General features: G+C 41.0%; 4 protein-coding genes across 5 annotated transcripts in view; 3 read left to right on the plus strand and 1 right to left on the minus strand.

Moving 5' to 3' along the window:
- Nucleotides 1–237, plus strand: part of LOC309592268 (alcohol dehydrogenase 1) — a gene marked incomplete at its 5' end in the record, with an annotated part of 4946 nt that extends 4709 nt beyond the window's left edge. Inside the window, one exon of the mRNA XM_082315480.1 lies at nucleotides 108–237. Within this exon, the coding sequence (XP_082171606.1) occupies nucleotides 108–132 (25 nt within the window). The 3' untranslated portion in view covers nucleotides 133–237. The remainder of the gene's footprint in view (nucleotides 1–107) is intronic.
- A 9270-nt stretch (nucleotides 238–9507) lies between these two features.
- On the plus strand, nucleotides 9508–19663 carry LOC309592267 (alcohol dehydrogenase class-3). The gene is made up of 9 exons (XM_082315479.1): nucleotides 9508–9537; nucleotides 12178–12279; nucleotides 13234–13375; nucleotides 13987–14074; nucleotides 14883–15102; nucleotides 15686–15946; nucleotides 16780–16915; nucleotides 17377–17515; nucleotides 19388–19663. The coding sequence occupies exons 1-9, from the start codon at nucleotides 9526–9528 to the stop codon at nucleotides 19410–19412; spliced, it is 1125 nt and encodes a 374-aa protein (XP_082171605.1). The 5' UTR covers nucleotides 9508–9525; the 3' UTR covers nucleotides 19413–19663.
- Nucleotides 19664–22462: 2799 nt separating this feature from the next.
- Nucleotides 22463–51257, minus strand: METAP1 (methionyl aminopeptidase 1). Of its 2 annotated transcripts, XM_082314962.1 has the most exons (11): nucleotides 51106–51257; nucleotides 40715–40766; nucleotides 38246–38358; nucleotides 36849–36909; nucleotides 35902–35993; nucleotides 35124–35207; nucleotides 33449–33587; nucleotides 29895–30026; nucleotides 27198–27341; nucleotides 24750–24815; nucleotides 22464–24580 (listed from the first exon to the last, which is right to left on the minus strand). In XM_082314962.1, exons 1-11 carry the CDS (start codon nucleotides 51217–51219, stop codon nucleotides 24420–24422), a joined length of 1158 nt encoding a protein of 385 aa, XP_082171088.1. In that variant the 5' UTR covers nucleotides 51220–51257; the 3' UTR covers nucleotides 22464–24419. The 2 variants fall into 2 exon arrangements, with proteins under 2 accessions (XP_082171089.1, XP_082171088.1); XM_082314963.1 differs by lacking the exon at nucleotides 24750–24815 and having other exon boundaries at nucleotides 22463–24580.
- Nucleotides 51258–61768: 10511 nt separating this feature from the next.
- EIF4E (eukaryotic translation initiation factor 4E) overlaps nucleotides 61769–71665 on the plus strand; it is a 26058-nt gene continuing 16161 nt past the window's right edge. Inside the window, exons 1-2 of the mRNA XM_082316017.1 lie at nucleotides 61769–61841; nucleotides 71438–71544. Of these exons, the coding sequence (XP_082172143.1) occupies nucleotides 61824–61841; nucleotides 71438–71544 (125 nt within the window). The 5' untranslated portion in view covers nucleotides 61769–61823. The remainder of the gene's footprint in view (nucleotides 61842–71437; nucleotides 71545–71665) is intronic.

Genomic DNA, 71665 nt, shown 5'->3' on the forward strand with positions numbered 1-71665 from the left:
AGAAGGAAGGCGGCCGGTCCTCAGGGACACCTGCCTGCCCCGCTGCCTGCTCCTGAACACCCACAGCCACAGCACCTGTAACTCCTCCCTTCCTTTCCACTTTTCAGTATTCGCAGTGTCCTGGTCTTTTGAAGGACACAGCCACGGCAGGCCAAGCGGAGGGACCAGCGCAGCACACCAAGACCACCTCCCTTCTCGCCCAGCACCTCACGGTGTGGGGCCCAAGGAGACGAGAACGAGGAACTCACCGGTGCCGCTGCCAGCGCTCCCATGCCTGGCCAAGACCCGCAAGGACGCCTCTCCCGAGAAAACACCTTTACCAGTAAAGAGTTTCGGTCAAACCCGTCCCGTGCAGTGCAGTGCACTCAATCAGCAGAGGTCCCATGGGGCAGGAGCAGCTCTTCCTGGGCTGCTCCACCACACTCCTTGTCCCACCAGCAAACAACTGCCTTTGCCCCCTCCACTGCTCCTGCTTCCCACCTTCAGCGTCCTTACACAGTTATGCCCATGCGTCTCTGCCCCCATCTCAGCTGGGTGAATGCTGCATCCTCAGCTAAAGTACGGCAGGGAAACGACAGCCGCTGCTGCTGCTCCGGTCTCACTTGCAGGATCAAAATGTGTTTTGCTACATGAGGTTATCCTCTGGTAAACCTGTCACTCCAGCCCCTTCCATTTTAACATGCAGTTTTCTTGTCACGTTACTTTGTCCTATTCTCTCCTAATTTTCCCTTCTTCATATTTGCCCTCTTTACATCCTCTGGCCTCCTGAGCTCAGTCTGGTGGCTTTTCTCCTGATCGAGTTTTGTTCTTGGTAACAACCTCAGAGAAATTTACAGATTGGAACCAGGAAGAGAAATTACAAGTGCATTTATGTCCTGCGATACGTAAATGTGAGTGCCAGAGGAACTGTACCTAGACTTTCAGAAAGTAAAAGCAAAATTCTTCCTTACATTGCAGGAATGCAATTCTATAGGAGCTACCAGGATCACAACCAGCCTGGCAACGAAATTTGTTCTGTGCACAAAAGGAAATGCAAGGATATGATCCTTACGGGTCCCTTCCAACTTGAGATATTCTAGGATTCTATGATAGCATGGAACTCAAAATTAGCAATTGCTGTAAGATTCCTGTTCTCGATTTTAACATGTTTCCTCTCAGCCGTTCTCCTTCACTAGTGTGAATAGCAGCAATTGTACATGTTTAATAGACATTGATCAATATTTTTCTTCTATCTATCTCTTCAATGTATAATATGTCAGGGTGGATCTAACTCTCACATTCCTTACCTCATTTGCCTCCTCCTCCTGTATGAGGTATACAATACTTTTGTCCTAATGGAAATTAAAGCAACAGGGCACCTTAAAGAATAGTGAATCATCAATCTTGCTAACAAATGCAAAGCCATACCTGCTACGATATGATCTACTTTGTTTTTCATAGTAGAAATTCAAAGATTGTCTTGGAAACTGGTGCCCAGTTAGATGCAAGACAAAAATTTAACGCTGAGACATTAATAAAGGCATTAATATCTGCCTTTGTCTTTTAATTAAAAATTATCGAAGGGTTTGAACTACTGCAGGCAGGGGAAAAGATAAGATTTGCACTTAGCCCTCATAGGTGCATTTCAGAGTCCGTTCCACAAAGTGATTTCTGTCAAATATTCTTCCATTTTTCCACATCTTTGATACAGACAGGAAACAAACATAATACTCAAAGGGGGCCAGAACACTGACTACCACGATGAAGACAAAGACCTTGGGGCCTGTGCCTATCTGTACAAACATCTGACCTAACGGATCACTTATTAAAACTTGCCTGATATGGGAACACATGTAGCAAGTCAGGATATGAAATATTGTTGAACGCACATACACAGTATTTGTCATTAAAAAGTTAATCATTAAATCCATGCCTACTGACATACAAGTTTGATTTTATTTTCCCTCTATTAATTGGATAAGAATAAAACCATCCTCCTTTCTTAAGGTACACACAAAGCTGCACAGTAACAGGATCTCAGCATCAACTCCCCCCCACATTCACATACGTTTCAAATGTTTTGCAGAGATGCCTGCTACCCATGGCACTTCACAACTGCAAGCAGGACAGTCAGCAATTCTGAAATCTATGTTGTCTTCATATCGATGCTGGGTTTGCAAGTTCGATGGAGGAGAGCATCACCGAGATGTTTTAAGGAAAAATAATATTATGCATTTGAAAGACCTTTTTACAACCATTTTGTAGGCTATAAGCTCAACAGCAGAGACTGGACACGTCCTAAAAGCCATGAAATACCAGTACATGTAGCGCTGTTCACATTTATGTCCTTACGTGCGAGATGAAAACTTAAGCCACATGTATGCAATGTTATCTAGGAAGCAGTTGAATGATTTCATTATCTGTCATAGTATTTGTAAACAACCACGTGCATTCAGTATTTTAATGTGTGGCATTTCTTTCCAGAGTAGCAATGAGAAGGACACATTGCTCTTTGGAGTGGTTTCCATTATTTAGTTTATCTGTTTCAGCTACAATTCTATTTTAATCAATTCTACTGCTCAGTTACTTTGAAATAACAAAAAGGTCATCTCTTCTAGAATATAAACGCAGGCTCAGCAGTCTAAAACTACCATCAATAAAACGCCAGTAGGTTTACGCAAGATATATTTTAACCCAGAAAAATATTTACTACTCTGTCCTAGCAAACAGTTTATATGGGCAATGAGCTGATATATGAGATTGCAAAAATCAAAAGGAAACAAATGGGTTTGCTGCATAACATATACATGAAGCATCGGAGTATCAAACATAGTTCTCCACTGATGCTTACATACTGTTAGAGGTGAACGTAGAGAGCAGCCAGCTCCCAACAGACCATCACTTAAAATATTTTTGTTTTCTGTTTGACTATTTGTGACTCTGTAGTGTCATCTTATACTTGAGAGATGACAATCACACACCATTTCTCATCAAATGTCCCCTTTCCAGGTATTTCATATTGTAAAAGTAACACAAGCACAAACGTCAATCAATCTTTGCTTCTAGAACCATGTAAACTAGCACTATGTAAATGTAGTATATTATCTGAATAATCCTTTGGCATTTATTTTAAGTCGAACACTCTGAGCTCTGACAGAGCTCATAACATACATACAAATGTTATGATAGCCACACCAAATACTCCAGCAGGGGATATCAGTATTTTAAATGCAACCTAGTTCCCATAAAAATCCAATACATCATAAGATTGCTGTCATTTACACCACCACTTTAGAGAAACTGATGGTGATGTGCACTTCTAGCAATATCATTCACATCAACAAAATGGTAAGCAAATACATCTCTTACGACGCTGATCAAATGTGTGTTTTTATAACATCCTACAAGATTTTTAAAAAACACAATCCACTGTGCATAAAACAACAAAACAAGACTATTAAAGTAATGAACTCATCTGAAAACAGAGCTCAGATGGTTCTTGAGAGACCACGTAGATTAGCTTTTTTCCCAGTGCAGGATCAACTCTCTGTATCACTCCTAAGAGATAACTTCAACTTAACTTAAAGGCCTCCAATGATGATCTATTCCATTACCATTTCAAACTGTATCATACTGTCAAAGTTAATCTCCTCAGAGAGACTAAATCTCCTGCTCAACCTTATAGCTACTTCTTATGTTCCTGAAGTCTGTTACCATGTCCCGCCTCACCCTTCCCACCGGGAAGCATTACTTCTCCTCGTGTCAACTGTATTCCTGTTTCCACAGCCACTATGATGGTTCCCTTTCCTCTACCCGCAAATAGCAGGGTACTGCTAACTCACGTTCACTTTGTCATCCACTATTCTTTGCAGACTTTTTTTTTCTGCAGAACTGCTTTTGACTTGTCACTTGCCATCCTATGCTGATCACTACACCCAATTGCATCCCAGTTCTTCAAAAGAATTCCCCAAAAGTGTCAGGATCATTTTCTAATCCTCTCATTCAGTGTGCTTGTAACCCTCCTGCTATCTGCACATTTAATTAGTACCCTACTCCACCATGAAAATCACATAGTAGAGCTGACTCTACTATGGATTGCACCCAACAGCTTTAGGGAGAGGAAAACATGAAATACATTTCATAGTAGGATGTTGATCTATTTTTTTTGTTTTAGCCAACTGTGGGCTGAATTTCTCAAATTTGCCTAGTAAAATACAAAAGGAGAAATACTTTTTCCACTATTCTATTTACACCCTAAACTGAAAGATTGTTCCATGTTATGTCCCCTTGTGGAATATACTTGATTTTTTTTTTTTTAATAGTTCCACTAAAACACTGTCTGGAAATACAAGATCAATGACATTTTCTAGCATATACTTATACTTTGCTGCAATCCCAAAGTCTCTCAGCAAAAAACCCAGATGTCGCTGAAGCAGCATCAGCTTCAGCAGCCGGAGAAAACTTGGCCATTGTATCTCACTCAGTACTTTTTTAATCCAGTGAGCCTCTCTCCAATGTTTAATTTCCAGTTCACTGGATTAGTGACAAATGGCAAAAGATTCAATATAGATTGGACAGTGGAGCAGTCAAACCGTATTTCTCCAGAAAGATTTCTGTCATGGGTCCCATGGGGACTGTCTGGAGCCTGCAGTTACAGGTTAGACTGGGGGAAAAAAAAAAACAACTCATTGCAGACAACACCCATCACATTGGGTGCCTGTTCTATAGCAACACTGCAAATTGTCAAATCTCTCCTCAGGGCATCTGTTGTGCAGCCACAACTTAATGACTGGAGTACTGCAGATTGTTCAACAATATTTTGGTGTTCTGGAGATTATCTAGCAATCTTGTTACTGAATTTCCAATCCCTTTAGCACAGTCAAGGATTTTAAAACTATTGCTCCCTATGCATAACATTCTTCTTGAAAATGAAGAGTGATATGAGGGAGCAAAAGTAATACCTCTGCCCACTGAAAAAGGAAACAGATTCCTTCCATGAAACAAGTCAGGGCATCTGAATTTCTCTGTGCGCATGTAGAGGTGAAATGATGATTTCCTCCTAGAAGCTTGGGAATCTTAGATCAAATAATCAACTTGCTGATTCTTGTCATGCTTTATAAACCAATAGCCTATTAAAGAAAAGAAAAAAAAAGAAAGCCTTTTTGGACTGGCAATTATTTACTGTAACTACGTTGACTCTGTGCAGCCAGTAGGGACTTTGGTGAAGTTGCAGCATGGATATATTTTTAGACATATACCTGTATAGTACATATATATTGTGTATATCTATATGTAAGTTTGTGGAAAGCATGTCTTGATTTTGCACCATCATACATTGTGATGGAAACATTGGCTGGAACAGTTCAGTTACTTCATTGTCAGATGTGGAAACATGCCTGGCTATGAGAGTACTGTGCATGGAGCCAGAACGCAAGATGTTTATACCCACATGCATGTGTAGAAAACACCCTTCCACAGTAAAATCACATGTCAGAAGCAGTATCTGGTTGAGAAAACTTAATGGAGTTTATCCTCCAGCCCTTTTGGTGTTGACACCCCTCCCATGCCTCACAGTTAGCACCGCTGCCTGACCCTGTCTTTTCTTTCTTAATACAAACTCCTAGCACCTCTAACCCCCACTCCTCCTGCTCTGCTTTTAGAGCTAGGGACTGCTCACAACATCAGAGTCAAGACGCCCTCAAAACTCTGCCTGGAGCACCTCTGTTTGTGAAAGCTCCTGCTTGTCATAAATTCATTTCAGTCCCCTCCAGGAGAAGAAGACTGCTTGGGGCATCCAAGTCTTAAGCAAGACATCAGTAATTACATGTGTACACAGTTATCTCTGTTTCACAGAAATTATTTATAGAACGGTACCACAGAAACAGCCACCTCATCTATTTTACAATTTTTCATTTTTGCAAATGCTGTTGTACTTTTAATATATTTCCAGCATCAAGTCCCACAGAATATTAGAGCACAACTGTGCAAAATCTTCCCCACAGAACAGGATTGCCACTGTGAGCACGTCATTTTGCTAAACAGACCCTTCTTTCAGTGCTGAACACTGGACCCATAACAGTATAATGCGTTTTGACCTCTTTTGAGCAACTTTTATCCCAGTCCATAGCCCTTTGAACTTCTGGAAACCCCTCAGCAGAATCAGCAATTACCCAGCACGTCATGAACGCACAAATGAGTTATCAAAGGTTAACAAATTCCATCTTGTCTGCCAATTTACAGTAATGTCCGCACAAAGAAGTCACTTTGCCCTGCTACAAAAATTACCTATAATTCTCTTCTTTTTAAGCAAAAAACAATAAGACCGCAGGTAATGAGATAACACCAAAAATAACACGTTAAATATTTCAATTGCATTCTAGCACCTCCCTACTGAAAAAAGACTACAAGAAGTTTCTGTCAATAAACAATATGTTTCCCTAATACTGCATGCGCGTCTGCACAGCCTTAATTTTATACTAGTGACAAGTCTCAAAAAAAGTAATCAATTAGCCTAGTAACTCTGTAATAAATATAAACACATAAACAGATTTGTGCAGGATCAGGACAAAAAAAAATTCCTTTTTGAAAAAAATCTAAACCTAGATGAAACAAAATTTGATTGCTATAAAATAACTCTGCTTTAAGTCAGTTGTAACTTGCACTTTACCAATTATTCTGAACTGTAAAAATCGGGTAAGCGCTTGGGAGTAGTGACGAGTCCCGTCATTCTAGCAGTGCCACCTGGTGGTTACCTTTCCCTGCTTTCTCTGCATACCGCCCATCATCTTCTGAAACACGCTGGAAGAGTTGGGTGTCTGCACAGCTCCATCACCTGCCTGCAGCAGACATCCGCGGCGGAGGTCTGCCCTGTGCACAGCGGGGTGTGCGGGCACACGCGTGTGCAGCTGCCCGCCCCACAGAGCGGTTCTGCCACCTGCACTGCTAAGCGTGACTGCTAACTTCCCAACAACTTGGAGATTCTCCCACCCCTTTGGTAACGATCACTAACTGGCGGGACTTCAAATTTCAGCAGATAATTAGCGAGCTCCTCAAATTCGTTTCACAGCTGTCCAAATAATTATGTTTGAAAGACTAGCAAAGACATTTATACATACCAGAAGAAAATGCTGTCAAGTGCAAGCAGGTGCCAACATAACTCTTCCCCCACTTTTATCTTTAAAATCTCCCTTGCATAGTTAGTTTAATATTAAAATATTACAAGTAGCACATAAAAGATCAGCTTTTTGTGTTTTGATTTTCAATGAAAGCAAATACCTGAGAATATTTAATCCAAAACTCCCCAAATGACTTATTTCCATATCTAAAATATTAAAAATCTGTTAGTATCCCAGCTTCATGTGTCTCTGCTGCAAAACTGCCATGGTCGCTTTCATATTTATTTTGAATACATCTAATTAACATGAGCCTTTGTTTTGAAAAGTTATTTTACTTTAGTATACTTCAGTATTAAACTAGGATTAATTAGTGAATACTAGGATTAGTTAGTGAAATTATTCCTAAAGTTTTTCCTTTGAAACCAACCATTTCTTGAAATGCTGGATAATATTTTTAATCTATATTTGTATTTACAAAATCAGAATATTTTAATTAACTAAGAATTATCCAAAGAAACATTAACCAGCTTTCAACATTTTAAATGAAAACAATTTTGATTTTTCAAATGTTTCCATTTTTCAACCAGCTGTATTTGTACCTTATAAAAATAAACTGATGCTGATTTGAAGAATGGTAAGAATTTCTAATTTCTTTGAATGCCATGCAAGTATTACCCTCCAGTATTTCATAGGAAAATGTAAGAAAGCTTAAATCAGAATTCAAAAGGATGGTTTTGAGATGCTCCACAAAAAGACTGCTATACTCAAGCAGCCACAGCTGAAACCTGTGCAAGGCTATCCCAGGTTTAATGGGGCTGTTCTAATGAAATATATCTATCAAAACTACTTAAATTACACTTGTTTTATTTGGGAAATTTTATTAATAGGAGAAAAATTACCTGTGGGTCAATCTACCACCATTTTTGCTTGGGGAAAATAAACCAGGCACTGTTTGTGTGAATGCATTTCAGTTTCTCCTATGGGTCGGCATGTCAGTCCCCTCCAGTCTCCCTACGCCTCACCGATCTGTTCACCAGCGTGTGAGGCTGCAGCCAGCAGTTACAGCGCCGGACCATCACCTCCTGGTTCCAACGCTGGCATACGGCCGGCTTCTGCCGTTGGCACTCAGACCGCCCCAGGACGAGCACCCTGGCAGATCACTTGCATCTTCTTTCAGCACATACTGGGTGGCAAGCTTGTGAGTGACTTCTTGCCCTGCATCTTCTTGTACTTCAAAGTCAAACTAAGGTACAGAAAACCCTCACAAAAAAACAATGCATCCAGGATGGGCACAATAATACAATAAAAAAAAAAAAAAGGTAATGCAGATCCAGAGTTGTTTCGGGTTTTTCCCCCCCTTGCCACACGAACAGAGAACATCCTCCAAGCAAAAACACCATTGCCAGGCCTCTCTCCCACATGCTCACAGTGCTTACAAGGCCTCCTCTTTTCTCAGTCCAAACTGATGTTTCTGATTAGCACATAACATCTGCTAGAACAACACACCAAAACCACAGGAGCACTAGGAGCCCTCACCTACAGGACTTTCCTATATAAACCTGAAACACACGTGACAAAGCATAGATAGCGCAGAGCACAGTGGGGCAACTTGATTTACTTGCATGGTACTGAGAATAGAAAGTTGCAAAACCACTTACCATGTCCAGGGGCTTCCCATAGTACACAGAACTGCAGCGTCACAGAACTGCAAGGGAAGGAAAAATGAAAAAAAACCACCACTATAATCTCTGAAATTGGACAATGAGCATTAAGGAGTTATGATTTTTGTATTTGTGCTTTTGTCTGCCCAAATCAGTACCCGCAGTTTCCAGAATGTCAGATACTAACAAAAGCTGAGCACCTGCGAAGTTTAGCTAAACAGAAAATGTTTTGAGTCTTTTTGTAAGCACTCACAAACCGGGGGTGACCAAGAGCATGAAATTCACCGGAGAGGCTGGCAGAGCAGAATTCAACTGTGGAAATGGAAAAGACCTGCTTTGACTTCAACAACAAGGTTTTCGTGGCAGCCAGCAAACACAAACTGAAGTAACCAGTGGAACGCCTCAAGGCGGCCATGGGACAGGCAGCCGGATCACACGTCCGTCTCGACACCTTTCACCACATGTGAAAACAAATCACCTTCCAGCTAGCTGTCAGCTTTCCTGAGCCTACGGGTTTAATTTGTCACTTTGGTGATGTTATTGAACGTTATTTTTATGTTATTTATTAAATGCTACAGCTGTTGAAGCTGTGTCACTACGGTTTATCGCTCCCCAGGGCAGGACCCTTCACCTTGGGAGCCGTAAGATGGCGGCCGCCCCGCCCGCGCCAGGGGGCGGCAGCGCGCATGCGCGCTGCCGCCCCCTGGCGCGGGCGGGGCGGAGAGGCGGGATTTCCTCCTGCTTCCGTCAGGCGGCGGCGGCCGTGCGTCATGGCCAGCGGGGTGAGGTGGCTCGCTGGGCGCGCGCGGTGCGACGTTCCCCGGGGCTCGCGGAGGGGCCGGCGCGGGAGGCTTTGCGGGGGGAGGGGGGGGGGGGATTTGCGTGCTCCCGCCCGAAGGCTGCAGTGCGAGGGACAATCGGGGTGCGGGGGTTGGCCCGGCGCCTCCCTGCTCCCCTCCCGCGCGTACGAGGCGCGCGGCAGAAATCGGTGCCGTTCTTCACGCGTGGGAGGCTCCTGCTGTAAGCGGTTGCCGGATTAGGAGCAAAAATAGACGCGCTGCTGTGTCATCATCAACCCCCGCGCACGTTTTCTGGATCCGAGGGTGCCCTTTGTGCGCTTAGGCGGTTTTGTTGGTCACGGTGATGGAAGAACAAGCCGAAGAGCTTCAGCTTGCGTGGTTTTCTGTGGGCTTTGGACAGATGTGACTTCATAAGCTTGAAGGCAGGGAAATGAATAGCCCAGGGGCCTTTGTGGCTCTATGACCTGATTGCAATGTCAAAAGCCAGCTTTCTTAAAAGTTTCTGAATCAGAAGTTATTGTTTCCAAATATGCTTCCAGATGTGCAATGTTAGTTTTAGGAAGATCGGAATTTATCCCGTAAGGAGACTTGTCTTTTCTCCCCTCTTTAACTCTGTGCTTAACTAAGCTTGTGGAAATTCAGATTTTAGGAATGCGCAGTCTCCTGTGGGAGAACAATTGACTGCATGAGGGGAGGATGAGGGATGGATTGAAAAACAGTAAATGATTTACTGAATGATGGCTCCTCTTGCACTTCGTGCCTTGAATTTAGATTTTCTGGCAAAATCTTTGGTGCATTTAGAGATTATGACCGATTGCTCATACTGTGACTCCACAGTTAGTTACTATGTCGCATTCGGTGCGTTTTTATAGTATTTACCCTGGTAATAAAAAGGAGGGCAAAGGGAATTCACAATTCTAGGTTAAGGGTGTTTCTGTCCAATCTAGGCCCCTGCTGGCTGTAGGAATGGGTACCCGTTTTCTGTTATAAAGCTTCAGGCCTTTTGGCGTTGGCAGTATTTATTTTAGCAAGTTTGAGCCAAGGTAAACATCTGCAGTTCTGCTATTACAGGTACAGTGAGGGTGTTAACTGGTTCTGGCAAAGTCCAGTACTGTTTATTGTACAACAAAAATGCTACAGAAAGTCATAAACTACCCATTATTTTCTCCTGTACACGCAGGTGATGAATCAGACCTGGCAAGCTCAACAAGTGGTCTTGGCACTGTTTTTGCTTCCAGGCAGTGAAATTTCAAAAAGGCTGGATGGCTGTATGTCTGGTCTTGGGAATTTTCATTAATTCCCTTTCAGTGATTCCACGGGAACACCACAGCTAGTTTGAACGCACAAAATGTCATTTTCTTATATCGGTTTATAGTGCATGCTATGAAATGCTTCATGTTTCCAGCTGTCATAGTAATGGCTTAGACCTTGTTTGCATGGAAGAAAATCAGCGCGAGTCTTCTGGTATGACTGACTTATTCCAAAATACATGGACGCTATTCTGGCATAGATTGTAAAGGGATCTGTTCCAAAGCAGTCTAGTCTGTGATACCATTCCTTGCCAGGTTTTACATAGATAAGGTTTGCAACTCGCCTGTATGTCCTGCAGGAAGCTATTGCATATCACATTTGCTGAAACACATTGTGTCTGTCAGAAAGCAAAATTCAGATTATTTGCTACCCTGCCCATTTTATCCTGAAGGACAGACCCGGAGTCATGCTTTGTAAAACTGACATCTAAGGGTACTCCGGATGCTTACCCTTGCAGCACCTGAAGCTGCTCGGGATTGTATGGCTATAATGCTTGCTGATTTCCTCAGTCAGTTGCGCATACGTACCTGTGGATAGGATTGGGTTTACAGGTCCGCAAATCCTGCTCTCATCCAGGCTCTGCAGCATTTGGCTTCAAAAGCTTCCTGGGATGTATAGGTGTGGTTTCAGAGCAGGATTTGTCACAGTGCTGAGAGCAGTGAATGAAGACTTGCGAACAGTAATCCACGCAGGCTCTGCAGAGGTGTTAGTGCACAATAACTCGCTGACAATAACCATATAGCAAAATCTCTCTGGTCCCTATGCATCACCGGAGGGCTTTGCATGTCAGCCGCATGCACATGCATCTCCTTGCCAAAATCACACTCAGAAGCCATCCTGATAAGGAACAAGAAATTCACTTTTGATGTGGGTCTTGGACCGTTATGTGACCTCCAGTTTGCTTTCTGAATTTTTTTAACTTCGAACATTCTGTGCTCGAGGAACACATCTCAAATGAATGCCAGTCTCTTATTTTAAACCACCATTTTTATTATGCAATCTTTCAATTCCTATTGCTCATTTCATTGCAGTATTTGAGTATCTCCTAAGCACTCCTGGGTTTATTATATTTTTTGCGCAATAAGAGAATGACATCCACATTTCAGATCTTGGTTTACTCATTATTATTTAGCTTCCTGAAAGCAAATGTAGGGCAATTAAACCTTTGTGTTGAAATTATGAATTTCAGATCTGGGATTCTTTCCAAAAGCTGGTAGTGTTTCTCCTATTTTCTCGCTTGGCTGAACAAGAATTATTTTAAATGAACCATACAACAGATGTCCTCTTTTCTTTGTTGTTATTGTCTTTTAGGTTATTAAATGCAAGGCTGCTGTTGCCTGGGAGGCAGGGAAACCTCTCTCTCTTGAGGATGTGGAGGTTGCTCCACCAAAAGCTCATGAAGTTCGTATCAAGGTAATTAAATCAATCATTAGCTGTATGCATTGTATTTTGGGAGATTGAGTATTGAAGCTGAACAGTTTGTTTACCAACAGAAGAAATGTTGAATGGATAGCATTAGTTCATTAGTATCACAGCTGCCTTTACAAAGAAGAAAATTATAGTATTTAGATCTTCTGTTTATAAGAAACACTTTTAATTTTTACTGGTCTCACTTCACAGCGTGGTCTACAGATAATGGCTAGTCTTGGGGATCAGTTCCAGTTGTTATAGACTAAGCTCCCACAAAACATCTGAGCTAGGAACACCTTTGATCTTGTTTGAAGGGCAGCAGCTTGTGACCTGTTGCAGCTGTGTAACATGCTGGATTTTACTTCAGTCAGGCCATAAGTCACTGGCTGCTGAGCTGTGATGGGTCTCTTGGATTCCCCCTACCCGAGTTTCTGATTTGATGAGGACTTTCCAGTAGCACATATCTGCCAAAAAGTATACATTAAGGTGAAATTTATCTCTGTGGAAAGGGTCTCTGCACGGTGCTTAAGACTTAAACTGGATTTATGCAGTACTGAGAGTTCTGTGTGGTTTCTCTGGTCATTTTACCTTCGAGAGACTAAATTACTTCAAATCTGAGATGCCAACCTACTTTGAGACGACTTGGAGTACCAATTTCTAGCTTTAGGAAACCAGGTATCATCTTCTACCCATTTCAACGTCAGAATTTAGTTGATGGAAATGAGAAAAGATGTACTATCATGACTTTACTTTTTCAAAGTAAGAAAAAGTGCCTTGCCTTGGCACTCCTGTGCCTTGCCAGGAGTGAAATTATGTTGGCCATATCACAAACGCTGCTAGGATTGGCAAATTTGTCCTGGCAATTGTTCTGCATTTCTGACCAAAGGGAAATATTTAGATCTGTGCTACTCTTCTGTTCTTCAGGATGCCTCAGATAGATTGTGTATTTCTTCACAGATAGTTGCCACTGCTGTCTGTCACACTGATGCCTATACTCTCAGTGGTGCTGATCCTGAAGGATGTTTCCCTGTGATCTTGGGTCACGAAGGAGCAGGAATTGTAGAGAGTGTTGGGGAAGGAGTAACAAAAGTAAAGCCAGGTAAGAAAATATCTTACAAGTTTTCTGCCTTCCTTAAAAGTGTTGCTTTACTACAAGGTCAGCTGTCAAATTGGACCACTGGAATGCTATATTGTAGGAGTTAATAGAATGTTTTATTCTGGGGTGTATGCCTGTGTAGATTTCTCGTTTGTGAGATACAACGCTTATCTATTCAATGTGCTCTTGATTTAATGCTTCAAAGAGCCCAGCATTCCAATTTCTTACTTGAAATTGGATCAATGTAGTTAGTTTGTTTTGGTTTTTTTTCCAAATGAAGTTGTTACCTGTTGGTTTAATTAAAGGGCTTAAAAATGTTTAATCATGTTGTTCACTGTTGATTTGGCATTGCTTTGTTTTACAGTAACATTCCTATTTGTTCTGGAAAGATGAACTTCTGATCAGCTGTCTGATAAGACATGAGAAAAGTGTTTTATCTAGCACTCTCTATAAACAATGCTACTTTATGCCGTAAATGGTTTTTAATACACAAAGAAGGTTTTACGTGAACACAAGCTCACATAAAAGCCATTGAAATTGAGTAACTTCAGTTTTTTCCTAACGCCTTGCTTGACTTGATAACTAGCCACAGAATATTTTTTATTTTTTCCTAGGGGACACTGTTATCCCTCTATACATCCCTCAGTGTGGAGAGTGCAAGTTCTGTAAGAATCCTAAAACAAATCTGTGCCAGAAGATAAGGTCTGTATGCTTTTTATTTTGACACACAGTATAGTATTTGTTCAAGGTACACCTGTTCTAGTTATCAAAAGTAATAGACAGGACTCATCCTTGAGGAATAAATCTCTTGATGCATCATTTAGGGACTTGGAAAATATGTGGTTTAGGGAGTAAGTTATGTACTACTTTCCATTCTTCCTTAAAATTTCTTTTCTTTTTTGGCCTTAAATAAACCTGTTTCTCTGTTTTCATGTATGTGAAGATGTAAACTGCTAGCTTGTGTCCACAGCTTTGAGAACATAAATGCTCTGACTGCATATTTAATCCATACTTAAGGGAAGCACTTCAGGGAATTTAGCTCTTGGGAGTTGATATCAAAGCTGTTAAGTGGTATAGAATTATACAGAAAGCTCTTTTTTCCTTAACACCTGCTTCCCAGCTAAATTTCCAGCTCCCATTCTGAAAAAAAAGTCTCCCAAACCCAAACAAAAACCCCAGTGACATAATTGACAGGTGCTATTCAAGGGGAGTGTACCGAAGGAGGTGAAGATGGGGGTGTGGTACTGTGGCACAAGCAGTTAGGATTGGTAGCTAACAAGGTCAACATGTTGATAAACTCCATTTCTTTCGGTGCTTCCACGGAGGAATTAACAGCATGAAGTTTTAAGAGTTTAGCATCTAATTTCTGTGAACTCCTGGCTTTATTGGAATTAGTAAAAAATAACGGTGCAAGTATGCAACTGCATCTGTGTGCTGCTTAACAGATAATGTCTGGTGAGAGTATTTACTGCTTAAGACGCTGACTGTACTTTCCTGTCCTTGCCTTAAGAATTACTCAAGGGAAAGGACTCATGCCTGATGGTACCAGCAGATTCACCTGCAAAGGAAAGCAGATTTACCACTTCATGGGGACCAGCACCTTCTCTGAGTATACTGTGGTGGCTGATATCTCAGTAGCCAAGATAGATGCTGCGGCACCTCTCGATAAAGTCTGCCTGCTGGGTTGCGGCATCTCTACTGGCTATGGGGCTGCTGTTAACACTGCTAAGGTAAAGGCTGTGGTTGCCTCTGGCTTTTCTCTGTAACTATATCCGAGCCAAGTACACAGGTAGATAGTTTAGGGACTAGATTAGGACTGCAAACATGATGTACCAAATTTCTGTTTCTTCTTCCTCTTCAACTGATGAAGTTTAGCTAAGAATTTCTAACTTCGTCATGAAGGCCAGATCAGGTTAGAAGAACCTGATGCCCTTTAGAGGAAATCCAGGTAGAAGATTCTGCATCGCTTTTGATACCAGCTATATATAAATTACTTTTCCAGTTCACCTTAATCTTGCTGCAAGTCATTCTGGTACTTTGAAGCTCAGGGTGAGACAGAGCTGGTAGGTGCATGTGCATGAGTCTAGGGCAGGTTATGGGAGTCACGTCTTTGGACAAAAAGAAAAGCTTAGTACCTAAAGAGCTTTTGGATGAAATTTCTATGTAGTTTCCCTTATCTAAGTGATAAAGACTTATAGCCATATATATTTGCTTCCATGTTTCCTTCATTACAGACTTCTTAACCTGTGTTTCCCACTCATGTGGAAGGATGAATTTTCTCTCTATTGCCCATGGCTCTTTTCTTATTCTTAGGTGGAACCTGGCTCGACGTGTGCTGTCTTTGGTTTAGGAGGAGTTGGGCTGGCAGTTATTATGGGCTGTAAAATAGCAGGAGCATCCCGGATCATTGGCATCGACCTTAACAAGGAGAAGTTTGCCAAAGCCAAAGAGTTTGGAGCTACTGAGTGCATTACCCCTCAAGACTTCAAGAAGCCCATACAGGAGGTGCTGGTTGAGATGACCGATGGTGGTGTAGACTACTCATTTGAGTGCATTGGTAACGTTGGAGTCATGGTGAGTGCGTGCGTAGCAGTAGTACGTAGAGGGAGGGGACAGCTAGCTGCCACTTAGTTGTTTAGCTAAATAGCAAAATGAGCTGCTTTCTTGTTACAGAAAACATGCCATACTAATTTATTTTTTAAGTAGTAGTGATAACTGCTATGACTAAAAAGGCCAATTTACATCCAATCCTAACTATGTAATAAAAGCAGGTGCTACTTCTTAGGTTGAAAATGGCACTTAAAATTTATAAACTTTTTTTCCTTAATGGGAGTTCTTTAAAAGCAGGTGCTACTTCTTAAGTTGAAAATGGCACTTAAAATTTATAAACTTTTTTTCCTTAATGGGAGTTCTTCGAAATCCTGAGTTTTCATATGTTGACAGTTGAAAAATTAACAAAAGCCACATAAAATATATTGTACCATGAACAGTAAAATCTCAAGGACCACTCAGTATTTCCCTAATTACTCAAATAATGAATTTAACCTTTGGAAATGCAGAAGTATTACTGAACGTAAGGTTAGGTTTTCAGGAATTACAACAGCATTCCTAACTGTCAGTAATGTGGCGTACATTGTCTCTGATTACAGTTTATCCCAACTCCCAGTGGGAGTTCAGAGTGACTTCTCTGGAAGCCAGATGGGATATTAAAAGAGCAAAATGCATTCTTAACAGTATAAGGAGCCTGAACCAATGGAAATTTTAATGTAATTTTCAGTGCATTTATTGTTCCTTAAATACTAACGTGGTGATTTGTTAACGGGGGGAAAGGAAGGGCAACCTGTGCCAGTCTAGGCAGCATAAACATTGGCAATAAATGCTCTGCTTTGTCCTATCTGTCTGTGAAGAGGGCTGCCTTGGAAGCCTGCCATAAAGGCTGGGGAGTCAGTGTGATAGTTGGAGTAGCTGCTGCTGGTCAGGAGATCTCCACACGGCCATTCCAGCTAGTAACCGGGCGGACATGGAAAGGGACCGCGTTTGGAGGTAACTCTCTTTTGGTATGGGGATAAAAATAATTTACTACAGGTTAAAGCTGGGAAGAACACACCACCTTGCTTTTGCTTGTGCAAGAAACGTACTACTGACAGGCTATTCATAAATGCTGTGTTGACTTATAAGATAAAGATACATAGAGGTGCTGATAGAGATGCCTCGTGCATACTTTCCTAGGTTAAGGCTGCTGTTACGTTGAATGCTGCAATACCTAGTGAAAGGTTAGTGCACTTTGTGTTTGGATCATGTGTGCTCTTGCCAGACCTAGCTGTCTTCTTGCATTCCTCACTCACTGCCTGCCTAGAGCAGGAGTGACAAACGTATCACTGACCTCAGCTCCTTTTCATGTTTATCACACAAGTGCCTGTGTAAGGGTAGTATTTTTTCTTTCTCTCTGTTTTTCAAGGTGGGTAGAAAGGGGAAAAAACAACTGCATGCTTTCTGTCTTTCAGGCTGGAAGAGCGTAGACAATGTACCGAAACTGGTGACTGACTACATGTCCAAAAAGATCAAGGTTGATGAATTTGTGACTCACACCCTGCCTTTTGACAAAATTAATGAGGCTTTTGAGCTGATGCATACAGGAAAGAGGTAATGTTCATAATATTGAAAGGTGTAGAAGACATTTCTTGATGAGACATGGTCAAAATATAGGTTCCCCGCCCACTGTCATCTTTAAAAACAGGGAGAATAAAAGCTGACATATACCATGCACATTCATTCTGAGATAAACAAATACACTTTCTCTGAGCTTCTAGGCATGTGCCAAAATGCAGGCAGAGAGTAAAAAGCAAACAACAATGTATAAGGGAAATACACAAGTATGTAAAGCTGCTAAAGGGGACAAGTCAGTCTTAGGCTTCCAACATTGCTAAAACATTCTTCCTCAGAAAAAGAAATGTAAAGAGACTGAAGGGGAATTCACATTAATACATTTTTACCAGTCATTAAGCTATTAGTAGATTTCAGTATATTTTCAAAACACTTAGGATAGGTTACCAGCACAATCAATCACTTCGAATGATCTTTTAATATGCTATATTTTAAAATATTTTTTCCTCTAGTTTGAACTGGGGTAGAACATTCATATGATGGGTTTGTAGTTCTTAACATACAGCAGTTTCTGCCGTTATTAAGACAAATGGCAGTTTGGACTGTTCGTACTGCAGACTGAGGCCATAGCTGTGTTAAACTTCCTAGTGAGGTCCAACTCCACTGCATACTGAAGTGACCCTACTTGCTGGTAAAAAACCTGCTGGATGTGTGATGAGCCTTGCTGCCCTTATAGCAGTTATACTTTGCAAGTAGCAATCAACCTGCAAAAGCAGTTGTAATCAGAGTATGTATTGGGCGATCCTTGTAAAGCCCTGTACGGATACGGGTATGGATGTGCTTGAGGGAAAATGGGGACCAGTATAGGGATAGTGTGGCAGAACTTTTATCTGCAGGTTAAAATCTGATGCAGAAAAGGGGAAAGGATTAGACAGTTTTAGCCTGAGATATGTTAAAGCTTGTCCTGCTGTGTCTTTTCAAGAGCAGGTTTCTTTTAAATGAGAGTTTTAATGAGATGTTCTGTAATGGGTTGGAAATTCAGAAAGCCTTAATGAGATAGTTACCAGTGCCTCTAAGAGTAGAAACCAGCTTATTTAGCAGACTAGGTCACATACTTTTTAAGAACATATTTTGAATGAAGGGAAGAATCAGCAGGTAGACACGAGGAAAAATTGGAGAGATGTTCTAGTAAAACAGAAAATCTTTTCCTGCATATTTTCACTAATGCAGGCAACTCTGTTTATCCATATTTAGATTCAGCTGCAGATGGATAAATAGTTACCAGAATTATCTCAAAAAGCCAGCATGGTCTTTGTATTTGATTTCAATCCATACTGATGTATTGTATGTAACTTTTGAGAAAGTAGTAACTTTATCTGCTTTATCACATATGTATTCCTATTTTGGATAAGTCAGTTAACAGTAGCTGCATTTGTACTTTTTACAATTGGAAACACTGCATCTATGCAAATTTCATCCAGCAGTTGATCCCCTTTCCCAGTTACAAACTTCTGTATCATTTTAATGCTTTATTCCTACATGAGCATGAAACTAATAATGAAAGTTACTTAAAATTCTCCAAGCAGCCAAAAGAGGGAATGCCTGTATATATTAATGTTCCTGATCAATATTCTTGGTTAGCTACTGAAAACTGACACTTAAGTAGTTTGAAAGAGCTTCCATTTTGAGTATATCTTATTGGGGGAGAGACTAAAAAAAAGGAAAGATAACAAGCCTTACTAACCCATTTTTACCCAGGATTTTTAATTAAAATAGGCATAAGCATAACTTCAACTCTATCATCTTCTTCAGATAGAAGTTAAGTTAAAGTATGTCTCAGCAATGAAAGGGAGGGGAGAGAAGGGGAGAAAATGGACTTACTGGGATTTTTTTTTTCTTTTCCATTTTAAGCATTCGAACTGTCCTAAAGCTTTAGAGCCAACTGTGGACCTTCCAGTGGGCCAGCAACATGGTAACCGTCCTTTTCTAATGGAATTTCTGATAGAGAGTGGAATCAAGCAAATGAAAACTCACTGGGACTGGGAAGACGATGTATTTTAGGGCGAGGATTCTGAATATTAAATAACAAAAAAATCAGTGACCACTGAACAGCATTATATAATTAACACTGGTTGTAGAACTTCTATTTCTGTACTTGTTCTTCAAATTTAATAGTGCCTAACTCAATAAAAGCTTATTTCTAAACACAGTGTTGGAATTACTGAGCATTAAGACTGTGACTATGATTGCTGTGTCTTACTGTTTTCCTCTAGTGATTTTTATAGTAGGTGTATACATGACAGCAAGAGCATTCTTCAGAGTCACCAGCAAATGATGTGGGATTCATTACACTAGGCAGTTTCCTAAGCACAGCTGGGTTGAGCAGCAGCATTGGTACTCTCTCTACTGAGAGAGTAGCAAGAACTCCCAACAGCTGTCAAGCTTCTGAGGCTATTCTAGGATGACAAAGGACATACATACCATCCAGCTCTACCTTGAAGCCAACCATAGAGCAGAGTGTGGTTGGATGTATGACCTAAGTGTCCAGGTGTACCCATCTTCACTTGGGAAGTCCATATTCTGCCTTATTTCCTAGTTGGCTCATTACAGTAGCTGTAGGCAGGCCTGTTGTAAAGATGGTAGCATAGACTACCCTAGTCACTTGCCCCAGCGGTGTCCTCCAAAATGTCAGTAGCAGTTTTGCCATTTCCTTAAACTTACTGGCAACTGAAGCAGGTTTGCAGCCAACACTGCAAAAACACACAACATGGGACTGTTACCTCTATTTAGTCAGAAACAGGATCATGCCATTGAAGCAGGGAATGTTACTGTTAGAGCAACAGCCTGCTCTTGAGGGGTGCAGGGGAACATTAGCATTGTGTGATGAAGGCTTCAAGGTTTTGTGGGATTTTTTTGTTTGTTTGGTGGAGGAGTTAAGTTAATTTTGGAGTTACATGTTTTTTTCTTAACTATAGTTGAAGTGGTCTGTCTGGATAAATTGAATTGAAACCTGTAAGCAGTGCCACAGGTCCAGAAAAACAGAGGAACAGCAGAAAACAGACTGCAAAGCAGAGGCAGAAAGGCTACCCAGTTAAAGAAAAGTTATATACATAAAAAGTCAGTGCTTTTCAGTGAACCAAGGACACTGATTAAGAGAGAAGTTTAATGTTTTAAGGTAGCCTGGTCAAAACAACTGTTACAGAGAACTCTGAATGCAAACAGTAATCTTATTAGAAGAAATTGCCTCTCACCACTAACAACTACCTTACCCAAGACACTGCTATACAACTGGGACAATTACATCTTCTCCATTTGTCATTGGAAAGATACCCCTAGAGCATTCTGAAAATAGTTGAGGTAGCTGCATTTCTAACTTCCTCTCAGACAAAGTAAACAACAAAGTTAACTCCCATCAATGTAATGAGAATTCAATTTTGAGCATCCAGAAGAAATAAAAAGTGAATTTGTACCAGGAAAGCGAGCCCTCCGACAGAGCAGTGAAGTGATCCTCAGTACCTTGCAGCTCCAGAAACGCTGGCTGAACATTAGAGAATTCAGTAGAAAACTTGCTGTCAAGCCATTCCAGCGGGAGTACTCTATAACTACAAGTTGATATCAATAAAATATTAGCTCAACATCTTAGCAAAACAAGCCCCCAACTGTATCTAACAGATTTAAAATATTTATACTGTACCAGTTGTTCCTCTAGGCTGCACAGACTAGATCAAGACTGTACAATTGTGTTGTCTGCATTACATTATTACTTTAGAGAACCTGCATTTTAGAGTGTTTGTGGAAAACTAGTCTTGTAATAGCAGGGTAAGTCAACAACAAAGACATTTAGAGATACCAGAGCACTCAAGTCAAAGACTTACAGCTTCTTCCCAGCGCCTAGAAGAATTGATGTCCTAACCCTTACGTAGCAGAGTTTTCAGACTACTTTGTCCAGCGAAGCAACTGATTGAATGGAGCATGTTTGAAGTAGTCATTTTAAAGTTGCTCAGCTAACAAAGGGAATCATAAACACAAGAGCTTGTACCCCATTCTTGGTGATCAAGGTACTGTATTGAACTGTACCATCTTGACAACTCTAAGGACTTCAATGGACAAAAAGTTTCCACTAAATGAGTGTACGTGAAATGTGCATGTACTCTGCAGGCTGTCCTGTAAAAGACGCAGCTTGTCCCCTCTCCTTGTGCTGTTACTTTTATTCAACATTAGCTATCAAATCTTCTCTCCTAAATATTCATGTCAATTTGCAGAAGCAGCACGAAGAGTTTCCACACTCTCTTATATGATAGTAAAGGGAAAATACTTTCAGGGAAAGTATAATACTTTTCAGGGAAAGTGTTTCAGAACTAATTGCAGGATTGTGTTTTCAGCAAAAGTACAGAATTTCTAAAAATTTCATTAGAAAGTAGATTTGGTTTGGGGTTTTTTTTGTTTGTTTTTTTTTTTTGTTTAAGTGGATAGAAACTTCTATAAGAATCAAAAATAGATCATTTCCCAAGTCCAGTCAGCACAAGTCTAGTATGTCATGTTCAAGCAAAGTTACAGCTAGATAGGTGATTGCCTTTCACAATATTTTTATTAAATAAGTTTTGTTCTCCAGGCTGATGTGCTATCTCATGTTGAAAGAACTGGTGTAGATGCTGACTAAGCTTTCCACTTGTTTAAAAATACTATAGTAGTGTCAAGTCAGTATAAACAGTTTTCATGCTGTGATTTTAATTTATAGGCAGAAATGCACAGCATCATAGATTACCTACACTAAAAACATGCAGTGTCAAATTTGGTTGTATTGGTGCAACATCAAAGAGGTATTCAAGTGGCACGCGTGCACGTTTAAGGGTGATTTTTAACTGGTTGCATGCATCTACCAGTAAGGGTTGCACTAGTGCAAGCAAACTGGGATATAACTGAGAATGCTATGTCTGGTTTTGGATCACAAAAAAAAAAATTATTTCTGTTAAAAGCAGCTGCAACTTTTATTTTATAGACCAAAAATGAAGCCCCCCCCCATCATACACACACATATAGAAAAGGCAAGACCGTTGTAACCATTCAAGTGAATGATATGGTGGGCAAACCTCCAGGACAGTCATCTCCTCAATACATCACATCTCATTCAACACAGGTAATTCCACTCGAGTACTACAGTCTGTTTTGTTAAAATCTATACGCACACACACGCATACACACGCACACACGCTCTATATGCATCATTTCAGGTCACTTTACTGCATAATTAAAAATAATAATAATAAAGGTAATGAAAACATTGCAATGATACTCTTACAGCAACAGAGGTCTGAGGCACTCAGGGCAGAGAAGACATTTTCTGGCAAATTTGGTATTTGGTAGTACACGAGTCCAGTTCTATGAAGCACTAACCCCTTTCCCCCACCTAAATTCTGCAGTGCCAAGGGGAGCCAAGGGTATGCAGTACCTCATATGCTTGGGTCTAATGTGGCAACAAATTCACCAGACACCTTGTAAAAGGTGTATTTTATGCCCATGATTGTATGATTTAACGTCTGCATTGGTTTAACTATTTCTTGTATTACAGTGGTGTAAGACTAAGTCTGCAATGGGGTCTGAAAAAATTTTCATTACAAATCAGAAGAAAAAATAAATTTCCTCAGCAGAGACACCAAAAGATGATGGAAAGGAAGTGGGCATGGGAAAAGAAAGGGTAGAGAGAAGAGAGGCTTAATCAATCCACACTCCTTAACATGACAGTTTCCAGCTCATCATGACCCATTAACAGAAAATAAAGGGGTATATAGACTAGCATTGCCCACTCTATACCCAGTCTGAGGAAGAAAGATTAGTTTTCATAGCTGCCCCACTAAGACTTTCCAAAAGCATGAGACTCACTTAACCGAGAGGGGAAAAAAATGACCTGTTTAAAAATTACCAAAAGAAAATGAATACAGCATTGAAGGTGTTTCATTTTCTCACACTCAGACTTGTTTTGAGATACACTCATTTCACTCTAACTCTTGCAAATCCAATCCCCCACAGCTACTGCGGATGTACCTTTAAAAAATGCCCCACAGTTAACACACACAGGGATCCCATCAATCGTGGGATCTTTTTGGTTCTTGTTTCGTTCCTTTACCTAGGCAAGTCTGATACATCAGCTTCACCAAGCTTTTGGAGCAGGAGACTGCCTGCAAATACTGCTTCACCGAGAAGCCGCTTATTCCAAGGAGCTGCATATAAGACAGAATTTATTAATTTTCCCTGTAGGAAGCCCATACTATCAAATCTCCAGCAAGAGAAACAAGTCCTGCCATTAACACAGTGTGTCACCTACAGTCACAATCACCACAGAGGCCATCAGCAGGGAGACGGGGACAGAATTAAAGGTAAGGGTAGCCTATTCTTGGCAACATGCATGTCCTTCTCCCTTCTGCCCCCTTCTCAACTGACAAACAAACGAGGCCCAGCCCATTAGAACAGTATCTGCAGAAGCAGGAGCAAGTCTTTGGAACTAGAAATGCTTAAAATCTCAGGTGCCACTCACATACCAAGAGAGACAGGGCACACTGAAGTGGTGAAAAAAACCTGGATCCCAAAATATCAAGTCCCAGTGGGAAAGGTTACCCACACTTTTCTAGCTAATATCATGGCAGCAACAGAAGCAATTGTGGGTCTAATTGGAAGAAAGGTGCTAAAGAGATAATTGAAGAAATAAGAAAAATATAGCATGAGTGTTGTAGGTAGGAGGAAAGCAGGAAATTCTTTAAATTCTTCTCTGCTTTTCCAGACATTGGGTCAGGTTCTTCAAGATATTCCTCTTATCTACAATCACTGAGAACAAAGTAAATGATGAAATCTCTCTATCCTGTACTCTTAAAAAAATGCATAGTACAGAGACCAAAAAAAAAAAAAAAAAAAAGAGTATCATTCAGATCCACCTGCTCAGTCTAGACTATCACTGGGACATGAAATGGGGACGAATACTATCCAGCCGCCGGGTCAAGATCTCACAGCCTGTATCGGTGACCAGAAGAGTGTGTTCAAACTGGGCAGATCGCTTTCCGTCTCTTGTTACCGCAGTCCAACCATCAGGCCATGTTTCATCTTGCCAACCACCTAAAAACATAAATGATGACTTTTTGACTGTTTTTAAGTAACAGATATCAGTTCTCCAAAGAGACGTGAAAAAATCTATCTACTATACAGAATAGAACCAGCATCCTATTCCATCACTACTTAATAGTAAACAAGAGTAACCATTTTACTCTATCGCTAAATTGCTCACCTTCACAGATCATTGGTTCAATTGTAAATACGTGACCTGGCTTCATGACTCCAACTGCCTTATTTTCTGCAATAAAATAAATGCTAAAGTTAGAAAAAGTGATCCCATCTTAGTAAATGAATGAATCCTTGTCCTAGAAGAATACAGCAGGAATACTATGAAGTCAGAAGAGCCCTTCAGAGATGATCCATTCATGACTTGTCCATTTTTAATTCTACATTAAGATTTCCCTTAGTTCTCTCCTTCTCTCCCTCTTCCAACACTGCAATATTTACTCAAGGAGCTTAAAATTAATTGTTGTCTTTCTCTCCAACAACTGGAGTTCAACTCCAGTTCTACAGAAACACTGAAGAAATGTAATACAGGAATTTCTGCAGACATCATTAAAAACATCATTATAAAAAAAAAAAATCAATAAAAATAAGAAGCACTTAGGCTATTCAGGGAAGGCTTGAAACCTCTTAACTTGTTTCCACTGAACCATTAGCTCCAATAAATTGTCAAAATATGATAGCGGTTAAGTAATCCCACGATTCCATTTATGAAAGACACATTGCCCCCCTCATTACTCTGGGTAATGGGGTCATAGTAGTGTCAGGGTGATAATGCTGTATTTCTTCAGCTGACATAAAAAGGCAGAGAATTTCAAGGCATCCAGGACAATAACACTGGAACTTTTTGATGCTATACACACCAAAAATGTTTATGTGGAGGCACACGAACTGATGCACAGCACGTCTCTAGGAGTGTAGTTTGACTGAAGAAAGGCTTCAGACCTTTTCCTCTGCCCTGTTTCACCTTGAACAGCAGTGCAGCTTAGATCTGACTCAGCCTAGCATGAGAGAGCTGGAACAAATGCCACTATTGCACAGGAACCGTTAGCTCCAAGCTACTTTGCTGCTGCAGACAATTTGCATCAATTCTTACATACAGATTCCCCATCCCCCAGTCTACTCTAATTGTGTAAATTTATTAAATTGTCTAAATCACCTCGATGCTTTAAAAATCTCAGACGTGAAGCAGATACGGCAGCCACCAGAACATTTTTCTTTTACTTAAAAGGTCTTGCCTCTATCTCCATCACGTGCTGCTATTTCTTGCTCTCAACACTTACATTTAAGTTTCTGGTCTTTTGCATCTGAACAGATTTTGTCCCTTATTCCATGTAGTTTTCATGATTTTGCTAAATAATTTAAAGGCTTATAAAATGAGCTCTTTGCTTTTAAAAATCCTTTCACTGTAAGCCAGAAATAAGCAGCAGCTTTCAATTTTTTTCCTCCAAGAGGCTTTAAGTCCCTCAGGTCTTTCCACTTTGCTTTTGCTGTGAATCTGTATTTTAAAATACCAGAAAAAAACCCAGCATCTTTGTTTTTGTGAACATTCTGGCTCAACGCAAAAAAAAAAAAAAAAAGAAAAAAGTTCAAAGTTCCCATCAGCCAGGAAAGATAGAAATTTCCTTTTTCTCAGATTGCATTTTAATCGGTATAAAATGTCCTTCATCTCCAAAGAATCCAGATTTTCTTCATTTTACATGACAAAAAGTAAATACCAGGAATCGACACCCTTCTACCCTGTGATTAATAGATTTTCTCTGTTCTCTGAAAAAAAAAAAAAAAAACTTGGAGAAATGACAACATGGAAAATCAGGGATTGCTAGATTATAATCTATAACTATAACCTGTGTTACAGCTCATTAGGAGATGGGAAGATGGAGGCATCTGTCAAGTCTGAGGAAACAAATGTCCTATCAGGGGAGCTCTGCAGCTGAAGTAGGTGTGAACTATCACTGCTTCATGATATTTATTCTATCCTTAGTTGTCCACTGGCACTTAAGCTTCTCTCCTTTGCCTCTGTGGATGCTGTTTCTTAGTCCTGCTGGCAAAAATTGTTTCTAAAAGATAAAGCTGAGAACCTGCTGGGGGAAGGGTCGTTCCTCCTCTGCCACACACTACAGAAGTTTCCAGGAACACCACAACACTCAAATGAACAAAAGTGAAACATAACAGGATCCAGGTTCAGGCACAACACCTGTCTATACTATTCAAAGAGCCTTTTATTTACATCTGGAAGTGGCAGTAAGTTTTTGCTTAGACCTTCTAAAGATAGAAGCATTTGCCCATTCATGTCAGACAAGGATGTCTAAGGAATTAGTTGGGAATTCAGGCAAAAACATTGAGCACTTACCCAGTACAGACGAGAGCTAACACTAACCATTAGCGTAAGCACAGGTTGTCTCAGTATATAATATATTCACCTTATTTAGGTTCATAAAGCATGCTATGGTCCAGAGTTTAGGAAAAAAAATTATTTCACAAGAGCAAAAATGCTAACTTGATGGCTGTCGGGCAACAGGCGACTTTATTAGAATATAAGCAAGAAGTGAATTGGGTGCATTCATTGCAAACCACTTCTTGCCTACAGAACAACCCAAAGGGAATGAATACTCACTGGCATAATGTGGCACATTAGGGGCCGTATGGAAAAGTTTATGGATTCCATGCCCACAGTAGCTCCGAACCACTGAAAATCCATTTGCTTGAGCGTGTTTCTGAATAATGTTTCCCAGTTCTCTGTACCGAACACCAGGTTTTACTGAAAAATTAAGAGAGATACAGATGGAAATTTATAGAGCTTGCTTTCAACATAACTAACCATCAAACACCATTCAGGCTAATATCTCGGTAGCACTCATGGCTTGTATGGCCATCTGCTCTCGTATGCAACTTCCTATGATTACTTAATCCAGCAAGTATATAAAGTGAGTGCAATAACATCAGAGAGGGAGGAAACAGTCTCATATAAAAGAGAAAATGAGAGAGAGAGAAGAAAATTCCTTCTTCACAAGGACACTACTTTCTTCCTTTTGTGGATGTAAGTGCTCATACATTAAAAGGATGTTGAAGTTTGAAATTAAAGACAACAAAAGACTTTCAAAGTACTTGATAACTTCTCATACGCAGAGTTGCAGTGCTTCTTTCGATGAATGTATGAACAATGTTTTAATATACATTTATCTCTCTACTACGTGAGAAGTGCACATAAACAAAGAGGAAAAATGATTATATGTGAAGGACCAAGAAGGGCGGGGGGGAAGACGGAGCAGGTATCTCTACTCTTACACAAGATTTTTAGTGGCAATGCTACAGCAAATAAGAAATGTTCATATGCAGCACTAACTTTTTTGACAATCCTTTTAGGCAGCCTTAAAAGTTAAAGGGTTTGAAACAGATGAAAATGGCGTGAAAAATTCACTTTGAGCCCTTGGACAAGGGAATAATAATACCATAAAAGCAACAATGCCTCATCCATCAGCTAATGGAGATGCATACCAAAGGCAACCTTGAGCCACTAAAAAGAAAAAAAGAATGTAAATGCTGTTTCAAGATCATTCACAACTCCCCAAATACATGCTCTGCCTTCAGGAGCCAGATGTTGTGTGGTTATGTAGAGCCATCTTAAGCAGAGTTCACATACGTAGCTAAAACTTTATGTGAAGCAAGCCATTTAGTTCAATTCTCTGCTAATGTAAACAACTACAACTTAATTCAGTAAGCTGAATTTACAGAAAATAACAAGAAATTTAGATCACTGGAATGTGCACACTTTTCCCAAAATACAAAAAAGAGACACGGTGGGAAAGAGAGGAAAAGTTAATCTGCTGGTTTTGTGCTAAATAGTTGTGAAGTAGTACCATCTCCTTCGGGCCTGACAATACCAAGCAACTCATCTCAAGGCAGCAAGGAGCCCTCTGCTTCTCTCTCTCATACAACTCTCCTAGTTAGACCTCTGCTGGTCCAAGAAATTAAGATGATTTAAACAGGGGAGAGGCGATCCTTTGGAACAGCTGACGCGCTGACAGAATTCCTACTAGCAGGGAATGTCTGAAATCTATTAAAAGCTGTTACAGCATCTAAAAATCTGGTAAAGAAAAATTACACTGAGAATTTAAATCTCATTATAATGAACACAAAGGTGAATTTCTGTCATAGTCAGGATATGAAAGATAAGAGACAACACATATAACATTTGATATAAACTACAGGAGCAAAGATAAACATTATTCTGATTTACCTCCGAAAAACAAAGTGCTCATTTCAGAATAGTAATCCCACATAAACAGGTAATCTATATTCTTCACAGCTCAACTCTGCAGTAGCTTCTTGGTCTCACAATGGATATGCAAGTCATCATTCACATGGATTTTTGTCTTTTCAGCTTGGCTAGCTATCTCCAAATTCTTAACCAAAGTAAGTTCATTGTAATTTTTTTTTTCCATCTACTTTTGGTTAAATGCAAGTTTAAAGCCTTCGTATATAGCACCTTAAACTTCAGTTCTTTAGAGGCCATGAAGTGAGTAAATTTTATTGGGGATTTTAAGAAGCTGCAGGGTATAAAAGATACAGAGGATACAAATATTTCCAGGGACTTGGGAGATTTTTGTTTTGTTTTCTGTTTGTCTAAGAGAACTAAGTATATTCCTTTGTGAATGAAGTTGAACATGACATTCTCTAGCTACCTTTCTGTCTCATCGTATGTCTCAATGAAGCTGTCCTGAGTTATATCTAAGCAACATAATTAAAGTTCTGTGGGTACTGAAGGCTACAGATCCGTCTTCTCTGTCATACTCCCACAGTTGAAAATCAGGAGCTCATAATTAGCTTTATGAAATAACCATCAGGTTTGGCAGGGGTAAAGAGATATGTTTAAGTGTTCAAACAGTGTTTTACCTTATCAGTTCGTTGTGCAACACCATACAAGTTATAAGAGTAGGAAGCCATACTTTGGTTTTTCAGAACACACTTTGTTCTTCACGTTCTCTAAACTCCTCAGATCCAGGATGACTTATTCATCCAACTAATAGTCCGAAAAGGCTGTTTCCACGTAAATATCACCATATATGGATCAGCTCAGCATCAATTACATTTTCCTTGTCAACCCACATTTCAAATAAAAGTTGCAACCACCACCCACAGAACTGTGCCATTTGAAGAATCACTGTATTATACAATATACATCATCTGCCGGTGACACACACTAACGCTTCTGTGTTCTACAACAGAAGTCACTCCCGGCCAATAGCAAATATGAGCACTCATGTTTGAGAACCAAAACCATAATGCTTCAGGCCCTAGCCAAAGGGTTTACCTGCATCGATTGCTTGCATTAGGCACTCATAAGTTGTTTGGACAAGCCTCCTTGCACCCTCATCAACTTCTCCAACATAAAATGTCTCGTTCAGATCTCCATGGTAGCCATTACGATAGACAGTAATATCCACTGCAAAGAATACCAGACATATTGTAATATTAGCACTGCATTTCTCGCTTCTTGCCTCTTGATTTGTGAAAGGACAACACACAGATGTAAAAATGTAGTATTGTAATTGTGAAGTTATAAGATTACTTTGGAAGAATTCCAGATGTAAACTCTTCCAGCAGAATCAACTCTCTCATGCTTATCCTGTAGATTCTATAGAATTAATTAATAAAATAGTGTTTCACTGGTCAATGGTTTGATTTCGTTTAAAAAAAAAGAAAAAAAAGGAAGAGAAAAAAACACACTCTAATGCAACACAGACACAGCAAGCTTATGATTGGTTTTCTACGTAAATATAAAAACAGGAAAGAGAAGCTCTTTGCTCCATGGTGATTTACCTGGTTAAAATATTTTCTTAGAATTAACTCCAGTACTAACAGGGGGAAATTAAATTTAAAAAGGTATGTAGTCATGTTTTAACCTGTATTTTAACTTAGGTAATTGCTATGCATGTTTAGAATAGTAAGTCACACCTTTGCAAAAACTGTAATGCCAAAACCCATTGATTCCAGCCAAAAAGGTAAAATTTCTTGAACGTTAAATACACAGCAGCTTTCCAATATTCCTGACTAAGAAAAATACACCAAACAACGTAAAACTTCTTCTTTTTTCTTTCAAATTAAAGTATTTAAACATTTAGTATCAGGCAAACAGCAAGAATGAAAAGGGCATGCTTAAACAACCGAGGTCTAGAAGAACATATAGTAAGTTTAGAATTATATTGCAGCAAAACTCTAACTTGTTTGCTTTGTGTATGAAGTTGGTTGTAAACCAAAAGTGATATAACTCATTCTTGAAAAATAGCAGCATATGCAGAGGGGAAACAAACAAACAAACAAACAAACAACTTTTTTAGTTTAACTCATTCCAAAAAAAAAAAAAAAAAAAGCTTTTTTGGATTAAGAAAATCCATACAAGATGCTTGTTGCAAATAGTCCTTTTATAAAACATAGGAACAGGCCTACCAGTTTAGACATAGCTGTCATCTATTCTAGTATCCTGTCTCTCATAGCAGACGAGTGGAAAAATTAAAACCTGCCATCATATAGTCATTATATATAGTAAACACATGCAAAATAAATTATATTTGCATATCAAGTTGACTTCCTGTGGTAGAATGGGTACTTTCGTGTTTAACAGGCTTTGTCAGTAGCCCGATAGGTCTAATAGCTGCTAGAGTACCAAAACCACTAAAATAGTTATTGAACTGCTATTAATGAAGAAATCCACACGCAGACCCCCTCACAGGTAAATAGCCATGAAGGAAACTGTACTGAGCAATAATAGTTTAGGAATATGGCATATGAGCCGCTTAGAGAGACCAGTACAACCTTTATAGGAAAACGTGGGGAAAAACACATTGGTGTCAACAGTAAATCTGTACTGCTGGCAAATATTTAAAAGAAATTAACACCGCATGAGAACAGTACTGCCTGTTGTGGATGCATGCATGTTCAGGGTTACACTATACTCACTGCATGATTGCGTGGAAGTACTGGAACATTTTGACTAGTGTACACACCCAGTAACGTAACAACAGGGCTGTATAGAAGTCAGCACCCTGCTAACTTATCTGGATAAGTTTCTTGTGAACTGTATTCAGAGCTCCTTCGCACAGTGTCCAGACTACTTGCTGCAAAGAGGCTATCTCTGTAGGCCACATGGTTACAAGACTTTCTCTTGATGCTGCCAGATTTGGCCAGAACATCTCACTTTGCAGAGAGATCAGCTCTGTTTAAGAATCTGCTCCCAGGGAGCAGTACGATAACAAAATGTTATGAGGCCCTGCTCAGAGCAGAAGATTGGACTAGGCATCACCTGCCAGTACCTTCCGAATGACGTTTTCCTGTGATTCTAAAAACTTGTTTTGGACTCTGACATGTTCCCCTTTTGCTTCCAGCAGGCTAAAAAGTTTTAAGTAAAGAGAAAGATGGGCACTTCCCTCTTGTTCACTGGGCACAATCCCTCCAAAGTGCTTTTTCTCTTTCTTCCTTTGTACCCTCTTTTGTTCCTTCTTTTAAAGAGGCTTTTGAACCACTACCTTACCAAAAAGAAGCCTACAAGACTTGGAAGCCCACAGGGAATGCATGTTCAACCCACAAAACATGGACCATTTTGTAACAAGACCTACTCAGCTACAAAAAAGTAAACTAGCTCTTCCTCATCAAAACAAAGCAGAAGGCTCAAAGCTTGGGCAAGTGCAGTCAGGGCAGGGATTTGAACAAAGGTATGACTAAAGCCTCTTATAAAAGGTGTTTTCTAGTGGTGAGGTACAGCGTTCGCATGCAAATAGCGGAAAGGTAAAGCACTGTGTAGATGAAGCCAACCTAGTAAGCTTAACTGGGCTCCTTAGTTTGGAGTCCAGCAATGCCAGAAAAGCTGGCAACAACAGAGAGCTGCGCAAAGGCACCGTCTTTGAAATTAAACAAAGATAAAGGAGCTTTGGCCAAATGGTTACACGTATGCTACAGCTCAGAGCTATCAGCCAGACCAAACCTGACCTAGAAAGGGAAGCAATCGTGATGCTTGTTCTGAAAAGACTGGTACCCACAGCACTGAGCCGTAGACTTAGTAGCTATTATTGCATGTTAATATATATCAAATATCTGACAATCTAAAAGGATTCCAAACTGCTTCTAGAGGTAGGTCAAACCTTAGGATACGCTGGGTGTTTATTTACGCATAAGAGAAAAGCAAACCAATGCAATAAACAAAGGTGCAAATGTTTGTACAAAACAAATGTAATTAATTTTTACTGCCAAACCAAGAAGAAATTAATGAGAAAACAAAAAATAGTCAAGTAATTTATAAAAGTATCGCTCACCACCCAAGAAGGTGTAAGTACCTCAAGTACCATGACCAAAAAGCAGTTGGTACTGTTAGGCTGTGCGATGCTCAAAAAAAAAAAAAAGGCTATGCTTTTTAATATGCACGTATACAATGCCTCACCATTAGGATCCTCTACAGTTGTTATAATCATCAGGTCTGTAGCAAAATGTTAAGGATCTAGAGCCATCTGATTAAGAATTCACACAGAATTAATCCAGTTGAATAACTCAATAAACATTTTATTCACTATTTATACAGTCTGGAACAACTGGAACCTAGCCCACAAGTGGAATACTCAGGCACCATACTAATGCACAGACCAGGGTAGAAGAATTGTAAAGCTCTTAAAGCGGACCAAACTTTTGAAATTATTTTATTAAATAAACTCATTAATTTAAATATGTAAAGAGCAGAGGTTAATTGGTAAACGAGAACAAAAGCCTCTCTTAAGAAGCTATTCCAATCACGTTGCCTGCTAGTGAAACCTCACCTTACTGCATGGTTTAACTGGATAGAGGGTAGAAACGTTGAAGGTTAATTTTCATAGCACTTACCATTAACAATATCTCCCTCCTGCAATGGCCTCCTGTCAGGAATTCCATGACAGATCACTTCATTCACTGATGTACAACACGACTTAGGGAAATTATAATAATTCAGAGGGGAAGGATAGCAGTTCCTCGCAATACAAGCCTAATGTAGAAAATACAATTTACACTTTACATTAGTAAGTTTTGTACAAATAAAAACCATATGCACAACAGCTTTACAATAAGAATGATAGGTTGAAAAGCAGTGACTCTTGAAAATAAGATTCTTGAAGCATTTTTTGGCATTATGGTATTTTGTTATGCTTTGCATTTCTTACCAGAAAGAAAGTAAAGCTACTTTTTAATTTTTTTCTTCTCATCTTTATGTTCACCTACCAAAGCTGAAATATTTAGGTTTAAAACAATGCATGGCAATATTTAGTCAGTTAAAAAACCAGCCATTTTCAATGACTGTTTTTAAGCACCTGGTCTAAGGCTTTAAGTGTTTTTGCAAAACACACAAGCTAGACAAAATAACATTTAGCACCACTCTCTCACCCCTAGCTTTAAAACCTTAAGCTGCTTCCTTTGCACTCACTTTAATAACTTTTTTTTTATTTTTGCAAAACTGACACATATATTTCACATGTACTTACATATACATACATATATGCACTATGTGACATACCGAGCAACTCTGGAAAAATAATACAGTGTTAACTTTCTTTATTTTAAAAAAATAATACTGTTTTAAAACTGCAAAGTACCACTTAGGGATATCAGTTGGCATCAACAATCTGCCATGCAAAAGTTTCCAAAAACTGCTGAGGAGGGATAACACCATTTTAACTACTAGTCTCTCACATTAGACATTATGCATAAGCAAATAATTTAGTGTTTAATGCAGTTCAACAGAAACCTCTGGCCTAATCAAACCAGAATAAGTTCCTTACAATCTTGGCTCATCAGCTGCCAATGCAAATAAAAACAACAGCAACCAGAAAGCTCTCTAACAAGCTTAACTATACCAAAATCATTGCCTTCCCCACGGTGTACACAAGTATCCTCAATGATCACTTTACATGCCTTATAGAGAAGAAAACAAAGAAAACCAAAAATTACACCATTCAAGTACCTATGAATAGTTAGGCCAGGAAAATACTTGAACATTTATTTCAAGTACTTCACTGGATTGTGGCTTTAGTCTGCCTGACTGCATCCAACATCTTGCTTCAATTCTCTCTCAGGCTCCTCAGTTCTGATTCCCAATGATAAATAATTAAACTTTCTCCTCTGTTTGTCTTAACCAACACCACAGAGCACAAAAAGTCCATGGCCTACATACGATGTTCTTTATATAATGGTATCTGTGGAGCAAAAAGGGTTTAGAAGAAAGAAAATTATATGACGTTGACCGAGAAGACAGGTAAAGAAACTTAGAGGGAATCTGAAGCTGGAAATCATGGAAGGAGCTGATACTGAGAGATGCCCCAGAGTTCCTACCTCATTTTGAATCTACCATTGCACTGTAATGTATTTCTAACATCTGCACTACCCACTAGCTTCAAACTGGGAAACAGTTCAAAATAAAGAAAAGGAATTCATGCAACAACAAAGAAAACCACACAACTATCATTCAAAAATAAAGGGATAGAAGAAAGCACCTTTAAATGTCGGAAGAACAATAAAATAACCTTACTAAATGGACAGCGTGATCAATTTCTTCAGTAGTTACACCTGCTTTCACCATCATGGCAGCAACATCCAATACTTCTCTAGCAAGCTGCAAATGAAACAAAAGTACTGATTTAAAATAAGACCAGGACTACTCCCTAGAAGATTAGCAACCCATCTTCTACAGTTACATTGAGACTGCTAAGAAAGCTGGGTAGACTTGGGCTCTAGAAAGATTTTGAGATGTCTACAAGTTATATTACTAAGCCACCTCTGTGACACTTCAAAATACACCAATTAAGACTTGGACCACAATTCCCTTGAATACCATAAACGTAAATCAGACTACCTAAATACATTTCAAAGTTTGACTTTATGCACAAGGAAGTGATTACAATTGAATAGCTCTTTTTCAAAAATTGGTAGGGATGGGGCTCTGTTTTGCTTTTGCTTTTTAGTTTTTACTGAGTACTAACTTTAGGAGAGGAAAAAGTTCTGTTCTCATTTATGCACTATAAAATACATTCTTACAGTAACAACATTTCAGTCACGGATTATCTCACTAGTAACAACAAAGCCAGAAAACAGATAAAGTCATCTTTCTGCTTGCAAAATAGTTTTGTGAATTGGGAGTCACAAGGAGAGAAAAAGCAAGAAAATACCAAATTTCCCAAACTATTTTTCAGTGCTCAAAAGTGGTTTGAAAGTTTGTACTCCCAAATGTGCTGTCACAAACTGGTAAAATCACTATAGATTCTTAAAGAATAAAGGCAGTTTGTAACAAAAAACCAAAACCCCCTTACCCTACACACTACTCGCATCCCTTCTATATCCTCAGACGAGAGTATTTTTATTTGAGAGGTTCCTTTTAAAGCCTGTTCTGATTCAGACATTCCTGAAAGATAAAAAGGGGAGGAGGAAAAAAAAAAAAAGAAAGAAAAAAACCCACATTATATAGAGGAGCGATTGCTACATGTGTCCAATCAAGGAACTTACTTAGCTTACAATGGCAATAAAAGTATGTATTTTCTCACCACAGACTAAAGTAACGAACCCACCAAGTCATAGCGTTATCATCATTACCCAGATTAATTTGAATTCATAAGCCTTCCACAATATCGTAATGCCCATGTGTGCTCGGGATGCCTGTTCACTTACTGCATAAAACCACCATGTCCAGCTAGTCAAAACACAACCTTACAAAATCAGATTTACAGGGAAATTATTTTATTAATAGAAAAGTCTTTTTTATTTTTTTTTTTTAGCTGCTTTGGCAGTAATAAATAGTAATAAATAATACTCTAGAAGAGCCATAAAGGGTTATATAAGCTTGTGAATATCTCTAGTTGTATTATTGCAATAATCAGCTGATGAAAACATATAAATTCTTCCTACCAAATTCTGTGCAAGCTCAGTTTTATAGTTGAACAACCCCCTAAAAGACAGTATTTTGTGTTATTTAAATATTTACATTCTGTAAAGAATAACTAAAGAATGGCTGAAGATTTAGAAATAATTCTAACAGACTTTATAGCACCTTTTTTGGGAAACGCAAAGGACCAATACCGATATAAAAAGGGGAAAATACCAAAACAAACCATGTGGGGGAAGAAGAGGTGGAGTGAGAAGAGGAGGTAAAAGAAGAGGTTCCCTTCTCCAGTATCTCCTTCATGCTTTAAAGGCTTTTTCAATTAGAAGAAAAATAGAAAGCAAACATAACACTCCATAACTGTGATTTGTTTCAAGTTACCTAGCGGGTGATCAGCATAATCCGGTCGCTGAATATAACTTGGCACAGGTCTCGTTGGCGTCTAAATAAATCATAGTGAAAGCTCGTTAGGTTGCAAGAATACTTCTTATAGTTACAAAAACAGAGACTCATGCAGCAAAATTAAATACAGTGAAATATGGCTAATTCCACTTAGAAAAAGTTGCGAAGTACGCGAACACTCCAAAACAGTTCCAATTTTAATTTCTCAAAGATTCTCCTGTTACTATTGCTTTCATATTATACAATCTCTTAATAGCCAACTTCACAGCTTTGTAAAACTCAAACTTTTATGTGTCAAGTAAATGAAATTGATTTTATGACATATTATCCCTGTTACACCGTAGTGTTTATTCTGCTACTTTCCAGACTGCAAACACACCGGTTCCAAATGCATCCTTCCTCTCTCTGGTTATTAGTGTCTATTAGCAAGATTGTTATTTCTAATCATTACCCTAGTCATTAGCACTTATTATTATAGTTTCATTTGCATCAATCCTACAGGAGTCAGAAGACAAAAAAGCAAATGTTCAGCGATAACACTACTAAATTACTTGGCCAGCGACATATCCAAAACACCCGTTCTCCAACGACACTAACAAACACACATGGGCTCAGGCTCTGTTAATCTGTTCTCTGATGAGCCTGTAACAGATGGAGAAGACTATAGAGAGGATGCCACAGGGGCAGCATTTCTAGCACAGGCCAAGTAGAAAAGACACATGTAAATAAAATGACATTATTCCTCTAAAAACTTTGGCTTAGTCCATGTACAAACATGTACCAATTTAAAAATACAGCTATACTGAGGTCATCTTCTAAACCCACCTTTCACAGCTGAAGATGTTACTGACCTCAGTTATTCTTCACCATTCCGGAGATCACTATAACCTCTGTTCCTTCAGCAGAGCTGTTCACCAGCTTACTCACCAGGTTATTTCAAACCATTTACGTAAAATAATATAAACCCATTTATTTAAATTCTAAATTAATTCACCTGAGTTTTTTCTCAAACAGACCGCTCCATTATTGGTGAGAACAGTAAACAGCTACGAGAAGACTTCACCTGAACTAGCAGCAGCTTTTTGCAGAATAAATGTCAAAATGTACAGCCAAAAGGTATGCACTTAAGCCCGTTACGGATGCATGTTACCTCACAGGCACTTCCTTCATTTTAAATATACCAAGAGAAAGATCAAGTTAAATCAAAATGAACCACAATAAGGACATAGTCATACATGTCCTTGCAATCAGATTCAGATTGTTTAAGAAGCTTTCCTTTCTCTGCTAAAATGTGGGAGGTAACCAGGTCAGGACTGGTCCATTAGTTGCTACAGAACATAGCAGTGCTGAAGTACGGAGTGGCACCCATTGCTTACCAGTGGATAGTGAGGCCTGAGTTTACCAGTATATCGATAACCAGACCAGGGATTTGTGTTAACGTCACCTTCCAAGGTCCAAGAGGAAACTTCACGCTTAGCCTTTTCATCTTCTGAAAAGACAAAAAAAAAAAAAAAAAAAGAAAAAAAATTGCAGCGGCAAAATCAGTCCTACTAAGAACAAGAACTGTGGGGTCCAGAAAGTGACTTAGAAGCACGTAAGTCTGGATTTGACTCTTCCTGGCATTTTAGATACTGATATATGAAAGCATAAGTAGCAGTTATCATTGTGTTTTGCCTTTAAGTTTTTCACATTCAAAATTCGCATCCTGCCAACGCTATCTTTATTCAACAGCAAACAGGGGAATATCAGGACAGCAGTACCGAATGCACAAACAAAGTGTAATAATTAAGTTGCTCTCCATTTGTAGTGCTAAAACATAGTTCTGTGCTTGTTTTCATTCTTGGGAAAAAGCATATTTCTACAGAAACACTCATTATCCCTGCAATTAACACTCTTGTACTGTAGATGAATGTTCCTTTTCTGCAATTTCTCTTAGCATTCTGTGACAGAAATGACCTGGGGTGTGAAGGAGAGTATCCAACTGTTAGTTTCAATAAATGGAGCCTGCTACCCCTCCAGATCTGATGGAGGGAGTGCGGGTGCTGCCACTTCTGCATTTCAGGACAGGCAGTGCGTGCACCTGACAAGATGGTCCCAATCTGCTGAAGGTTCCCAGCTCTATCAACCTTGTGAAATTCATGTCTGATGTGTCTGACAGTCCAGTGACTGTCTTCATTCACAAATAACACAGTTCTAACAGGGCAGATTGCAGGTGTTTACATAAAGGATTGAAGCAAGTAGATCATGAGCATTACCAAAAGGAAAAATATTTACTCGGGAAGAAGAGGCAAGGGTTAAGAAAGAGCACGGCAGCATTAATCTTTAACTCATAACCTGATAACTTAAGTTTGTTTTCTCTTTTTATATCTCACAAGAATGAAGAGATGGCAAAATGTCTGCCATAGCAAGCCCTAACGTGAGTTCCTCAGAGTCTCCATGGCTGACATCTGAGCCATCTGCTCACATAACATTCAGTTTAGATGAACCACTGAGAAATAATAATTTAAAAATCCAAAGTTTTAATGAAGCGATATTTTGGATTCCCTTGAGATGCTTCCGTAGTTTGTTGCATCGAGGTCTTGAGGGCTATCAGAACTAAGCCAGCTCAGCTTGGGCTCAGCAGTTATCCAGGAAGCCAACAAGATCACGGATTTAGTGGAATCATAAAAAAATTTGCTGTCAGATAAACAACAGCATTAGAAGACTGCACCAGAAGATTACTAGAACTACTAACAAAGACAGTTTCACATCCATGCAGGTACGAAGTAGTAGGATACAGAATGCAAGTGTGAACTATGAGACCCCTACATTGGGAAGGCAGACAGAAGGAAAACATTTGTAATTGTCTGTGCTACTCCAACCTATTAACCATGCAACATTTATCATGGAAAAAGGAGCTTTATTGGGCTTTAGGAAAGGAGTAGGTAAATTACTTGAGAATTTGAATTTCTGCCATGCCACTTACTTTTTAATCCCACCTCCCTTTTAAGCAGGGCTTGATGAAGATGGACAGAGGGATGGAAGGGAGGAGGAGGCAAGGGGGGCAGAACTTGTGTCTGCTCTCTCTTTTTGTTTGTTTGGTTTTAAACTCATGGATTATTTTTACTAATTAGGTAAGGGAGAATCTACCAGTCTACCAGTATTTTTGTGCCGGAGCTACCAGCTGTAACTAAGGCATACAAATACTCTTATTACCTTCAACTAAACTCAGCAAAATCCTAGCTATGATACCTCCTCCTACCAATGGCTGCATCAGTGCACAAAAGCATTTTCTTTTCTTTTTTTTTCCAAAGGGGTACACCCCAAATGTGCAGAACAGCTGCACTCTGACTGGCTCGCTTGCATTGCAGCAAGTGTCTAATCACAAAGTCTTCACAAGAACCTTCCCCACTTTACTGCCTTTTACTACATTAGACATCAAAATGCTATGATGGAACAAGCCTGGCAATGCCTTATAATAATGGTTTATTATTCTCCTTGCCCTTTATTTCAGCATCCCTCTTTCTCTGTTCATATACCCAGCAACGTAGCTCAAGGAATACTTCATACAAATAGAAAAGGGAACAGAAACAGAGATTTCTGTACCACTGTCTCTGAAATTTTACATAGATCTTTAGATTACCAGGAACTGGACAAAATTTCAGATAAGCGCAATCCAGTGCCAGATATCTTGCAAAAATCCATGCCATTCTCAGACACAGAATCACAGAACAGTTGAGGTTGGAAGGGACCTCTGGAGGTCATCTGGTCCAACCCCCTGCTCAAGCAGGGCCACCTAGAGCCAGCTGCACAGGACAAAACAAATTCAAAACAATATTAAAATGGATTAAAAAAAATGTACTTACTTGCTTTCTTGTGTAATAACTTGTGAGTGGCCCAGCTTCCCTTAAAGCATTCCTAGAATTGCAAACAAAACATGTATATATATATATACGTATGTTTTAAGTAGCATTACCCTGGACAGACATGCCATCCCCACAAAACAGAGAAGCAATTGTATTTTAAAAGAAAACTAGAAGAATGATTTTATTAACCCTTGTAGCAACATGCAGTAAATAGTACTGTAACTGCTAGTCTTAACAATAGAAAATATCACATTCAACAGCTTATGAGCCCGAATAGACAGAAAGCATAGCCAAACAGACGCACCCATCACAGTGAAACACACTGATCTAATCCTATCTACTAAATATTGTCCCTTTATCGTTTTAATGAGTAACTAAACGCCATGGTTGCTCCAGGTTGGCTGAAACACAAGAGTCTATCTCCATACCAGCTATTACAGCATTGCAGTGGGCAGGATGGTCCTCCCTTGGCTCCTACAAGAAGCCATCTCCTCCTGCTAATTGCGTCCTTTCTGCCTCCTTCCCCAGCACAGGAAAGCAACAGAGGCCAATCAGCACAATCACAGGGGAAAAAATGGAATAGATTAAAGGGAAAAAAGTGAGGGCTACTGAATGGAAATAGGAAATGAAAAAAAAAACAGAGAAAGTTGAAATGGAAATCAAGAAACGAGTGACTGTGAAGGAGGAGTTTGTCTTTTTCTCTTCTTCCCAAGCACAAATAGAGCAGCTCATGCGACAAACAATGAATCAGCAAAGGGGCAGATGGAAATGGCTGGCAGCTGGAGAAGAGTAAAGAAAGACTAAGATGAAGGAAAGACATGAAAAAATGAGAAATTTAAGTAGAAAAGCTGCAGAAGGCAGCATTAAAGGTGATCCTTTAAGGTGCTAATTAGGAAATTACTTGGTTTTGTAGCAGAAAGTCTAATTCAATGGCTATGTGCACTCAAAACAACTATTAGGAAACAGCTAATTCCAATCATTTACAATAACAGCTGAATTTCTGAAGAAAGAGGCAGGAAGCAAACTGTTTTCCTTTATAAGAAAAGACAATACTAATGCTGAATCATCGTTGTAAAACTACCATCCAGAGCCAACAACTGATTCAACCTAATGTATACAACAGTCAACCAGTCCAAGACAACAGCTCTATAAACTAAGCCTGGTGTATAACGTTCTACCCCTGCTTCACAGTTGCTATTGAGCAGTCTTAACTGTCTGCTCCTGTAGAGCCATCTTCTCCCCATTTTCTCGTTAGTCTTGCAACCAGTAGTCATCAAATTGTATCCACAAGACCACAGGAAAGTGGTGCACAAGTATGTCTATGTTCAAAGAGACCCTGTTGTGTCCTATTGCCCTCATTACCAAAACCAGTTGTTTGTTGTCTTCTCCTACGCCATATACTCTAAGCCACCACATTCTCTGGACTGGGCAGTTGACATGCCATGGTGCTACATAAAGGTCTGGGCAACAAGAGGCTTTGAAACCAAGACTTTAGATTACCAGAGAGAATGCCTTTTTGAACAAGCAGCAGAAGGTTTTACTGTCATGCTTGTATAACCCGCTGCATACACAGACCTTTGTGCTGCACTATTATCCATTGTCTGTTGGAGAGCTGGGAGAAGAGGAGCAGGTTTTAACTGAGGCCTATTTTAAAAAAAAAAAAAAAAAAAAAAAAAAAAGCTAAAAACCCTATTTCAAGGACACTAGAAGCACCAGTATGGTTTTAATCCCCTTTTAAACACCAGGCCTCTGTTCTGAAGTCGAAGAATGATTACAGAACTAAAGACTTAGAGCGGCTACCAAGTCTGCAAATCTAGAGTCCACTTCTTGGGATATAAAGGAGCATTTGGGGAATGAAGACATACATCAGCTGCGGTAATTACTGGTTGTAGTTCATTCTCTCATTTCCCCATGAAATTTTGGAGTGTATTCTCCAATGTCACTCCTTTCTCCGATGCCAACAGTCTTTCCTCTTTGCCAATCCATAATGAGAAAACACCAGGCAAACACCACACTTCTGGCAGTATCATAATCTGACAGGCTCCATTTTGGCATTTTATTTCCTGCAGCTGTAAACAGCCTAAGAGGATCCTGCATAAGGCTGCCATATGTCTTGAGTTTTCCCAGACATGTTTCCCAGATTTTACTTGCCCCCTATTTCCAGAGGAACAGCAGCTCTGTCAGAACTCCTACAGCACAGCTCCAAACAAGCTGCTGTACACCCGGACATCCCAGACACGTGCACTCTATGCACATCAACCCACTGCAACAAGTACACACAGCAAGTCCGAAGCGTTTTTTGTAAGCACAGGCTATTACACATGCAGTGTACAATCAATGAATATCTCTGTCTTGGTCTGACACTTTTGGAAGGCGCTCAAAGGATATGCTGCACATCCACCTACAACCCATGTATTTCGTGTAGGATCAGTCATATGCTTCCTGTAAGCACTGGACTTACTGGGTACACACAAACTATTTATATTCAACAACTTACTGCACAAGCACTACATTGCACATGCCCGCAGAGCTCTGCCTTGGCAATTCCAGATAAAAATATGGCAGCTGTCATCTCATGGGTTGAAGAATCATAGCTCTGGCGACAAAGCACTACCAACGTACCACTGCATATTGCAAACACCCTCACCTTCTATACAGCAGACTTCCTGACAAGCCATGGAAGAAAGCCACTCTTTCTCTCCATCTGGGCCACTTTCTGGAGAATTTTCTGGAGAAAATTCTGCTTTTCGCTGAGCCTTCTCTGCTGAGCCTTCTCCTCTCAGCCTTCTGCTGAGACATTTACTTCAATCTTCCTATTATCATTCCTGCCTCTAATGATTCTTCCATGTTCCTATGCCATATACAGATTAGGACAGAAAAATTTCAATGATTAAATAAACAAAATCCAGGGAAAAAATATCCAGGGTAACTTCTACTATTACAACAAAGAAATTAAAGAAATTTTTTTCTGATATGGTTAAAAAGGAACACGTGACCTCACATGGCTCTATTTGAAAACATTTATTAGCTTCAGGGGGAAAGTACACAGGAATAATATGAATTTGGAAGACTTCCTGGATTTCGTTTCAAACACTACATTATCCATTAGTATGTCTGATATTAATATCCCCACCCTTCTCACCTAAAGCATTTTTCTTTTTATTGCATGTGTTTTTTATATAGCAATCAAGACAGACTTGGAAACACTGAAGAGGTCTGTACAAGAAGAGAGGTCAAATGTATGACAAAAAAAAAGGCAGGGCTTGGAGGGGTAATTCTCAATTTGTTTAGAGCAATCTTGGGTACAACTATTCTATCAGCAAGAGAAATACAACTGTGATTTTTAGACAGAGGCCATCAACATATTTAAACCTTTAACAACATTTCTGGCTTCCAGCCATTCTTAAGCCAATCCCACCGACTCTGTGTTTAGAGACAAGCTCAACCCAGTGTTCACCAGAACCTGTGCATTTACCAAAAGGTAACCAAAGGCACAATCAGCATGACGATCTAGAAAGATTGCTCTTGGACCACCTTGTGGAAGCCACATTAGGTCTGTAAATGATTTTTACCTTAAGGACTTGGCCCAACATCTATTTACTGGTTGAAATATTGACAGAATCATGCAGCATAGCAGAATTTCTTTTACAGTAGAGTGCATTTTCACTAGGAACACAATGATCACTACCAAATACCTTAGGCTTTTTTTTTTTTTTTTATTAATCAGCCATTAGAAGAACAAACCAAAACCCTTTAAAACAGTTATTGAGCTATTTAGCAAGGAATTTTTTTTCCTATATTTATTGTCATCTTTACAGTAATAACAGAGAGCTTCTTATTCTTTTGGTTCATATATCCATGGAACGTGATTAAGAAGTAGAAAAGCACAGCCAACTGCAAATTCTAGAGGAGAAAAGGGTGCTAAACCAACCAAGATTAGGATGTAACTACAGTGCAAACCTCTGTATAGCACAGACTTAACCAAACTAGCTTTAAACAAGCTACCCAACTACAGGAAGCTATGCAGGCACCACAACACAGAATTCAAGGCATACTTATTGATTGTGTTTCTGAACTGCCGTTGCAAGGTAGCAGCTCATTTAAAGTTAGCTCTGCCAACTCTCCGTCAGCGATTTCCAGCCTTAAGGCTGACACTCTTCTTCAGACTCCCCTTCCCCTTCGGGTACTGCTGCTTTATACAGCCTGGCATTTGACACTGTAAATACACCTATCAGCAGGTATGCAAAAACCACCGCACTGTACAGTTACTGAGAACTCCAACTCGTGTCCAACTTCCATGAAATTACCCCTCTCCATCCACTGTGCTCATCATTTAGAGCCACTGTGATGAATTTCCAAAAATACCTATTCTACAGCAAAAAAAAAAAAAAAAAGACAGCTGGAACAGAGACTGTGGGGACAGACTGGCTGTCTTTTTGCATGTCATTAAACCCTGAATTGCAATAGGCAAACATCTAGGAGACTGCCAAGCCGTACATTGTATTTTAAAATATTCTGAGCAATTTTTTAAATAGAATTTAAATATGTCCTTTGGAATGTAAAATTGTTTTGGGCTTAATCTGAGATCATGTGGTTTTGCTTAATGAGAAGTCGGTCTTAATCAAACCACCTTGAAAGTATGCAAAACAGAAGACAAAAGAGCTTAAGTACAGCATTTAGCTTAAGAAAAATATCAGGTTATCAGTGATACATATATTTAATACAATACAGATTAACCATACATTTTATCCATAAATACAAGTATGTTGAGGAATACAATTGTTAATACATTTGATGTTAAAATAAAACAGTTGCCTCTTTTTAGCATGCTGAACCCTGTTCTTCTAGGCATGTGGTACAAGCCCACAGAGACAGCCTCTGGCCTGAAAAACTCAGTACAAAATTCCCAAACTAGCCTAAGCAGCATAAATGACTAGTCAGTTTTTCAGAAGAGCTGAATATGCGTTTTCAGATTCAAATCCAAGGGAAGCACCTACATGCAGCACCTTGGTATCAGCAACGTTGGCTTTCTCCTTCATCTAAAGATTGATCTCACCCAGAGACTGCCGGGTCCCACAGGACACAGCCCTTCCTTTGAGGAAGGGACTGCATTTTGCAACTTTTCAGATTTACAGAGATATACCAGTGATTTTTTTGAGAGTAGCAAAGGAACAACGGACCTGAGAAATTCAAACCGGACTGTTCTTTCAGTATATTGAACACTAGGTCAGAATACGAGTCTATAAGAGTCTGAAGTTTTGCTTTTGGAAAGTTGTGAGGGCTCAGCATTTGCGCCTCAACAATAACCAGGCACTTACCACAGACACAGGTATTTATGGTGATTTATAGGCAATTAAAAATGTAAGCTTCCTGGTGAAGGAAATCTGTCAAAAGATCTTCTAGAAGGCAGTATCTGCAGAGTGCCACTTATACCAAAAGAAACCCATATGTGTTGCAGTTGGATCCAAGCAGCAGGTTCTAGCCTATTTTAGGTACAGCAAAGAACAGTGAACCAAGAATGAAATATGGCACTTATGTCCTACAGTCTGACACAAGAGAGGACAAAAAATAGTTTCATCCAGGTCCCACTGCTCCCCGCTCCCCAGCCCCAACACACTGAAGGTGAAAGGAAACAGCAAAGTGGGGGATGCGACAACACCACTCCGCTCTTCGGGACCACAATTTTTCACAAATTACTGTGATCTTGAGTATGCAAAGCTGTCAAGGGCCCAGGTCTGAGTATCAGTGAAAATGTGCCTCCCAGAAAGCAGTAAATCAGCATACAAACCTACTGAGAAAACAGAGCAGCATTTCTTTCCTGTCACTGGAATTTAACAAGTCATACCCCACCTCAAATGGAAAAGAGCCCCGTCGGTGCGTATCCACCATTGCAAGAGAGATGCTGCTGCCTACTGTACAAGTTCAGAGAAATCGTTTCCCTTCAAACACCTAAAACACGTGTCCAACCACTGCTCACGTGTGGCAGCTTCACCATGTCACGGTCCTCACTTTTGACTCTGTAACCAGATCACCTGATATACCTGGGCCTCTTTGGGACTGCCGAAGCAGGAAGGGACAACCGTTCTTGAGTAAGCCAGAACCACTATTCTGATAGCCATCTGTGGCCTCCGCCTCTCCGAGAAAAAAAATGCAGGCCAGGCCACTGACTTTATAATAAGAGAATGTTTCCAGTATGTGGCTAGAAATAGATATTTCTGAATTTGGCTGGAGAAATGCCCTCACACCACAGAAAACCTCACGCTACTCTGTTTCGTCTGAGACGCATATAAATAGTATGAGAGGAAGTTTTCATGAAAGCAACACAAAATTATTAATAAGAGATCAATTTACAATTAGAAGGCTATTGTAAGTTACAAGAACAGTTACTACAGTCCCTCTGTTTATCATTCAGCAGCTTGTAGAAGGCATAGAAGAAATGCAAATTGTGTATTTAAACACAAAATGTTTATGTATATTACATAAAATTTACACACAAGTGACGCGTATGTAGAAAGGCAGATTTCACAATAGCAAATTCATCCTTAGAGTAAGAAGAACAACATGCTTAAGATGTGATGCTGGGCATCCACGTTATTTCCATGGTCAGAAGATACAGTGAGATACAGTAATTCAGTCTAAGATGATAAACACACACAACACTATTAACTCTCTAAAAAAGAGAAAGCAAGACAGTGAAGGAAGGTAGTTGGCAGTGACAGTACCTGATTTACTAGCCTAAATGAAGATATTATTAAAGGTTAACAGCAGACAGAATCCCTCAGCAGAACATTCCCTCTCATTACACCTTGGAGTGAAAGAAAAAAAATAATGCTGGGGTTCAACACACCACCTCAGAGCTCCTCCACTGCTAAAAGCCATCTTTACCCCATCTCTATTACCAGTTCAAAACCTCCCTGCTAGCCCCGGACTCGGCTGCCTTGGCCCCCTTTCCACCCATGACCCACAAGCACAACAGTTATTCAACAGCTGTACCCAGTTCCCAAGGTGCACAACCCCCAGAGATAAAAGAGTGTTGGCTCAAAGGAATTTCAGACAAACTACTTCAGCGTAAGCATTTTCAGGGCATGTTGTTGAGGTGTCCTTTTTGATGCAGAAAGGAGGAAAAAAATAAATTACCTGAATAATGCCCTTTCTCAAGGAAAGGAGAAACACAAATGATAAATCCACTGGGAAAATCACTGTCTTGACACAATCTACTTGAAAAGTTCTCTACATGCAGTGACGAAAAATAATGTTTAATCAATCTGCTCATGACACTGAGATTCTCAGTCCTATACTGCCTGCATTAGTTTTTCTTAACAAGTTGTATGTTACTATTTATAACCCAAACACATTGCTCCATACTGGTTACCTTTCTGCAGTAATTCACACTTTTCTATTGTTTATTCTTAGCATTGGAGAAAATAAACACCTACAAATTTGGTTTTAGCTCTGATCGGAGTTTTGGCTGTATAAACAAGTCATTGTAGGCATCCAAGCAAATGAATTAATGTAGCGTGCATGTCCGTACAGATGCTCTTACCCCTCAAAGAGACGCCAGGTAGCTTGTCACTCCCATCCTGCCCTCAGCCCAGAGTAAGCGCCTGCATACTGTAGCTAACACTGCTGCACTCAGTAAGGACGGGCTGACTTTACGGCTATGCCAAACTGGGCCACAACGGGCAAGCTTGCTCTTCGGCAGCATGCTCCTGAAGCCCTGGTATTTTCTGATCCTGCAGTGCACAGCTTTGGGGAGCTAAACTAGCAGAAAATTTAATGCAACTGCTTTTCATTCATTAAAAGAAAACCCTGAAACCCCCCGAAGTGGCTCACCAAAGAACCAGGGCCAGCTTAATGGAAGGGGTCGACACCTTCGCCCTTGGAGGGAGGGAATAGGACTGTGCCAGCTATAATGCAGGCTGTGCTGTGAGGTGGAATAACATCCTAGGTCCACTCACTAGCTTATCTAACAGTTATTTATGCATGTAATACCACAATGGAAAGAAAACCATCAAAGAGCAAACTTTGGAAAAGTTTTGCAAATGCTAACGAGTCCAGTACAGTCAGCTGAAACTTGCTGGAAGTTCAGAGAAAATTTCCTGGCTTTTAAGACCCCTTTGCCTATCACGTGCTTATTTGAAGAGACAGGCAGGTTGTCAGAGACACCTCACCTCCCTTCCTGACCGTGCCCACAGGACACCAGTGGAGCACTGCAGTGAGTCTCCTCCATCGCACGCACCAGATGATGGGCAGAGCTGGAACCTCGGGGCAGCCCATGCTGGGCCCCACCGAAGGCACCACGGGGGGCTGAAGGTCCTTGCTGCAGGCTGAACACAGGGACTCTTCTCTCAGTGCATGACATTTTTTACACGTCTTGAAAACAGGCTGCCATTAATTTCCTTCTCTCTTCTGTAACACATGTCGCCCCAAAACCTTCAAAGCACCTTTCATATGGGGAATAACTGTGCTTACCTACTTTCCTGATCAGGACAGTGAGGAAGGACAACACACCCAAGGTCACTCAGAAGTAAGATGACTGGGATTCCCAGTTCAGTATTTTATTTTCTAGGCAGGACAGCTTTACAAGGATGTAGTCAGTTATCCAGCAGCCTATTTTAACAAGCTAATAAATATTTCTGGTAATTCCCCTTTTACCTTACAACAGCAGCAGATATTTCAAAAGAATTAAACCTAATATAGAGATAACAAGAATCTCTGCATCCTATATAAAATTAGCCGAGTTGGGGATGGGATGGAGGAGAGCGAAGATGTTACTAGAACTCCTCACATAGGCTTGTTTGGTCTGTTAACAAATGGTTTTGTCATCACCAACTAATATTGGTATATGCTGAAGATGTATTTATGATGAGTTTTACATCAGACATGTCAAAACGGGTAGTAAAATATAGAGAAAATCCTACAGAGCAGCTATAAGCACCTCATGGGAACTAGAGATACAGAATCGTCAGAACAATTTTGAGTTGCAGTCGGTCTAATTTAGCATGGACTCCCAGCATCTGGCACCAGAGACTTCAGGGGAAAGTACCAGAAACTGTGCAGAGGGTGTGTTACATGCACGTGGGAAGTTCTCCCCTGGTCCTATGCAAACCATAACTATCAGTTTACATCCTGACTCAGAAAAAAATTTGTCCAATTAGTAAGCTAATCCAGCTGATGTGACTGAATGATTTCATCAAGTTTATCTACAGAACTTGCATGTTTTTACCCTGAACTATAATTCTGACAATGAAGTTCATCAATTGTCTCTGAATTAAACACATACTTCCTCACTGATTTTGAGAGAAATTACACATATGAAAAGTTCAAAGGATTAGGCTATGTATTTTACTGTGCATTTTAAAGTTATTAAAAAGAACAAACAAAAACAAAACCAAAAAACAACAAAAAACACTCAACAGCCATCAGACAGTCCTTTCTACTTAAATTAAAGATCAAACTGTATTACCACTGTGGTAATAAGTGAGGCTAGCTGAGGCCTACCGAGTGTGTTTAACAGGAGTTGACGGTTGTATGACAACTGGCCTAACTTGAATCTCCCTCTTTGGTACCTTTAAAGTAAAATTACCAAAGACATTAAAAAAAAGGGGGAAAAGAAAGAAAGAAAAAAAAAAAAAAAAAAGGAAGAGCAGCAAATCATTTTCCCAAAAGCTCGTATTTAAAGGAAACAGAAAATTTGTTTTCAGAGCAACAAGTCTCCCGGCGTTTATCAAAGCCAAGCAACTCCAGAGCCAGAGCTGATGCAGACACAGAAACGCACACGCTGGAATTTGATGAGCACGTCTCGTTTTGTCCAACTAAGCCCTTATTGGGGGGGGGGGGGGGGGGGGGGGAGGCGGACCACCCAAACCTTCAGGCAGAGAAACAGCCGTGCACCCTCTCACGACCGCTACGGCTGCTCTGCAGCCATCCCGTCCCGCATCGCCCCCAGCCAGGGCGGCAGAGGGGCTCCCGCCCCACCCGCGGCCGCCGGCCCGGCACCCCCCAGGCTCCAACCGCCCCCCGTGAGGGGGAACTTTCTCTGGGGACAAACGGCGGACCCTCCTCTCCCCGGAGCCCGCAGGGACCCCGCGGGCAGGGAGGTAAACCCGGGCACGAAGGGCCGGGCCCGGGCGGCCGGGGGCAGGCGAGGGGAGCTGGTTCCTCCGCCTCGCCGCATGCCCGGAGCCCGGCCCCCCGCTCGCACACCGGTCCCATTTGCTGACTGGAAATCTCATTCCGGTCCCCCGCACCGCTCCCGTATTTCCCCTCTGCGAAAGGAGAGGGCTCCCCGGAGAGGAAAAACCCGGCCCGCAGCGTGGGGACAGGCGGGCTGCCAGGCGAGCCGGGAGGGAAGGGGAGCGGAGCCGCCGGCAGGGCGGGGGGGGCCTCACCTGAGAGCAGAAGTAGGAACCCTGGATGCCCAGCTTGAGGCAGGTCGGGCACTGCAGCTTGGCCTCGCTACTGCAGCCGGCCGTCTCGCAGACGCGGGTCTCCACCGCCGCCATGCTGCCGGGCTGCCACAGGCGCGGCGCGGCGAGCGGCGGGGGAGGAGCCGCCGCCCGGAGGTGCCGCCGGGCGGGGAGAAGGCGAGGAGGGGAGGAGCGGCGCGGAGCGGCCCTGAGGGCCGCTCCGCGCCGCTCCTCCCCTCCTCGCCTTCTCCCCGCCCGCCTCTCCCTCCGCGCAGACGCGGGGCGAGGCGAAGGAACGGCGGCCGGAGCCTCAGGTGCCCTTCAGGCACCGTAACCTCCCGGAGAGGGCAGGGAGGAGAGCTGGGGCCGAGGGCTGACAGGATCAGCCGGCGGGTGGCTGAGGTAAGAGGAGAAGCCAGACTCCTCGTTCCCCGTCTCCCCTCTTCAGCCGTTTGGCACGCTGTCGATCAATTAATCCGTAAAAGGTGTTTAAGATGTTATTTTTCTTCCTCGTTGCCATTACTCCGCAGGATGGTTTCGCTGGAGATGGGCGCCGGAGTTAACTGGCGCGCGTTTCCATCGGACGGGACGGAGGAAGTTCGTTGTCTTCGCTTCTCCTGTTTTTCGTCAGTGAGGCCGTACCCCAAATTTTTCAGGCATATCTTCTTTATTACGGAGTGCAGTGTTGGTCTGCAGGGCTGTCTGTGTAGTTGGTAATAATTCTTTTGCTCTGTTTTTAGCACTGATTGGGAGGGGAGGGGAAAGCCCATCACAAATTCAATATTCAGTAAGGCAGTAACTAAAATTAGAAAAACAGGCTGCAGCGTCATGGTGGTATTATCACAGGAAGGATGCTGGTTTTCTCCCTGGAAAGAGAAAGATTAGATACCAATGATCTGTCATAAAAATAAGTGTGACTAAACATACGTTTTATTTCTCCCATTTGCATGGGTTGATCTCAAAAAAGATACTACCTGTGCCTACGAAGCTAACTGTGCTTATGTTCTCTGAGTATTGATGTCGAAGCTATTGTCAATATGTGCTAAAACATCTCTAACTTAATATCCAACCTAAACAATTCTATGATTCTGTCACTGCAAGACACTTTTTACTGGTTCAAGAGGAAGCTGCTTTTTAAAAGAGCATGGAGAGATGCCTATTGAGTAGGAGAATAACTGCAAAAGACTTCGGAGTACATATTTGCTAGATCCAGCCATTAGTGCTGGGATCCCACTCCTTGTTTAAATCTCGCTTGTTTTCCCACTAGCTGGCAGGCACAGCCTATGATTTCAGTCAAAACTTCGCAGGATTGGCTTCTTTCTTCCGGCTTCAGTGTCATTGCCTTCGATGAAACTACACCAATCCTTATTCTGATCTTAGTGCACAAAGTATTCTCCTCATTTCCTGGCATCCAGATAACTCCCGGGAAAGTACGGTTCAAAATCCAAAATATAACCTCATCATTTTCTGCAATTGTGTTCTATTCCCTGTGGTCTTCTGGCCCCATCTTTAATAAAAAATATTTATATATCTCCTAGGCTTAGAGATTAAGTGAAAACTTCCACTTATTAACTCCAGAACAGAAAAGCATACATCCTATTCTTTTATCAGAATAAGTGTATTCATATAAACATACTTGCTATCTTACGACAACATAATTGGTAAAAAGTGGCTAAGTAGCCCGGCTGATTACAGGACCCAGGCGACAGATAATGAAGTATCCGATCCTGGTTTGTTACGTAATAAACACTTTCACTGGCATGGTCAAACAACAGAAGGAATTTGATGCCATGTTATTACTGAAGTGTAATTGCAGGTGGGCACCTGTCTTTCTGACAGTTCTCACCTTCATTTCTCTAGTGTTGATAATACTTGTATCCGCCTATTATTCCTAGAAAGAGAATACTGTGAGAGTGAGTTAGGAAACACTTCTGGATGCTTGTAAAATACAAAGATGACAACTATTATTTTGTTCCGTGAGTGAAAATAGCTACCTATTGCTTGATGCAGCTCATACTGTGATGGCATTTAGGTCCAAATTCTGAAGACAGGCAACCAATTGCCAACCAACATCATTAAATATCTTTAAAGGACACATTCACAAACCTAAGTCATTATTAAAGGCTCAGTTTAACCTTCTTAAAGCAAAATGTTACTGAACAGACAGAATCACTCTTAAATGATCCATGTTGCTAGCAGCTACTGTACTGTGTACAGTCCATGAAAAATCAGCGCTCCTTTTCCAAGTAACCAACAAATCGAGCTATTAAGCAGCACAGGACAGGTACCTTCATACAGTTTAGTTGCCGCTTTGTGCCATTTAAAGAACCTTAAGGAGTTGTAGACATCATTTACCTGGTTAAGCAGGGTTTACAAGTACTTGGTGTCACTGACATGGTATAAAAAACCTGAAGCATACTGGTTGATCTAGTCCAGTGTCTTCTGCTCCAATGTCATCATCTGCCTCTTGATGAGATTTCAGTATAATCATCATTAATAACTTAGGATACTTTACTAAATTTTATGAGTATTTAATTGACATTTAATTTAATGTCTGAGTTTAACTTCAGAATTTATTCCTATTTGTGTCTTTCAGTATCCTTACTGGGAGAACGTCGGTATATGTTTGTGCTCATTTTGTAGTGGTTGACAATGACGCAGGTTAGAAAAAAAGAGGACTCCCATTCTAACTAGTAGGCAGTGTTCCTTCTGTTGCTCAGTTTCATTTATTTGCTGCATTTCTGAAGTGCAAAATAAAATCGTGCTGTTTCCCTGCTTACTTGGAGAAGCCAAGGATGCATATATTAATTAAAAAATTTACAAATAGATGTAATTTAAAGAACAGTGAACCCCCAAACTGAGAAATTAACAAACTTGCTTACTTGTCCTCCTCAGTGTTTGGAAAGAACACAGACTGCATTTGCGGATCAACCCAGAATAGCAAACTCTGAAAGATTTGACCTAAGATTTTGTTGTTGTTGTTGTGATGGTTTTTACTTTTAACCAGCCCTATATTATCATCCCCATAGTAAAAATTATGTGGATTCTGTGGTATTTCAGTGCTTTTGTTTTCCAGTTTGGCCTTGATTTTCTGATTTGATAAGTGAACTGATTCACGCCTCCTGGAGGTCCATCCACTGCCGTTTCCCATTATCTGGTGGCACACTCATTCTCACCAGGGAAGTTCACTGACCTTTGCTGTGACCTTCGCTGAGTAGAGCTCTTTTTTTCTCTGTCAGGCTTTTCATGTCACTTTCTGTCTGCCCGTCCCCCTATGTCACAGACAAACGCACACAGAGGCGCATGAGGCAGAAATTTTATAGCCCATTCATGATCCTTGATTTATGTCAGTGCTGTATTCCTGCTGTCCTCCCAACTTCTCCAACGTGATGCAAGGCTGGGAGTGCGTGAGGTTAGCAAACAAGGGCAGCAGGAGAGGTCAGCAATGTCTCATGGGTCAGAGAGCTGCTGCAAAAAAGCTAGAGCAGCTGGCAGCTAAGACAGCTGCTAGTTAGGAAGAAAATGGCTACTGAATTTGACATTACTTAATTAAGAGAGTGCCTTAGCTCATGTTCCCCCTCCTCACTTTGCTGCTGTACATTGCAGTAGTGGGGGTTGGGCAATCGCACTTTCCCAGTGAAGCTCTTGGGTATAGTAGCTGTCTTCTGTTCAGGCTCATTGAAGACACAATTAAATGCCTCTTTGTTTAGCGATAGCTGAAACAATGCAAGAATACCACCCAGGAGCTGGACCACATGCAAATGCGCACTATTGTGGCTTGACCAGATGGTACAGGCACTTACTGAGATTCTCGTACCAAATGCAACAGTTACGTAGGTTGTGTGTGTCTGTATGTGCGTGTAAAAAAGAGAAACTGCAAAACCATCACACATGCACAGAAAGACAAATGTCTCAAAGATGGCCAAAAAAAGATATGTAGCATCATCTTAAAAAATAAGAGTGAAAGAGGAACAGTAGGAAACAGTACTCCTCCTTGTAGGAAACAGTACTCAGAAGAAAAGACAAACCTGTGGTCAAAGCAAAATAGTCTTACTATGGCCACAGGAAAAAAAAAGACTTTATAAACCTCCTTTGTAAATGAACAGAGTTGCATTAAAGAAATACCTGTCTCCATTTTTCCACTTTAAAGAAAAATGATGTGGGATTTCAAAGTCTGTCTAATTCTGTAAGTCAAAAGAGGTTGCAATATATTGTAAGCGCCTGCATCACTCTTATTCCTTCCATTGGTGAAGAAACAAACTAAACTAAACTCAAAGGCCCACTACAGCCACAGTTCAGACTGGAGCAGGCTTATTCAAAGCTAACTCCAAGCATGCTTTCTCAAGTTGTGGTGGAAAGGAAGATCCTGCACATTCTTTTTGTTTTGTTTCGCTTGTTCAAGCCGTGCTGCCTCTTGCAGCATGTGTATTAACAAAGTGGATCAAAATTTCTGCTATGATTTAAGAACGGTCCTCTCTGAATTCAGGAACACTCTTCGGGTGTCCAAGAATCTTAGCATTTTCCGATATATGCATATGAAGCTGGTTGTTTATCATGGGACAAGAACAAAGGAAAACAAGCTGCATCTTTTTAAACACAATGGTATTTTATAAAAAGCATTCCTATTTAACCAATAAGTTGCAAGCTTTAAAGAGAGAAACTCCACTGCTTGTAATACTTGAAAGAATCCATGAATATGTCTAGAGGTGATAAAAATTGTTATTCTTTACTATGGAAACACAATAAAAGTAATGGAGTGAAGTTCTGGCCCCATGAATTCAATGGGAATGTTACTGATCTCAACAGGGATTTAACCCATTTTTTGTCATCAGAGTCAAGGCCATAAAAAACCAGACTTAGTAGTAGTAAAATACTAGCAGTGTTTTGTTTCCACTTTAGATATCATGGACAATACTATGAGACACGAAAAATTATTTTCAGGTTTCAAAATCAAACTAAGATGATCAGATTTTTATTCACACAAAACACAATGATTCTAAAAGTGTTATGTCGCTGATGTGAGTGATCTGCTCCATTTCCACTCAAATCAGTGAGATACAGGTGTGCAGGTCAATTAGAGCTTATACTTGCAGACCTCTGACTTTGATGCTGTGCTTTGCAGAATGAAACAGATGTTCCTAACAACGACTTAAATTCACGCTGAAAACTGATAAGAGCTCTAAAGTGTGCGAGGATTACTGAAGAAGAGATACGCAACATTTCTTTACTTCAGACCCTTCTTTTTTTTCCACTATAACTTCAAAAGGTGTGATTTTGTGGATGTATCTGTGATACCTCTTTGCCTTCTATCTTGATTTTCCTTTTAGTTTGAAGATGATGTCACCTGCAAGGCAGCCACATCACTTCTGAGGATCTTGCTTATGTGTGTCAGTGACTCGAAGAAAAGACGACAGTAGCTCGTAATCCACTCACTGCTACTGTAAGTTGTTGGATAACTTCGGACGTCATCTTTAGAGGCTTTGTGCCTCTGTAACTCAACAAATCAAAGAAAAACATGTACCAAATCACAACACGTGCTTACTTCCTATTTGCGTGGTAATAAGGTAGGCCATGTTCTGAACTCAGATGTACTATATTCGTCTATCTTACTAAACACTATTGGTAAGCATACCTGTCTTATAGGGGACTTTATGCTGTTATCCCTGTATTACATAAGGAAAATGAAATAGCCAAATGCTATATGACATTCAGTATCAATTGGTGGTTAACACTCATTCACAGTTCTTCTCACTAAAATGACATTCAAAGCTATAAAATGTAGGTCTGTACACTTAGTTCATTGAGAATAAAAATACAACGTTAAACAGCAGAAGAAGCTGAAGATAAAATGATCAGAGAGGAAGAGACTTAAAGGCAGGATTAAAACAGGCAGTCAAAGAATGTGCATGGTTGCCAAAAAAGTAAAATGGAATATCAGATCCATCTGGCAGCATATTAGGCAAATAAATAGGAAGGCTTAGTAACTCCTGTATTCACATTAAACAGGCTGTAAAGAATTACTAGGAACCAAATTTTTTAAAATAGATAAAATGGAGAGTATGTCACCGGACAAAAAATAATGCTTCTGCATGTACTGACGTACTTTCTGAATGTACAAATTTAATAGATTATGATCTTATTTTGCCATCATAACATGGTTTAATATTATACAGCATAGGGAGAAACATTTTCTTTTCTAATTTCTGTTTTATCACTGAGAACGTATGTCCCATTGTGAAAACTTCTTTGGTATTTATTTTATAAAACCATTACAAAAGGTTAAGAACTTAAATATATTTTTGTTGTGCTTTACTTTAGAGACGTCAGGTGACAGATAAAACATTACTTTATTGAACCCTCTGCCTTTGTTAAATAAAAATCAAGTCATAACACCAAAATGAATTCCATGGCAGAAAAAATAGAGCAGAAAATTTACTGTTCCAATACGTTTTGATTATAACCAATGGCCATTCAGTGATCTACAAACAAATACAGTAGAAGGCAGCTTTACTCCCAGTAGTAAAGAAACAACAAACACAATACCGCACACCACCCTGTTGGCTTGGAGACTATGGCCGCTCCTTGAGATTGTGTACCGATACTGCCAGTAACAGATACTTTTTATTAAAACATTCACATATCCATCCACTGTCTGGAGTCTTATAAAAATCCTGAAGTCCTGAAGCGAAGCCATTTGCCTGAGTACCATAAGCCCTTCCTGGTACTTTTGCTGCTGGCACAGTGTACCTGTGGATGTGGATTCACTTGCACCTCTATAAATATTCTTCCAGTAACAGTCTCACAGTTACCACAGCCCCTGTAGGAGTTACTGAGCCAGGCAACATTTTAGTCTGCGTTGGCCAGATTTCAGAGTGACAGGAGGTTCACCTCCCCTTAAAACCATTTTGGTTTTGGAAAAGCGGCTCTTCAAATCAAATCCAATTAACAAACTTATTAAAATCAAATAATATCTGCATAGGTTAACACGTCAAGCCTAAAGAGGGAGATTTTAGAGGAGTACAAAGAATTACTGACTTGTTCCATAATTAACCAACCCAATGTTGGGTCTGGTTTACTAACAGTGAAATGCCAAGGAGGATCAAGTTGATCAGCAAGGGTGGAAAATACAGCAGGAACAGGAGACTTCGTTGCTTGTATGTAGATTGTACATGTTACACCTAGGTGTAATACAGAGCCTGACTAATTGATAACCGTGGTATTAACAGGAGCACTCAAAGAAAACAGGGCCGTTGCGGAGAAGTTCGTAAACTATTTGAGTCAGTGTTCACCAGTGGATATCCTGGAAATGGAAGGGATTTTGAAGAGAAAATGGATGAAACTGATAAAACGAACAGTAAGAAACCACTAGGATCAGATGGAAATTGCTAACAGGTGTGTGTAACTACAGTTTTAAAAGTCTACTGATACCCAGTGTCTGCAGGATGGCAAATGGGGTGTCAGTTTTTAAAAAGAGTTCTGTGGAAGACAGGGTGCCTGACGAGCTGGGACGGGAAGCCTGCTCTCTCTCCTTTGCAAATCGGTAGAAACTTTGGTGGGCCATAGACCTAGTGGACACCTGGGTAAATATGATCTACTTGAAAGAGTCAACATGGCTTTTGTCCAGGGAAATTCTGCCTTACAAATGTACTGAATTCCCTAAAGAGTCAACCTACATGCAGAGAAAAGTTGCTTATAAGTTGCATTTCCGAGGGGTAGCTCATCTGCTTGGAGCAGATAAGGGAATGCATACCTGTCTGAAGCATCTGCAATATTTATTTCCAATCACACATTTCTCCCCTAAACAGCTGTTTCTCTCACCTCTTCCCAACTCCTTCCTCCTTAGATACCTTAAGACTTAGTGCTGAATAAGGTGCATCTCAGTCCCTCTGTCACCTCCCTTAACTTCTTCTGTTCTCAGGAATGTGACTTCTTACTTCCTTTCTGTCAGGAGATGAGCAATACTGTCCTGACTCTGGAAAGTGATTTCAAGGGAGAGAGCTTTAAAGGGTAGATTTCCAGGGCGAACTGAAAGCATTTTAACCACCATAATTACAAACTCTCTGTTCCTCATGCTGTGCCTCCATTTCTAGGTCACCCTGAAGAGGGGATACTACATGAATATGCAGGAATGAACCTAGTCTTAAAGCCTGAAAACACCCTGCTGACTAACGAACTCCTTAGCAGGTAAAGCAGAATGGATGCATGCAGATCCCCTACCAGACTTTGTGTGACAGGAACATTTCAGAAGGAAAATGAAATGCCTCTCTCCGGAGGCTCACAGGCATTCTGCACTGCTACAGCCTTTTCTCGTGGAACCAACTTACTGCTCAAACATACTGTTATCCCTCTTGTACTGCTGTATTTCTACTGTTCATCTGATCAGGTGTCATTTTTGCTCATGAATAGCAGTCTAAAATATCAGATCCACCATACTGCTTAAAAATCTGATTTCTTAAAATAGCTCCATTTAATTTTTAGACCCTTTTTGTAAATTAAGAGTGCTGTGGCAATTCACATATCCTTTACAGCCTTCTGATCTCCTGTGGAACCATCAAAAATTTCAGCTGTGGTAGGTCTCCTTCTCTGCTTGATTTCTGCAGGGCTGCGCCCTGCTATTTGCACACAGCAAAGTGATCGTTTTCTTCCATAGTGGCTGGAATAAATTTCTCAGAACTTCTAATTCATTTAATTGAGGGCCAAGGGCTGGGGAAAATGTAGCTGCTGCATCCCCTGTGGTTGTTGCTATTATGGTCAGAAATATAATTCTAACTGGTGGTAGAAAGAGATTCAGTCAGCTAAACAGTGGAGCAGAACATCAGCAGTGTGAAGTGTTAAGGCCTCTTGGTTTTAAAATGACAGCCCTTCTATCTATGTCTTTTCCTCTCTTTGAGAAGGCTCCACCTTTCAGGATTCTGTATTTTGAGGTATTATCCTCTGAGCAAATAGGAACAGGCATGATTGCTCTCCCAGAAACACAGCTTGTTAGTAAACTAGTTTTAGAGTTGTTACTAACACACAAATGCTGAATGTAAGCCTGCCTCTCTCCTTCCAGACACATCCTGACCAAAGGACAAAGACACATCTGCATGGCAGCTCCTGTGCAGGCATGACAGCAGATAAAACCCAAAATGTCCCGTGGCCCACCAAGCGGTAGACATTTGGCTAGAGGACAATGTGCCCACGTGAGCCTCGCAGTGCCTTCAACTGCCAGGCGGGCTTAGGAATGCAGTGTCCCGTCTGATCCGGAGGGTGGGAGCTGACTGTCTGGAGCTGTCCTTCAGCGACGCAGTGCCCGTGCAGCCCTTGTACAGACACGTCCTTAGAGCTAAGTGCAATTCTTGACACTCTGAATTACTGGGGAGAGCCTGTTTTGTGCCAGACAGAGAGACGTGCCTAACAGTTGTGAATCGCTGTGCCTCGTTTGCCAACAACCGAAGCACTCAGCTGGTAGTGGTGTACGCCTGTGCCTGCCCAGCCTGGCGGTGTCGTGTCTCCATGCTGGGAAGAGGTCTGGCTGAGTATTACATTCTTCTGCTCCCCGCGGTACAAGAAGGAAATCAGGGCATGTGAGCGAAGAGGGATCTGCAGCACGCTTTGACCAAGTCCCTGCTGTAGATGATTGGGCCAGGGCTTGGCAATTTGCTCATAACGTTCCAAGCTTCAGCACACCTAATCGTCAAACCTGTCTAATCCTTCCCTGGCTGGAGGGCACCTCTCCGTTCCCTTTTCCCATGCGCCTCAGACGGAGCTCTGCTGACAGGCCTGGGAAGTCAGATGCGGCGGCTGAGGGTAGGGTGGGTTTCCATGTTTGCACCCTTTCACAAGAAAAAGGAGGCCTCAGACGGGCTGGGCGTACCTCTGCTGACGGATGCCTTCCCACCGAGCTGGGACAGCGAGAGGAGGGGACGGGAAGTGCTTCTCGCTTGTCTCTTGCCCTACGACCTCCTGTTTGCCCGCGCAGGGAAGGCTTCGCGAGGCGCCTGACCGTGCCCGCGCACCGGCGGCCTCGCGCTTCGGCCGCGCTGACGCTCCCAACGCCAAACTGCAGCTGCCTCCTGGCCGTTAGGCTCGAGAAGCAGCAGGTTTCTCTGCTACCTTTGTTAGCCTGGTGAGCCTAGGTCTCCGGCCGTGCCTCGGCCCGGCCTGAGTACCGAGTAAATTACACGTGGAATCGGCAAAATACCAAGTTAAATGAAACAAATAAAGCGCACGGACGGAAAGGCTGGGCTCCTCGGCGGTGGGGGGTGCATTCACATCGGTGCTCAGGCGCCCGGCGGTTTGCCCCGGGGAACGGGCGGCAGCTGAAACCCCTTCCCTCGGGCCCCCGCCCGGCCGCGGGGCCGCAGGTCCCGCCGCCCGGTGCCGCGGGCAAGGCCGGGGCCGTCAACCGGCGCGCGCGGCGCCGGGCGGCCTCCGCACGCTTGCGTGTGCCCCGCGCCGCGCCGGGAGGGCGGGGCGCTGCCGCCCCCACGTGACGGCGCCCGGCCGGGAGAGGGGCGGGGCTCCCGGCCTCCCCCGCGGCGGGCGACTACAGCTCCCGGCGGGCGCCGCGCCCCGCCTGGCGGCCGGCGCCTCCCCGCCCCCCTCCCAAACGGCCGCCGGGGTCACGTGACCGCCGGGCGGCCAACCGGGTTTGAACCTGGGTTTTTTATCCGCCCCTTCCCCTCCCCGCGGCGCCTCTGCGATCAGACCGATCTAAGATGGCGGCGGTGGAACCGGTGAGTGTTTCATTCCCTTCTCCCGCCCGCCTTTCTCTCCTCTTCCTCGCCCGCCCGCCGCCGCCGCCGCCTTCTCCCCGAGCCGCGGCGGGCGAGGGGGCGGCGGGCGCCCGGCGGGGCAGGAGGCGGATGGGGCGCCGGGGGGCGGCCGGGGAGGCCGGCGGGGAGCGCAGGCAGGGGGACGGAGCGGGGGGGAGGGGGAGCGGGAGGCGCCGGCCTGCGGGGGGAGGGGGAGGCGGGGGCCCGAGGGCTGTGCCGGCACCGCCGGCCCGGCGGCGACCCCGGGCGGGAGAGGGGAGGGGGCAGGGCCCGCCGGGCGGGAGGGAAGGAGCGAGGCCTGCGGGCCGGCTGCCGCCGCGGCGCCCATTGTGCCGCGCCCCGCCCGCGGCCCCCGCCGCCCGGCCCGGCCCGGCCCGGCCGCCCCCGCGGCGCTGCGGCGGCGGGGGGTGGACGGGGACGGCGGGGCCGGAAGGCGCGGCGAGGAGCAGCCCTGGGCGGCGGCGGCGGCCGTGGCGGCGGCGAGCCGGCCCGGCCGCCTGGCGGGCGGCCCTTCGCCGCGCTCGGCGCATGTGGCGCGGTGGGGGTGGCCATGTTGCTTTCGCCCGGAGAGGCCGGCGGGTGCGACTCGCCGGTCGCCGAGGGGGCGGCTCTTCCTCGGCGGCCGGCGGGGCGCGGCGAGGGTCGAGTTTCGAGGCGGAGGCAGAGCTGGCGGCCAGGGGCCCGGGGTTGGGAGGCGCCGGGTCGCGGGGCTGCGGTGAGGCTCGGTGGGTAGGGGAGCAGATGGGCTGCTCGGGAGCCGGGCGGCTGGAACGCGAAAACAGCGTGACTGGTAAGGCTCGCGGGCTGCTGCAAACGAAATTGCTTTTTTCCGGTTATGTCATCTCTCTGGATCAAAGTGATATTTTTATTCCATATTTTTTTATAGTTTTCATGATAATTACGCACTTTTTTCTTTTTCCAGGTATTAAGTTATGTTTATGACATTACGTTCTATTTTATAAACATTGTCCCAGCCCGCACTTACATAAAGAACTGAAGCAGCTGGAAGTGGTCCAAGTATAGTTGTTACTCTAATCCCACATGCTTATGTATCATGAGGAGTGGACAGCAGAAGACTGTGTATTAGCGCTTCAAAAAAATGAGAAACTCAAGGAAGGCTAGTTTATTGCTGCTGCTTACCAACTGTGAATAAGTAGCCAGTGTGTGCTTTGGGGAGAGGCTTTGTAATGTTTGGACAAAAAGTGTTTAAGTTTGAAAATCACTTTACTGTTTTTAAACAAAGTTTAATTTTACCTGTTTGTGTAAGGGACATTGATTCTTCTCTTATGATTTTCTTTCGTGAACAAGAAAAACCCACCTTTACTTACAAGGAAGAGATTTAAATTGGTCAGCATTTATAAATTGGTTGACCAGCAGTTCTGAACAGGAAGAATGTCAGTTGTGAAGACAGTGAGCTGGACCACCAGCAGCACCCTTCCCCTGTTCTCCAGCCACAGTGTTAAATACTTGTTTTCCCATCTAAAAGCTGATCTTCCTGAGCTGTAGCCCACATGTCTGAAGATGAGAGCTTCCTGTCAGCTCAGCGTTTTGTGATGACTGTGGAGCTTAGCAGGGGCTGTGATAAATAATTTGTAATACTGATGGCCATTGGAAATTGAAGTGACTCTGAAGGTATGGGTTTGTGGCTTTCTTGGCTGTGGTGCTGGCATAAGCCTGTCTCTGCACCATTCTCTTCATTGTTCTTGCATAAGCCTGAGGTTGTGTGTTGAGCTAGATCTGGGGCCTAATTTAGCCAAAAATAAACAAGTTGATTTTGCCATGCCATTTCCAAGCAAGATTGGTTTCCCAGATCCAGTTTACCATGCAGTGACAAGCAGTTGTGCTGAGCCAGTAGAAGTGGAAGACAGGGCAACACTCACAACAGTTTAAGTAATGCTGCCGTTGAATGTTCTGCTGTAGTTGAAGTTTGACTTCAGGAAACAAATATCAACTATGCTTGCTTATTTTCAAATTTATTTAAATAATAAAATTTTTGTTTATTGCCCTTTTAGGTGGCTCACACTTCTCCTACCTAAGCTTAAAGTTAGACTTGCATAGTGACTGAGGTCATAGGTGCTTAATGTTGCGGAAATCCTACGTGCTTTTCAATTGAACAATTTAATTGTATGTGTGGTTAGGGATTGGATTACCTCTTGATCATAGGGAAGCCTTTCTGTTGCTGACCTTCTGGTTTGTAGAGACCTAGGTTTCTAGAGATGGCATCTGTGATGCTTCCCTAGTGTGAAAATGTGTCTCAGGAAACGCAAAACACTACTGAATGTGTCTCTCCTTAATGTAGGCTCCTACTACAATCAGTGATGTTTCTAGTACTTCCGTGCTCTCAAACGTAACATACATTTTAAGTCTTGTTAAGAGGCTGGAAAAAATGTTTGAAACTCTTTAGGAATATTGAAACTTGAGTTTAGAGTACTGTAAAGAGTCCTATGGAAGTTGCTTAGAAAAGCAAGCCTATTCTAAGTAAATATAGACCTGTTGCAAGTGGTTTACTTCTCCACTGCAGGGAAAACTTAAGCCTCTGCCACACTGACAAGTTAAAAATCTGTTTTTCTTGTGCTATCCAGATTATTTTTCTTCTAAGACTATTCCAGATTAATTTGTGAGAATATGCAGAAGTGTGTCCTATTAGAGTGTGCTCATATTGTAGCCTTTGAGGATTAAATGTGATCAGATAACACTGTGCAAAAGTCCACAAAGTCAACAACAAAACCAATAGTAATGCTTTAGTAAACAGTAGTTTACCAAAGGTGACTTTAAAATGTAGCCACACAAAGCCTGTAACTTCTAGGTCCATATAAATCATGTGGAAGTAACTTACACATGAGTGTCTGATCCCTCATCATTCAGACTGGAAATGGGCATAATGGTTCTTTTTTTGCTTCGTGACAGTTATCGTTACACTTGTGCAAATGCAGTTCTTGTGACTTTAACTCAGCATTTTAAGATACATGGGTGAAACCAGTTAAGTATTATTTGAAAAATGCTTGTTTAAACAGCTAATCATCAATAGGTAGGACTCAATACTTTCTTTAAATGAAACAGTATTGTCTCAAGCGATTACAAAGATAGCGGTGTAGGGCCTTGAAATTATCAAAAGTTCAAAACAGCTCCTGAAATTCAAGGTAGGCTGAAAGGTATTTCTTTGGTATTATTGACAGGCAGTTAGCATGTAAATTAAGTGCAGGCCATGTTCAACTTCAGACTTATTACTAGGTATTTCTGCTGTAACATAGTCAGTGACCTGCTATGGTTGAAATCAGTATAGTATTCAGCTGTAGTATTGTGAACACAGTTGCTTGCTCATTGCATTTTTCTGAAATGATGCAGGATAAATGTATCTTGCATGCTGTTTAATAATTGAGAATCTGTCATAAACTTTTGAATTGTAAACTATGTTTCTGACTGAATACAAAGCTTCCTCTGAGAGGAGGAGGTTGTTGGACAACTTCTGAATTTTTTGAGATAAACATTTTTCTGAAAGCAATTTTAAAAAAATACATTTCACACAGCGAATGAAATGTCAAGCTTATTTCAAGGTAATGCATAAAAATAGCATATGAGACTGAGTTGTGTTTCATTTACTGATACTACCTGCAGGTGTGGAGGGATATGGAAAGTTTTGATGAGAACGTGACCTTTTTGGCAGCTTTGTAAAGATCAGTGTGAATTTTGAGGGGATAGAGAGGAGAATCAAATGAGGGATGTTGATAGAGAGCCTGCATTGTGAAAGAAAAACGCAGATTTTAAAAGTGAATTAATGTGACTTCTTCCTCAAACAAATTTGTCTTTCACTTTTGAAATATTATAAAGCCAAGGTTAAACATAAGTTTGGGGACTATTTTTAACCTAGAAACTTAAAGCAGTCACTCATTTCTTAAAGTCCTAAAATCTATTCCTCTTTAAAATGTTCACGTTATGGAGGTATTAAGCGCGTGATCTACAGGTTTAAGTGTGCTATGTAATGCAAGTGTTCTGTTAGCTCCCTGAAAGTGGCAGTTGTCCTTGATTCTTATATGGTGGATGTAAGGCAGAAAAATTTTAACTGCTAAAAGTCTTTTTTTTCTAAATGTGCAGAGCAGTTGTTTAAATGAATAATCTTAAATAGTGGTCAGCTTTTCTCAAGTTCAGTGCTGTTTATCAAAGTAGCTTGTGTACGTTACATGCTTTACAATAATTGGGCATACCAGTAGTATATCCAGTACTTGATCTTTTTGGTTGAAGACTGACCTCTTGAGTATCCATACATTATACAATTTTGTTTTAAATTCTTTTCTGAAGATTGAGTGTGTCTTAATTTTTTCAGCTGATATAAAATTCTATGCTTGGTCCTACAAATGGCTCAATATACTCACAGTAATATGGAGTGCTTTTGTGTCTGTTGTGTAGAAGGGTGCGGGGAGATTAGAGGTGTTTTGTCCCTTGAGTCATTTGAACTGTTCTCCTCAGCAGTTTTGAGAAGTTTTTGTTTTCTTGTCTGAGTGCCTTAGAACTAACAGAATGTTAGATATGGAAAGTCATCTTATCCCATGGGTAGGTTTCATGTTCCCGTAGCAAAGGCAGCAGCGAACTGCGAATGGGGGTGAGAAGTGGTAGCACAAGGGCAGCCTGCTTAGGTAGCTAGAAGAGACACAAAGATACTGAAGTATTTTGATATACCTTGTAACTTAGAATTAGCAAATGCTAATTCTAGTCATAAGGTTGTGAGTTAAATGTTGAAAATCTGATGAGTACTTTTAAGCATATGTAACTCATTTTTAGAAGTCAAAAGGGCTGTAAATACTGTTTGCATCTTTTAAAACCTGAGATTGTTTCCCCAAAAAAACCAAACCAGTGTGCCCCTCTGACCCTGGAGGAAGTATGACTCTTCTACTTCAATCTTTTGTTCCTGTCCTCCTGTGTGTGTTGCACTTCTGTTCTACTTTGGTGGGATGTCACTCATTTAAAACATGTCCCATGTCTAGTAGTGAACGTGTTTCTCAAAATCTGTGGTGGTCTAGGTAATAATGTATGCAGCCAGGATGGTTGATCTGTATTAGGCCTTGTTATGTTGTGCCTAGAAAATTTTGCTGTCCCAGTATCTGGAAAGCTATTTAACACTTTAATTGGTAACAGGTGGCTATTGGTACCTCTCTTCTGTTGGTATTACGCATACTCCATACAGTTTTTACCTCTGTATATTTATTCATTAGAGCTGTGTATCAGGTCATCATTTGATTTGTTTCTTACAGCACATAATACTTGCTTGTGGGTGGGCTTAAATCCTTTTTTTGTCCAGAACATTTTGAAATAAATAGCTCTTGATTTTGTGCCTTGTGAATTGTTATCCTAACTGTCGTGTAGTAGCAGTTATCTGCCGGAAGCATAAGGACCAGCAGATAGTTGACTTGCTTTTTCCCTAGACATCTGATAACCGGGATGTGCAGTTCTCTCATTCTTTTGGAAACCCTAAACAAGAAGATGGGAACTCAAATGTAACTTATTTTCATTTAATGCAAGAAAACTTTGGAAGCCTCTTCCACTAACTGACTCTCTCAGCTTTCACCAAGATTGCGTAATAGTGCTTGGTTATGTCCTTTTGGGACATAAATGTTGTACTCTCTCAAGGGGTCTTCCTAAACTTCTGTAGACAAGCAGATGACATGAATGTTGTCTGGGCAGCACCTGAAAACACTCGGTGAAACCTAGTTGTGCTAGTCATTCTCTTCAATAGGCAAACCTGATGAAGCAGTTTTTACTGTAAGTGCTATTTGCTTCCTGTCCCGGTGACACGCACACCTTCCTTTGATATGTTGGTCATTATGTGCTGTGGCGAAAGAATAAATAACACCAATTAAATCCGCAAGTGTCGGAATCCAAGTAACGTGCAGATATGCACAGTCATTAAGTGCTGAGTAGGCAAATGTTTCATGGACTTCTGCAAGCTACATCAAAAAAACATGTGGGTAGTGAATAAATGTCACTTTTAATTATGTGCTGTCTTGTGTACGAGGAGTAAGATTGGCCATATGAAGCTTTCCAGTTTATCTGGTAATACTACCCTATTTTATTACATCTATTTTAAAAGAAGCAAACCCAGTGGTGGCTTAGTTTAATAGTAGACGCAAAGTCAATTTTAGGTTAAAGAATGCATTCGTTATGAGCAATAGTAAAGTATTATGAAGGATTTTAAATTTAGTAGCCCAGAAACTGCTCGTGGAGACAGTCTGACTTTAGTAAGCTAATAGTGTAGCAATTGCAAGATTTCAAGGTGTGAATTAGTAAAATGTGTACAATATCACTTTAATTCATATTGTATTTATAGAATCTTTTAAAATCTGCATGGTTGTGCTTTGGGGTGAAGTTGCAGTAGCTGGAAAGAGGTTGGATACAAGAAATGGACTTTGACTGCCAATTAGTGAACTTACATACTTTGTATTTGACTTGTAATGAAAAGTGCTTTGCTATACAAATACTTCAGCTTGGTGGTCAGAATAGTGAGATAAAGGTAAGATGAAAGGAAATGGGAGCTGATATGACTAATCAGCCAAAATTTAAAATGGTCCTTTTTCTGTTTTCCTTGATGGCAGTGGGAAATAAAAGGTAGTGAAAACGAGTTGCTTTAGGCTTCTGTCCGAGACCAGCTGGAAAACTGTTTTATGGTAGGAAGTTCTGCTTCCAGCTTTACACCTTTTTCCAGGTTTATTCTGGTGTGTACAGCTGGATCTGTCCTTGATGGGCAGCCTGGTGCTGGGAAAAAAAAAAAATCTCTTCTAGCTGGGTCAGTTTTTGAGGGGAGTGGCATAATCCTGGGTCAAGGTCATAGTTAGCCGGGCCTTGGAGGTGAGTTGTCATTACTGTTTTGGACAGGAGCTTGAAATAATGGTTAGTCTGGGTTTCATTAATGCTAGGTAGCTTTCAAAATATCTTGAGACTTGTTATTGTGGTGACTTAACTAAAACATTTGTGCTGAGTCAGGTGTCTTCCATTTGTCCAGAAATGGAATTTCATGTAGTTATGTGAAGGGTGACCATTGGTATACTGGGCAGGTACTGAGGTTCATTGCATTTTTTAAATTGCCTGGGGGTGCTACCTTAATCCTTTCTGATGTTGTCTTGTACTAAAAGATATGAAATGGCATAGCCCTGCATGTGCTTAGCAGCTTTGTATTGATAATTCCAGTTTATATAGTTGTTACGCTTCTGGAAGACTGACCAGAGAGACTTTAGGATTAGTTCTTTGTATATTGAAAGCTATTTGCTGAGCAAACATGAATGAGATTCTCAACTGAAATTATTTTTGGAAGATACTCTGCATTTGTCAAGAGTGAGTCTATTTGATGTAAAAATCCTTAGTGTAATAGCATTTGTAAATCAATTGTAAATATTAGATGTCACAACTGCAGAGTGTTGTGAATGAAAACAAGCTTTATCACAAAACCTAGTGCTTAGTTTACTTACAAAATATCAACAAGATTTTTCTTGTATGCTTATTGTATTTGCATGTATAATATTTCTAACTCTTATAGTTAGAAGCCCCTGAAGGGGCGACACTTAAATTGTAGTTGCCTCTACTTCGCTTTTTGTAGTATACTACAAATGATCACTTGGAGGAGGAAATACTGAAGTGCTGCTGTGGTGTATTTTACAGCCTTTGTGCATTTGACCATCTTAGTTTGTTCTGTGGGGTTCTTGTATGTGATTAAAGGGAAAGATGTATATTTGATCCCATCAACTTAAAAATAAATGGGGCTAACACTAGAAATTTTATTCTAGATAGAATTTGAACCACTTACTAAGCTTTTTGAAGATTTGTTTAGCTTTTTATAGTGTTACACTGAAGGAAATTTGACAGATTGTTCAACACTGCTTCTGTGGGTTTGTCAGTGATGTTCCCCACTAGGGAATCTTCAGAAAGCATTTAGTTTTATTAAGAGGCAGGAAATTGTACTGCCTGCCCCTTGTACTGCGGAGATCAAAGCACTAGCCTAGTTGTCACTGCTCCTGTTAGGCCTTCACATTTCAGTCTTTTTCACTGTGAATGTGGGAGCATATGAAAGCATTCTTAAATGTGATGTAAATTAGCTTTTGAACTGAGGTGAGCTGTTAAACTAAAACATACTTAATTATTTTCAAGCATTACGGTGTAATTTCTCTGAAGTAAAACATAATATCATGCTTAATAATGCTAAATATATTGATAATGAAAAGAAAACCCCTATTAAGACAGATCTTTAGGTGTTAGCAGAAGAGTTTGCCAGCTGGGACTGTGCAAGTTAAACAGCGTTTGTTTATGTTATCACTTCAAATCCATTCCACTTTTCAGCAGCTTTGGTGATGATAAACTGAGTAACATGGAAATCTGGAGTAAACTGTTCCATTAATTAGATGATTTACCATTACTTAATCCACCCCTACATTGCTTTGTTCTCTTAAGACTGCAAAGTTTAAATTAATTTTTAAGTACGGCTTTTGTATTGCTGCATTTAGGAATGTCTAGAGTCTTTGGATCTGCTGTAGTTAGTATTTGTTTATATTAACAAAGTGCTTTTTCTTTCACAGGGTCAGCTGTACAGGCATTTTGTGTTAGCTGTAGGGAATGAGCTCTAGTCCTCATTCCTTGTCTCTGTAATATTCTAGCACGGATTGCAGATTAGGGAGAGATGGTGGTAACTGTCGGGGACACTTGGCCTCACAATAAAGCTTTGTATTCCCTGGTTTGAAGGAATGGCATTAGAATTTCAAACCTGACACAGTGGCTTCTCGAACTGAATGAAAAGCTTGAGGGGGTTTGCATGCAAAGGGAATATATTATTTCCCTTCTTTGTGTTAAAGTATATTTGACATCTCTAGCACTGCCTCTAGAGATTTGAAAAAAATAATACTTGGAATCAGTCTAATCTGTGGCAAACATGTGTAATTACATTTATTTCAGTTTGAAATTTGAGAACTGATAGGTCTTTAAATTCTGCTGTTTGGTGTCTGAAGCTTTGTTGGTAGTTACGTTGTAAATAAAAAGATAACTACTTAGCGGTTTGGTTTCTAGCTGCTTGTAATAGCCAATTTCAGACCTGAGAACTGTAGACATGTCTCCTACTTGTAAGAGCGGATTTTTCTAAATAAACAGTGTCTGTTTCCAATGATGCTTTGTCAGAAACTGATAAAAAAATCATTTTCCTTCTGAAATTATTATTGTGGAAATTAATTTTTAGATGTGCATATTCTAGATAACATAGCATATTGTGTATTTCTGAAATAACTCTCAGAACTGTTTCAAAATAAGACAAGTATGTTAAGTAAACCATTCTGGAAACAAATGACACAGGAAGCAAAGCACTGAACAGCAGAATGTAAATTCGTGCAGTTAGTATTTATTGTAGGACCTGTTCAGATGTTGAAGAATAAAGGGGTGCAGATTGTGTGTCCATGATGTGATTTGCGCCCCTAATGCAAGATGAATTAGAGGAACTCTTAGCTTCGACCTTCTTAAAGTTACTTCAAAGAACTAAATTACTTCAATAAAAATCGAGAAGGAACGTATTAATAACTCCTTTCTTCAAACAGGAAACCACTCCCAACCCTCAGCCTTCAGAAGAGGAGAAAACCGAGCCAGCACCTAGTCAGGAGGTTGCCAGCCCTGAACAGTATATTAAGCATCCACTACAAAACAGGTAAATACTATACAGAAGCATGATTGTAATTTTGCCAAAGATAGAAGAACGCCTGTGGCTTTACAGCTCACTTCTTTACCTTATGTCTTCTAGCAGCATTTTGAGAGTTCTCAATTTTTGA

Source organism: Platalea leucorodia (genome assembly GCF_965183815.1).
Source record: "Platalea leucorodia genome assembly, chromosome: 6".
Taxonomy (NCBI): domain Eukaryota; kingdom Metazoa; phylum Chordata; class Aves; order Pelecaniformes; family Threskiornithidae; genus Platalea; species Platalea leucorodia.

Coding starts and splice junctions, on each gene's coding strand:
- LOC309592267 (XM_082315479.1), top strand. Junction 12,280..13,233: donor CTCATGAAGTTCGTATCAAG/GTAATTAAATCA, acceptor ATTTCTTCACAG/ATAGTTGCCACTGCTGTCTG. Junction 14,075..14,882: donor AATCTGTGCCAGAAGATAAG/GTCTGTATGCTT, acceptor CCTTGCCTTAAG/AATTACTCAAGGGAAAGGAC.
- METAP1 (XM_082314962.1), bottom strand. CDS start 51,219: ATGGCGGCGGTGGAGACCCGCGTCTGCGAGACGGCCGGCTGCAGTAGC. Junction 36,910..38,245: donor TCAGGCCTCACTATCCACTG/GTAAGCAATGGG, acceptor TGATTTATTTAG/ACGCCAACGAGACCTGTGCC. Junction 33,588..35,123: donor TTGATCACGCTGTCCATTTA/GTAAGGTTATTT, acceptor TTTCTACATTAG/GCTTGTATTGCGAGGAACTG.